Raw genomic sequence first — 72089 nt, forward strand, 5'->3', positions numbered from 1 at the left:
TTACACTTTTGCGTTAATCCTTGAATCCTAGGTTGCCACTGTACGTATTCTAGAACAAAAGCCAAAGTTACTAAATCTAGGAGTATGGCTCGTCTTTTTTCAAAAGATTGTAAAAGTATTGGGCTGCAATGATAATCACACATACATCCGGTTTTATACCAAAAAGTTCTTTTGTTTTTGCTGGACAGTTTATACCAAAATCCCACACAGTGTTCACACTAGGTTGCTCACACTTTTGTCAAAGTCCAAGTTCTTTGATGGATGAATTGATGGCCTTGGTAGTCTATTGCCTAGGTGTTGACTAAATTCCAAACACAATGAACCATTTAAGGGTTCAACACGTCTACAAATATTTTTAAAAGGGATAAGGACATATTTGAGATTTTCATACCAAAATTCTCATATTATACCCGTAGGGTCAATGAATGTTAAATTCATGAGCAAAGTCATATTGGTTTTGGCTCACCGGTTGCATTGGGGTTATATATTAAATCCTAAAGTGTTGCTACTGCATTCCTCATGATTAAATGAGTTTCGATTAATGCAAGGATGTATGATTGATTAGAATACCATTGGTTAGAGAAACGTTAATTTAGTGTTGAAAATGTTATTAGTTCAGTAAAGTATAATCCTAGTGAGTCTATTTGTATAGTTCTATAAGCTTTATATTTTGTGGAGGATATTAAGTAATTTTCATGATTGATTATAGGTCCTATTTAAGAGTATTTTGAGACTTTTTGGAGGGTGTTTCAGCTAGACTTTCAGAGTGATTCAAGTGCAGTAAGTAATTATGCATAATATGCACAAGTTTTGTCCATTAGGTTCTTAGAAGTTAAAAGTTTTCAAAAGTTTTGTATTCAAGCTCATATTTTCTAAAGTTTGTCAAAAGTATTTTTGGTATCATTGAAAGAGAAATTTCGACTATTAAATAATGTTTTAAAGAGATACTTCAAATTTTAAATAAGTTTTGAATGTCCAAATCTCATTTAAAAGATGATTTATAAACTAAACTATTTTCCGTAAATAATTGAGTTTCAATGTAAGTTTTCTAAAAAGGTTCTTGTTCTTTAAATTTGTTAAAACAAGTGATTTCAAAGTCATATTCCTATTCTCCAAATGGTATTTAAAATATCTCTTTTAGCAAATTGAATTTTTAGATTTACTCAAGAATTGTAATATATTTATATAAACTCCTTAATTTCTATTCGTTCCCCATAAGAGTCAAGCATCCTTTGATTTATGTTCTATTCGATATTGTGATCTTTGATATGCCCTTGTGTTTGGAATAATTGTTAACATCAAGTAAATTATTATATTTTGTAAAAACTTTGCTTTTGTGATATGTGACTCAAAATAAGTGTTTTTAGAATTGATCAGATAAATCAGATATATGTGTAAATATGCTCACAGGATTGTATGTGAGAATATGTGTTGATCCCTCACCAGCAGGAGTTAGATGTTGGTATCCACTCACAGGATTGTATATGAAAATATGTGATGTGTATATGTGACACTGTGCTCTGATCAATTTTATGTATGTGATTTCAAATGATTTTAAGATGTGATTACATATGTAATAAGTGATTCATTAAATGCTTTGTGGAATAATTATTTTTGATATCATTGAATGAGTTTGTGAAAAAGTAAAATACTCGTGCTTTGCTTGACTCTATTTCATTGTGTATTCTCTATAATTACTTACTAGATGTGTGGCTCACCCCATCAATTACAATTTTCAGATTAAAGTTTAGTTGGGGAACAGAACCTTTGGATTGCTTTGTAAGGTGCAAGGTAGAGTGTGGTAGTTTTAGGTGAAGTCAATAATACTTGAAGTCTTAAAAGATTATTAGTTTTTTTTTTTTTTTTTTTTTTTTTTAATTTTATTCCGCTTTAGATTTCACAGTATTTTGGAGATTATTCTAAATTTGTGGATTTTAGTTATTGTAATAGATTTATCAATAGCATTGTTTATTTGGAGTTTTGAATTATGTTTAAATTAATCATGTTTACTGAGTTATGTATGATCAGCAAGTTAGTCATGCATCTAAATTCATGTTCCATGGATTTGGGTCATGACAAGCAGTCTTTTCCCTTGAGGCTGCTATTTGGGGGAGAGCACGATGGAGGGGCAACTCGACGGGTGGAAGGTCTCTTCGGGCCAGAAAGCTAGGAACCAAGATGTCTATCCTCTGTAGCCAAGGGTCACTTGCCCTGATGGTGTTGCCAACGTCCTGGATAGCATCTGATAGTGGCTCAAAATCAAGGATGAGGTGGACTGCTCTCAACTGCCCTCCTCACTCATGAACACCTTGAACCTTTGGATTTTGTTGAGGCCCATAACGTTGACCAAACTAAGACAAGGTGCTATGTGCTGCTTATCTGCAAAAATGGTCGAATAGCAAAAGCATGGTCAAACCGATAAAATTTATCATCAAAGGAAAACAAAATGCAAGAAGGAAGAATAGCAAAGCTGAAAAAAATAAATCCCGTTTCATGGGACCTAACCCTAGGGTACCCCACCTGGCTCTCCCTCCCGAATTGGGCAATGAAGAACATCGTGCCATTCCCTAGAGGCAATTAGGTAGTCGTCCTTCAGGCTCTTGTTGGACTTGGGAAGACACGATATAAGCCTAACAATGGAGGACCTAGACTTGAGGTAATACCCCGAGTCGACAAGTGAATGGCACTCATACATATAGACGACATTGTGCTAGGTGAGTCCTAAACCCATCTGCTCGTTGAGAGCATTGACGCTACCCAAGATTCTAAATAGGTTGGGTGCATATTGGTGAAGACACAACCTATGGTTAAGTAGGTAATCTCGGGTCACCCTACTCATGGGAAGCGTCATTCCTCATTTTATGAAAACAATCATAGGAATGACGAACTCCCCTTCCCTCCTATCTGTGACTATCCGGTCTGGAGCATAGTATCGTAGGGCTACCCCCTGCGAAATGTGGTACTTAGCCCTGAAGCCCTCCATACCGGCAAGGGAATCTATAAGATGCTTGAATCTACCTATTTAGTTAACCTAATAGGAAACAGACGAAGTTTTCAAGGAAAGGAAATAAAGAAGGGAAGGTCGAGGAGATTGGCCGAGGAGAAAAGATCCTAAAAAAGAGGAAACTTATGAGAATAAGCATGTGTGTTGCTTTTGGTACTTCTTAAAGGTTTAAACTTTTTAAAGAAAAAGACTTGGAGATTTTAGAAGCTTGGGAAGCCTTGGAGTTTTGAGAGTTTGTAAAATGAGGGGAAATAACTCCCCCCAGGCACCTTATATAGGAGGCGAAATTCAGTGGGAGTTATCCCACTCAAAATTCAAGGAGAAATGTCAGTCGTAGGATCCACATCTCAATATTGAACACGAGAAACATAGCGCTGCCTGGAGCATTTAATGAAACATTGCGGGCTCGAAGTATCAGGAACAGTAATGGGATGCTCGAAACAACATTCTCACATGTGGAAATCAAAGGAACATGCGGGTTTTATTTTTCAAAACATCAAAACCCCACTTTTCTCCTTGGATAGGAAGAGAAAACCGGAGTTTTGAGGGGCTATTGTAGGGATGCAGGCACAAATATATATTGGGCCTTGGGCCTTGTCCGAGGAGGCACAGTGGTCCGAGAATAGATCAATAATGAGAAGGGAGTAAGATTTTGAACTTCACAAGCGAGCTATGACTGTAAAGGCTGGGAAAGGTAGGTCGAGAAGGAGTAAGCGAAGAAGGGTCAAAAAGAGAGTTTTATTATCCAGAGTGACGTTCCAGGAAGTTTTGTTGATAAGGATATGCATTGTGAACGTCGGACAAGATGGAAGCTGAGAAATATCTAAGGAAAAGCTGCTGCCACCGCATTGAATGCTCTGTAGCTAACTCTCTGACCGCATTTATGTGAAGAAGACCCCTGAACAGTGCTGTCTTGGCCACCCCAACTCACAGAGGACCTGCGAGGGTGTCTGATGGGACAAGCACTTAAGTAGTGGCTTAGAAGACTGACAAATGGAGGCCTAGGATCATTCAAAGGGAGGTATATAATGTATGAGACCCCTAATGAGGAGGGGGTCAGAAAATTAAGAGAAAAACACTGTAGCAATCAAGAACTGCACTTGTAATCACATTTGAGCATTAAGATATAAGAACTGATCTCCTCGGACTGAGTTGAGGACGATTTTCTTTAGTTTGAACTTGTCTATTTTCATTTTCTTGTTATCAAACCTATTTTACTTGTTGTCTAATTCATTAAATCCCAGTTTTTCCAACCCACTATCTACAAATTCATTGTATTGGGCTTCTTGGGCCTAAGTCCATCCACCCTTTGGGCTAGGGACTCCAATCCAGTCCTTACAATAATGATAAGATGCAAAAAGAACAAACTTTTGTCAATGGATTCATGTCTTCCTAACTTTACTTGATTTATAAAGAAAAATTTACCACAAATTAGTGTATAATTAATCCCAACATCTTAAAAAGATTATGTAAACATCTAGAATTGACCATTAAAATATTCATAATTTTTTGATCACTTTAAAGCCTACAAAGTGCTTACTATTCAAGTAACAATACTTCATATTAGTGTCATGATTAATACGATACAAAATTAAGACTCAACTTCAACTAAAATATTTAGCAAAGAAAAAAAAAAACTTCAACTAAAATATTCTTAAAATTTTATTTTTAAATTTTTTTTACATTCTTGGAGGAGAGAATAAAAATCATTATGGAGAAATTTGCAATTTTTATAGAATCTAAATTCAAATGAGAAAAGAATGGAGGAAAAAGAAAATGCCATGAAAAGTAAATGATTTGTATATCTTGCAAAGCTATGATATTTTTAAAAGTTTTGAATGCATGCGTGTAGAGACTTTTATTTTTGTAAAATTTGTCATTAATGATTTCAACATCAATAATTTTTTTTTTTTTTTTTTTTTTTTTTTTTTTTTTTGGGAGATCAGAGCATGCCTTTTAAAATACCACCCATACTACATATGAATTTGAAATTTACTTTGACTTGTAAGATCTTAGACATATTCCCATTCATGGTTTGTTGGAGCCATAATTTGTTAATGAAATTGTATAAGAAATTCTAAAATCTAAAAAGTAAAGGAAAAAAGAAAATAAAAGAATTTCAAAGAATGAGTTAGACATGGTCATGAACATCGATTCTCAACATGTTGATCCTCACTTAACAGAGTGGAAGATATTGTTCCAATACCATGTGAAAATCTTCTAAAAAATACAAAAAACCAATCGAAAAAATTAACATGCTATAATTTGCTAATAGAATTATATAAGAAATTTTAAAATTATATAAGAAAAAGAAAAAAATAAATTAAAAGATTTGGGCATAATAAAGTTCTAGGCATGAGAGAAATGCTATCATGGTCTTGGAATATTTTGGCAAACAAAACACAGTAAACAAAAAACTAAAAATTTAAAAAGAGCGTGAAAGAGAAATAGGGATGCCTAGCATACAATTAAGATACTGCATCAAATCTTTGCCAATAAATTCCCACCTACACAGCACCAAATTTAAATAAATTACAACCCATAAAAACCAAAATTGGGGATCATAACACATAAAAACTCAAATGTCAATAACAAAATATAGAGAGAGAGATTAGAGTACCTACCATTAGAATTCTATTTTAAGCAGTGGCAAATTTTTTTTTTTTTATTCTTCGAATAAGCATTAAAGATGGGATGTGAGGATAAGGATGGACAGACATAAGATAAAATTGTAACTCCAAGATTGCCAAGTGCTCATTGGTTGATGATAATGAGAAGTTTAAACTTTAAATTTGTACTTGGGTGGGTTTGTATGTGAGAGTGGTTTTATTTTATTTTATTTTTTATTTTTTTTAACAATGTATCCAAATGTGTATCTATTTAGATGTTTTTTTTTTTGGGATAAACTTGAGGATTTTTTTTTTTAAAATTTTTGATTGGAAGATAAAATTGGGGATGGTTTTTTTTTTTTTTTTTTTTTTTAAGTATAAAAAAATAACAGTAACTTGGGGTTGTTTAATTTTTTTTTTTTAAGTAAATGTATAGTTATTTTGAAGAAGTGGGTTAATGGAAGAGTGTTCCTATTTATAGGCAGCATTTTAGTGCAAGTTTTTTTTTTTTTTTTTTTTTTTTTTTTTTTTTTTTGAGGAAAGTGTTTTAGTGCAAGTTGAACATGTATTTTTACCAAATTATCATTTAGTTTTGTTTCTACTTAAACCTAGGGGTGTAGGGATATTTTGGAACAAAAAAAAAATTCAGTCCAAATAAGGGAAGCCCCTTGAATAGTAGTATAGAATAATAACTAGCTTCTAAGCACGTGCTCACACGCGTACTTAGAGGCTCTTCTATTTTTTGGATAAAATTTAATAATTTGTATCAATTATAATTTTAATATTTGGTACAAACGCATAACACTCATTGCACCTCTAGGTTTTTTTGTAATTGGAAAATGTAGTAATCCCAAATTATAATTTATGCAAATTATTAAATTTTACTCAAAAAAATAGTAACTTATTAACATAGGTTTTAAAAAAATAAAAAAAAAAAAAAAAAAACACGATGATGTGACATTTTTCAGTCTCTATTAAATTATTATTATTATTATTATTATTAGATACGTCAAATTCAAGTGTGCCACTGTTTATTCTGTTTGCCATGTAAGCATTTTTTGTTAGTGAGTTAACGGTAGAGCCTAAATTGGCAGCAAATTAAAAATAACAAGTACCAAATTGACGGCTACCAAAATGTAAGGACTAAATTGATTATAATCTTAAAATATTAGAACAAAAATAAGTGGGTTCCATTTAGCTCAACTAGTAAAGTCTCTGATGGTTGAAAAAGAGATCTGGGGTTCAATCCCTGTCTACACCAAAAACTGATTAGTGTCTTGGTCTGATGATAAAGAGTTATCACCAAGAGCGGAACTTAGAAGTTGAAACTCTCTCTCAAAAAAAAAAGAACAAAAATAATATTTTCGCCTTACTTTTACTCCAAACATATTTGGGGGGTGATTGGTTTGTGTTTTCAAATAACCATTTTCAGTTTTTAAACAACATTACATGTATTTCCACATACTTTTTCATCCATACGTATTTCTACAAATGTTTTCAAATAACAATTTTCAGTTTTTAAATATATGTACCAAGCAGACCCTTAAAGATTTGGGTTTCAAATATGTTTGGAACTAACTGGAATTATGCAATATTTTTTCAACACATATGATCATCAAGCAGCTTGCTTAATTCTGAGTATTTATTTTCTTCAAAAATTAAATAAAATAAGAGAGGTGTCTAAAGAGCCGCAAAAATTGACATGGAAGCCGAAAGCATACAAAACAAAACAACCGTTTGTTCATATCGTCAAAATCAGGCCTGGTCCCCCTCTAGTGTCTCTATCATATCTCCCTAATCCCATGCTTGCCTTGGGAAAAGTGCACACGTCACCATTCACGCTTGGCTTGGGGTTCAAATTTTTAAAAATAAAATAAAGTGAAAACAAAGAAACTTCTTTTGTCGGTTTCTGAGGTCCTTTTTGATTTGAACCCAAAGCCACTTTATTTGGGCTTTGAGCGATTTAACATGGCCCACCTTAGTTTGCTTTCTAAGGCAAGTGGGCACGGCCCACTGGAGCTCGTGCATGCGTAGTTCTCTTCTCTTCTCTTCTCTTCTCTCTCTCTCTCTCTCTTGTTTTTGTTTTTCCTTTTTTGTTTTTTCTTTGTTCCTCTTTTTCTGGGATAAGGCATCTTTGGAGTACTAGCCTTTAAGTTATCTAAAAAGAAAATTAGGATCAATTCCTGTCACATTTTAAGAACAATTTTTAAAAATAAAAGTTTACTTCCAAATCAATTTAGAGAAAGATTCCTCCAACTTGCTAGTTGATTTAATTTGATTCGGAGGAAAATTGTGTACTAAAGAAAAAGAATAATTAGTTCAATCATAAGTCGTTCGTAAGTGTAGAATTGTGTGGAGCTAAGTTAAAAGTAAGAATATAATTTGATCGTGTAATGATTTTGAGCTACATGTGACATGCAACAATACTTTTTCTTTCTAATTATGAAAAACATGCAACAACACTTTTGCGTCTAGCTAGGAGTACATAAGATTCTTTGTTGGTCCACCTTAATGTTTTGCACTTATACTGGGTCTCCATATGATGCCAGAACCAATCTCACATAATGAGAAAGCATAATTGGAGAATATAAAAGTTAGCATGCTAGTAAAGTGCTTTTCCATTCAAATTTCCAATTAATTATTTCTGTACAATGTTTTCCAAGGGAAGAATCAACATCAAAGTTGTTAGAAGAAAGTAGCTAGTAGCGCATAAATTTCGATTACAATTCGTTAAAAAGAAAAAGAGAAGCCTTAATTATATGTATTTTGAAGGATATTTGTGGTAGTCTCGAGTGATTTGATTGAAGCCAGACTCCTAATTCCATAAAATATATCCTACATTCCAACCTTTCATTTTTGAGGTGACGGCACTTTGGAATTTTTAATGATATTTGAATAGACTATTATCAGAATAATAAGATTGTGACTAACATTTGGACGTTGTGATTGAGCCCAATTAAGGAGAGAGAGTAAGCTCGTGATTGGTGACTAGTAAAAATGCATTTTTAGACATAAGAAAGGATTTCCTTTTTATTTTTTCGAAAATTAGTACTTTTTTCCCTCCTTTTTTCCTTTTTTTTTTTTAGTTAAAATTAGAATTAACTTCTCATTTTCATTTTTGTTAATGTATTATTCATTAACCAAAAAAAGCTAATGTATTATTATATGTGTATTACATGATGAGTCTAATCAACCCTTTCTCTCTCCTTTCCCCATTTTTTTTTTCCTTGTCGCTTTTATCTTTTCTTTGTATTTTCTTCCATTGGTCTTCTTCTTCTTCTTCTTCTTCCTCTGACATTTGCAAGTGTTGATCACCCAATACCCTACTCAAACTCATTGTTGGTTGCTAGGACCACTGGCCTGATGGTGTTGCTAACTAGATTGTCAGTGAATTTGGGTCTCGACTGGTATGAGTCTACAAAGGCCTACAACTACTCATTGGTATAGGTCACGATTACATGGTAGATTTGATGGCGACAATGGGTATCTGTAATCGTGGATTTGATGGACAATGGGCATAGATAGCGGGTTTGATTTGGATTTTTTTGGGTGGTTTTTGGGTATTTTGTTATTGGTGCCAATTTGGTGATGGTGAAAATGGGTGCGTTGGGGTTTGGTGGTAGCTAGGTTGGGTTGTTAATTTGTTATGACTTGAGTGGTTTTGTGCTAGCAAGATTGGATGTAGTGATTGATTTGGTAGTTTGTAAATTTTGCGACTTTTTGGTTGGTTTAGTTATTCATGACTATTTCGATGTAGGCGAGTTGGGGTGATGGGTTTTGTATAGGCGATAGGAAAGATTGCGGATCCAGATTTGGTACACCATGCAATAATGAATCAATGGATGAGATTGAGAGTTAAAATTTTATTTTGTAAATATAAAACTAGATTGAGGCCCCTTTTTAGTATTTGCTGTGTTAAAATAGCATTTGGAGTGTTTTAGCACACCAAATGTTAGTGGTTTGAGCTAAAATAAGTGGAGATTGGTGGCAGGTGGTTGGGGTTATGAAACTTGTTGGTGAAGGCTTTAAATAAATTATTATTTATTAATAGAATAAAAAAATTAGTATTAATTCACTAAATTATTATTTAATTAAAAAAAAAAAAAGCTTCTCATATTTCATAAGCAAACGCAATTTCATTTTGTTTAATTATTTTTTTTAGCAAACTGTGTCAAGATTCAAAATTTAATGAAATATAATTACCAAATGTAGCGTAGGTCAATTAAATTATAAATTTCTTATTACATAACACTAATTTAAGGAAAATGAGCCCCCACCACCCCCCCCCCCCCGCCAAAAAAAGAAGAAGAAGAGAACGCTAATGCTTTTTCCTTGCCTGGCCTTTCGGAGCTTACAGTAGACCCATAAGATAGCTATGCACCTCCGAAAGTACAAAGGAAGAAAATAAAAATATATAATATTAATGCTTCAAAATAAGGTTATGAATCAATCAAGCAATTTATGAATAGTTCGCACTAAGCTTGAAAAAAAAATCTTGTTAATGTTCATTTATTTAGCAAACAAATTATGTTAAAATCTTGGCTGTAATATTAAACAAGCTTTTCTCATGAACAAGCTCACAAGTAGGTTTAATTTTTTTTTTTTTTGAGAAACATGTAGGTTTAATTTAAGTGTATATAATTGATATTTTATGTTTATGTGTATGTGTATGTATATATATAATTTATATAAACTTGATTTGAGTTTTGTAAGTTTGTAAATAAGTTCATAAAATATCAAATTATTATTTTTAAATTTTTTAATAATCTAATTTATATATTAATTTTAAAAATAAAAATTTAATACATCTAATTTTCATAAGTCCATAAATAGAAATCATTCTATCTAATTAATTCAAATAATATTATTTCAACTATAATTTATTCATTAACTATCCACATAGATTTGTGAAATGGTACCAAATTTTAGATGTGGTGTTTATTATATATGAAAATAAATAAGTTAATCAAATAGGTTATGAACATGTTTAAGTTTTTTGACAAAGATAAAAAAAAGGAATTAAATTTGAATATAAATTTAGTTTATTATGAGTTCACGCTTGAATTGTGTTTAAAATAAAATGAAATGAATAATTCTAAATTTTTAATACTTGTTTCATTTTCAACCTTTCCTCTAACTAGCATCCATCATCCTATAATTCATATTTTTTGTATCATATCTTTTTTTCCCTACAATGTACCCTCTCAAGATTTTTCTTTCTACTTCTAAATTTTTAGGCCTCAACAGAGTTAAGTATGAAAAATTATTGAATACTTCAAGAGTACCATAAATGTGTACTCCCCCCCCCCCCACTCACATGAATTGTGAGTCCCACCATAAATTTAATTAGTGGGATCTATAGTTATGTGAGAATGGGGAGTACGCATTTATGATACTCTGGGAGCACCTAAAAATTACCCGCCAAGTATATAGTCATTCAAACTAAGCAAAAAGATTCACGACATCAACCCCTTGAAGCTATGGCACACTGGATATGCCACGTACGATACAAGGAGGGGGCATTATACCATGGTGAGTTTGGCATTAGTTTTTAGTTTTTAATTTTTATGTACAGCTTTTTAAAACCTCACTTCCCCCCCCCCCTTTTTTTTCACTTTTTCAAATTTTTTTCAGGATATAAGTATACTTTAGCACATTTTCATTAAAAAGTTTTCTACAAAAAATTAGATAAGTTGTTCACAAATGAACACTATGTATAACAACTCTTTTTCCAAAAATAAAATATATTATGACCAACTCTTTTTGCAGTCCCAAATTATTTTACAAAATGTAGTGCACAGTGCAACAGATGATGGTGTTAAAAATTTGAGTGATGTTTATTTTATCCACATTATTGCACACAAAATATGCACATGCATAATTTTGCAAAATTTTATGTGTACTTCGTATGTAATAACGTTTGTACACTAGTTATTACCTTAGAAATTTAATGTGTAGTTCTAGCGATTTAATAAGCAAGAACTTTTAGGGTGTATTTAGATACCGCTTATTACTAAAAACACTATAGCAAAATAATTTTTAAATGTGTGAATAGTGCTGTGAGACCCAGTTTAAAAGTTGTTTTTGTTTAAAAATATACTTGTGTGTCCCGTGAACAGTGCATAGGACCCATTGAAAAACGTGGGATGCAGCTGAAAAGTGGTTTTTAGCACTGTCCAAACATAAATGACAGATATAATATTTTGAAATTGTTACCCTAGCTGGTTTGGTAACTAAATTGATAAAAAGATTTTAGGTGTGAAAACTAATAAAGGTGAACATTAAATGTTATTATACCATCAATCATCATCATTCATCATCATTTTTGTTACAATTATTATTAATTGTAATTATCATTTATGATATTGTATGGGCATAATTTATTTATTTATTTTTTTTAATTTATATAAAAAAAATGTGCATTTCCTCCATTTCTTAGTTTTCACGAAAATTTGAATAAATCTCAAAAGAGTCTTAGCTTGTCTGGATTTTCATTAAGTGGAGCCTTACAAATCTTTCAGAGATATAATAATAATAACAACAACAACTTGATTGGTGAACTTTACAAAACAGCTTTAAACTCCTCAAAAGATCTAAAACGAAAAGTTAAAACTTGAAACTTGAAACTTCTAAGGAAAACTCTACAATATATATATATATATATATATTATTCATTAAAACTCTACAATATATTATTTATACTTTATAAATCTATAATTTTAAAGTATTATTGTAATTTTTCAAACACTCAAAACGCTGAAGAATTATGTAAATAAAACTTTATAACTTAAAAGTTCTACTACTTTTTTCCTCTCACATATAAGTATTATGTGCAAAATTTGGTGTAAACTGTGGATGCCACCTTTATATTAGAGGAAGGTGTTGTCCTCCTAGAATGCACTTAATAATTTCACCACATCTCTCATATATATATATATAGTATTTTCTATCACTATGAAAAGTATACATGAATTTTTTTTCCATTTATTATTTTTATTAAAATTTATAATAATATATTAAAGGGCTTTAGAATTCCTAACTTTAGCTGAGTTTTTTTTTTTTTAATTTTTTTAATTCGATAATTGGGTAAGGGGGATTTAATCCATGGATTTATTTGTTGGAGACGTCAGAATGTGCCAAATGTCAACTCATTAAACTACAAGACTTTTGACAGCTAATTATTTATTAATTTTAAGGAAACAGAGGAAAAATTTTTAACAAAATTTACCAAATTGACAAATTTTAGTAGATAATTTTAAGCACCTTTAAAGCCCTTTTTTTTCCCTACTGTCTAAACGCAGTGCCAAAAAAAAAAAAAAAAGTCTAGGTCCTATAGCAATCTCAAATGATGATACAGTTATTAAACTAATTATTTCTCTCTCTCTCTCTCCCTTTCTCTCTCTCACAGCAATCCCAAATCCGTGAATAAATCTCGACATGTGCTGTTGGTGTTGATAAGAAAAGCATGTGACGACCAGCCAAATTGGGTCATAAGGTTGACAATTCATGTATGACTTTCTGAAGTTCCATTAAAGGTTTTCAACAAATTAAATCTTATTTATTTGCAAATGCTATTAATATATGTAACATTTCAGAAATCCTCGATCTGGCTTCGGTCTTCGGTCAGCGTTAAATTTGGGGAAAAAATAAACAAAAGGGAATTTCTTATGTTATAATGAAATAAAAAACATTAGACTCATTCATATAAATTATAATATCATAGTAAGAACGACAAAAATGCACTCGTTCAACTTTGAATTAAGATGTCCACATACATCTCATTTGCTTCATATAAGCAAAATTAATGAACATCTTGATACTTCAAAATAAACAAAAATAACTGAACCCAATCTATTACAGTTGCCCCCGAAATCTAATACTCTCTCATTATACAATGTAGAAGATGGTCCTTGGGGTTACATATATATCCATGTACTCCCCATACAAAAAATCAGAATAGAGCTTCCAAAAATGTCAAAAGAATACTCAGAAGCTCTTGATTATGTAGTGGCAGATTTCGTGGTCGATTCTGCGGGCCGGGATAGATTTCTTTTTACTGAAATAATCGAAGGGAAGTGCTGCCAGCAATGATATTAGCACTCAAAAAGGATGATAATACATGAATCTATGTCTTAAACCATATTGCATACCATATAGATATATAGATATATATATATACTACTCGCTTGGGTTACTAGAATCAAAGTCCTTGCCATGCTCTTCCTGATGTTGCTGCTGATGTGACGAGGTCGTAGATGAGGGTGAAGATGATGAAAATTGTGAACCAAAAGATTCTTGGTTAAAGAGATTGGAAGTGTAACCAGGGAATTCAATATCAGTACTAGAAAGAAGTTGTGCATACTGATATAGGCCTGGGAAAGCTTCCTGCTGTGACATAAATGGTAAAGGAGGAGGAGGAATAACTGGGCTAGGATTTTGCCCATGAGAGACGCCACTTGTATTTCCATGAGTACCCATGAGGTAGCCAAACTCGGTCTTCCCTTGAACTCTTTCAGGAAAGTTAAGCTTGGCCTTGGTGCCTTTAAACCTTAGAGCTGCTTTATCATATGCCATGGCTGCATCCTCAGCTGTGTCAAATGTGCCAAGCCAAACCCGAGCTGCTTTTTTTGGGTCACGTATTTCGGCAGCCCATTTTCCCCATGGTCGTTGTCTTACTCCTCTATAGTGCCTTCTTCTTGCAATCTCTTCACAAAGTCATGCATGCAAAGAATAGAAAGGCCATACATAAGACATAAGATATACGCATGATGCATAAGGTTTGAGGTATACGTAGTACATAATGACTACTGGGAAAGATATCCAAAGACAACAGATAAATGGTTTTTGATTCTTAAAACTTATATAACAGATAACTAAATAATGTAAATAATGATATTAAAGATACTATAAATTTTACTAAATAAGATTTACAGATTAATATTACAAATTATAAAAAGTAATTCAAAACTTGCATTTACATAATTAAAGTTCACCAATTACATTCTCTCATAGTACATCAGTTTATAAACATTTTGTAGTAATTAAACTTTAATGTTTTCCTAGTGTGAACTGCCTAATAACTTGTCATATACATGATTTGAGACATTGCGTGCGCAAGATGCATGTAGGGTAAAGCTACTAATTAGTTGATTGGTATTATAAGATGCATGCATCCCCGCGCCCCCTCTCCAAAGTATCATAAAATTTCATGCACGCACAATTTAGAAAGATACAAGTGGGGAACCCCACTTTCCTACGATAAAATATTGCTAGCCAAGGATAAAAGAGTATTAAAAAGTGGTTTCAAGTCCCAACCACATGATGCCTTTACCTAGTTTGCGAAATGCTAACTAAAAGTAAGGCCAGCCTCAAATAAGGAAACCCCAGTTGTATTTTGTTCTATAAGAACCTGAGACGTACATTTTAGATTCAAGTTGTTTCATTTCACTTACATTTCACCAGATAGGTAAGAAAAATTCATAAAATAAAAGAAGCATGTGACGTTCATTTTTTTTTTTTTTTCCTTTTTACTTAAATGTGACAATTATTAAAGTGAATACAAACTCTGACATTTTTCTTTTCCTTTGGTGTTATTATTTAATTAAAAATGCGCGTATGTTTGGAACGAAAGGAGATCAAAGGAGAAGGTAATTAGTACTAAAAATTTCTAGTCATATTTCCCTCTCTTCTCCCTTCATTTCCTCCCATCCATACATAGGATTAATTAGTGATTTTGAAGTTGTAGGCAAAAGAAGATGGTGTTCAAACCCCCGGAAAGATTTCAACCCAAACGTCTATTATCAACCAACCATGCTGCCACAATTAGCTGAAATTGTCAAGGTTAGGCAACCTTAAAGCAACAAAGTTGAGTGTTTATAAACCTTTAGAAAATATGGCACATACCTAAACTTTACAATAAAATAAAGGATAAAGTCCAAGGTCAATTGGTCAAAGAGAGCAAAATGGAAGGAAAGATAGTAACTCACGGAAGAGAGAAATTGACTAGCAGAATTTAGTGCTTAGCTTGTCCGGAAGAAGTAAAAAAGAGTTTTTTCATTCAAATAAAACACATGAAAAGTTGGGTAGAGAAGCATGAAAAGAATGTTTTTCATTTCCATTTGGGAAAGATATTAGAGATAGAGTTTGAATTCTTCACGGCACGTAAGATTCATTGAACTTGACTAAAATGAAAGTACATAAAATACATGAAAATATGATTTTTTTACATTATAAGAATCTTTATGTCCCCGTCTGTATCTTGTAAGTTACAAGGATAGAGTAATACTCAGCGTTATTTTTTTTATTTTTTATTTTTTAATAAAACTCAGCGTTATTCTTGATTAAAGATCGGATTAGTAACTCAAATTTTTTTTTTTCCCTTCTGTAAAAGGATGATTTTTTTTTTTTTCCATTGGAAAAAAAAAAAACAAAAAAAACAAAAAAGGAACCGTAAGAAGTTTAGATAGAGATGGATCATGACATCTTTGACAGTATTACTGTTACCAGAGCAAACAAAAGAAGCAAAATCAGAAAATTTTGACAATCTAGGCTATGCCTTTTTTCAAAAGCAAACATATGATTAACAGTAACATCGCATCTAATGCCCAAGAAAAGCCATAAACTTCAACTATTTTGAATGTTTTTTTCCCCAGAAAAGATAAGGAAAAAATAAAAATAAAAAACACACACACACACAAACACAAGTAGAACTTAAAGAGTGTCTTAATACTCAAGCTAAACAAGTTTAGTACCTTGATCTTGAACCGGTTGAGATGAATCAGGTTCTTCTTTCACAGCGCACTCTTGGATGGCTAATGGGGTTGATTGCACCAGGGTTGGCTTATCATCGACTGTGCCTATAACCTGAGTGAGAGCAGAAACCATGGCAGACATGTCGGTTTCTGACCAAGATGAAGCATAAGCTGGGACTTCATGCTCTTTCTCTTTCTCCTCCGATGCTTCCGAAGGAAGTGGCCGCTTCCCATGCCTCCGATCCACCTTTCAACCTTGTTAAAAGTTGATTTAATGTTTATGTTAATGATGTTATAATTGTAGTACTAAGGGATTAGATCATGATCTGCTTATGCAGATTTGTTTTCCTTGTTCGTTTCGAGAATTTAAGAAATGATGAGCAATAACTGAATCAAAGAGCTGATCTTTAATGTTTGGAAAGCAGAGAAGGAGGCACCAGAAGAGTGAAAATAGGGCTAAGATAGAAGGGGTTTTATTGGTTAGTGCTCTGAGTTTATCTTCTTATATTTGGTAGCTACTATGTAAAAAGGAAATATGAGCTGTGCTAGGGTTACTTGTAAGTGTATGTACGGTCCAATACTCTTATCTCCATTTGAACAAGTGGTAGGGCGAATTTTTTATTTATTATATATATATATATATTTTTATTTATTATATATATATATATATATATATATATATTTATAGGACATTACTGTCCATGTTTCTATAAAACACTTACAAACTAACATGGTAATAAATATGTTTTAACTCCACTTTTAACAATTTAATAAACAAATAGTGTCAAGAGTTTTATAACTTAATTGATACATCCTTATATACAAAGTGCTTGAAGGTCTAAGAGGTAAAAGGTTTGAACTACGTGATTAAGAGCATATTATAAAAATTTCAAAAAAAAAAAAAAAAAAGTAATTCTAAAGACCAACTTTTGAACATGAAAAAAAGAAGAAGGAAAATGCTAAAACAAGTACCACTTTTACTTAAAAATTGATGTTGTAAATTGTAATAATTGTCCTGTTTGGAAATTGTTTATTTTCGGTATCTTATTTACATAATATTTATAAAAAGATATAGTTTTTTTTTTTTCTATAATTTTTATGTTAAATGTATTATAAAAAGCTAAAAGCAACTTTATATTTTAAAAATCTAGATTATTTGCTAAAAGTTGAAAAAAAAAAAAGCAAAAAAAAATTTTTCAACAATTTCCAAATGTACACTAAATGTATGTAATTGGTGCATTATTAACAACATAATAAATAAATAAAATTTAACTACAAAATTGGTTGTAATTTTAGGTTACAACTTTACTCAATATATTTTTATTGGAGGTGAATTTTAAGAAATCCACCATTGGATTACATTCTTTTCTTATATCCTCTATACTTGCAAAATTTCAAGAAAATTAAAAATCAATAACTATGTTATCAATAAAATTTTTAAATTGCAAGTTTTTGAAATTTAAAATTATGCATAAAATATAACCTTATAGATTATATAGTAAATAATATCCGATTGACACAAAATTTGACATGTGTATTAAGAGCGTAAAGAACATACAATTCAATGGTTAGATTTTCAAAATATGTAGTAATATTTATTTTATTGAGTGAGTTTGTAGCATTAAGTTACAACCAATTTTATAACTAAATTTTGTCCATAAATAAATTTCTTAATTACTTTTTTGTCACGTGCCTAAATTGACACATAATTTTGTAATGCTGAGATAGTAAAAATTTATAATATTCCTATAGCGTCACTAGTCTAAAAGAAGTGATAAAGAAATTTATTTATTAGAATGGTGCTACATGTATTACAAATTCTACTACATAAACTTTATAAATTTAAATATTGACTCTTAAAAACAAACCATAATAATAATTAAGATATTTATTTATTATATTGTTGTGACTCCAAGTCTCCAATTACATTTATTGTTACATTAATTTATAAGTTTTTTATAGTAAAAATTGGTAGTATTTTAAATAATTTCTTATTTATTTTTCTGTGGATGTATTACCAAACAAATTCATTGCTACCCCAATTTATAAGTATTTTGTAATAAAATTAATAATAGATTTAGTATTTATTTTTATAAATGTTTTTTTTTTTTTTTTGGTGATTGGTAACATATCAAATATTTGTATAAGTTATGTAATAAATTTTTTTAATATCTCTAAAATTAGTTTTATTTTTTACTTCTTTAATCAGTTGAGGTTAGACTGTAACATGGGTGAAATTAACCATAGGAATTAGGAACAATATTGTTCGCACCTAGCCTTATCGCTCCTTTATTCTGTCAGTAAAATGGCCTTATTATTCAACAAAAGCAGCAATGCTTGATATTCTTATCGCGGCAACATTTGAAAGTTGCATGAATGATTTTAGTTCGATGTTGACATCCTAATAAGATTTATAACTTAACGTGTCAAATCTATAAAAATTTTAAACCTTGAAATTGCTGTTTTTATGATGCAATAGTATAAGAATTAATACCTTTTTATTCCTGAAAAGTTATAATGAATTTGTGAATTGCTAGAGGTTTGTTAATATTCTCTTTCGTTGTTTTATGAATTGTGTCTTTACCCTTAATTAAAAGAAAAACAAGAGTGAAAGCTTATACCTTGATTTTTGTAATTTCTTTTGTGAGAGAGAGAGAGAGAGAGAGAGAGTCCAAACAAAATGGACATACAATATTTTTAAATTTAATGCTTGACGTGTTGTTATTATTTTTAAATTTAATGCTAACCATGGATGTCTACATATCATTATTTTACATCACATTTAATATGATTAACTCATATATTATATATTAGCTAGTATGTAATTGTGCATGCACAACTATTTGACTTTAATTATAGAAAATGTTTAAGCATGATTTTATGTATCATCTTAACATATTAGAATTGAATGTTAACTTATCTATATATCTATAAATTAGAATTCCAAATTATAGTTCAAATTTTGCGTCATATATCATAAATTATTTATTTTTAAAGAGTTTTATTTCTTAATTTTAAAATCAAATATGAGACCACATCATAAATATTCATCCAAGTGAGTTATTAAGTACAAAAACCAAAGAATCTAAAATAAATTAATCGTAAAAATTTAAAAAAAAATAAAAAAAGTGCTTCACAATAATTTAAAAAATATATATATGGACAATTTACATTTTATACTTAATAATATCCTTACAAAATATTTTAAAGATTTAACAAAATATAAAAATGATTATCAATAGTATTTAAATTATATATATATATATATATGAATTATATTATGCATCTTGTTATATATCTTTAAGTGTATCAATGCATATGCAAAGAGTTACAAGCTAATTATGTTAATTAATGCGATTTCTAACATTTTTCTAGATGATATTGTATAAAATGGGTAAAAAAATTTATTTTATGTATGTTTTGAAAATTTACTCATAATATATTACATAATCAGAGTACTACTACAAAATTACTTAACCTTTGTTGTAGTAGTCTGAGGTTATAAGAACTGAAACTTTAACACACACAACTAATGTGGGATAAACATTTTTTTTTGTTGAGGAAACAGTGATATTTATTAAAACACACGAACACGAAAGTAGTGTCTAGAGTTTTTTAAACAGACTTATAATATATTACATAACTAAAGTACCATTATAAAATGGTCTAACCTTTGTAGTAGTAGTTTAGACTATACACTAGTTTTAATAATAATAGAAAATGTAATAGTTTTTATTATAAGTTTCAAAATTTTAGCTTAATTGATAATTTTTTTTTTTTTTTTTGAGAAACAATTGATAAAATCTATTATCATTACATAAGGGACATAGGTTTGAATCATCTCCATACAAAAATTAATTAATGTATTAATCTAATATAAAAAGAAATTTTTTTTCAAATTCTATCATGTCTCCAAAAAAAACAAAATCCTCCACTACAAGTAAAGTTACTTCCTCGACTTAATAAAAGCTTAAGGTCATGCTTTACGTCATCCTTACGTTAACTAATATAAAAGACCGCCCCAAAAACTATCTTTAAATTTTAGATTTTTCTAGAACTTTTTTTGTATCAGTAGCAAATATTTATTTTTATGCCTTGAGACCTTCCGTCGTCTGAAAATTAAACTGTAATATCCTCCCATCCAGCAAAAGTACACTTCCATCTGCAACATCGTCATCTTGAAATTCAGTCTTCATTTTTTGAGATCTTTTGTTTACAGTTTTAATTGGTATAAAATGATTAAGCAATATGTTTTCTTTATTTTTTTTGTTTTTTTTATTACTGGACTTTCCACGTCATTTGGATATTGGTCCAAAACTAGACAAAAATGTTGACTGCACAAATATTGAAGCTCCACACACACATATATGAAAATAGTGTCTCAACTATTTTACTCAATATTCATGAATCATGAGAAATGCACTGAAAATTTTATAGACAAATAATGTGGTAGATAAAATTTAAGAAATCTAATTTTACAATACATCATTTAAGTCTATTGAGCTCACTAGACAAATATCTCCGCAGAGACTGCGTTTCAAATTATGTAGCAAGAACTTCTATCATCTGTAAATGAATATATTTTTATATATATATAATTCATCCATAATTAGAAGAAATTTAAAAGTCGGCAGTAAAGTGGGGGATCTCAATACGTTTAGATCCCAAGTTACAGCGCCACTTCATTTCAATCTAAACACGCCACAAGTGCCACAACGGCAAGGTATCCACCTACCAATTAATCCAATTCAATGACCGCTTTTCTTTTCTTTTTTTCTTTTTTTTTTTTTAATAAAAGCTTGAGAGGATTACAATGGGCTTGTTTAGGCTTTATATTTTTCCTTTTTTAAAAAAAAAGATAATTAAAAAGACAAAATGTGAGATTCAAACACACATAAGAGATAAAAAAAAAAAAAAAAAAAAAAAAAAAAAAAAAAAAAATACAATTACCACTTAACTATCACTTTGTAACCAAGGAATATGCATCCAAAACTAGAACCTTTTGAAAGCCTAATGTTTCTCTGTCGCTTGTGAAGGTTCCCTTCAAAGCTTCTCCTATGTTGTAGAATTTTCTGTCCCTACTTGTACGTGCTTGTGTCCCTTAGGATAACAAGTTTATCCTTAAGGTTTGTGGTATTTTTCTTTCGGGGTTGGGGAAACACAATAGTCATGGATGAACTAGCAAACCATTGCAAAGGTTTATCACTTTCGGATAGAGAAGGGCCAACCTTCGATCTGGAGGAGGAGATGGCCACGCCAGAATTTATCATTGCAGCAAAATTCTTCACAAGACGAGCTCTGAATATGGAAGCTATTGCCTCGACATTTCAGCCTTTGTGGAGATTAAAAAAATGGTTTCAAAGTCAAGAATATGGACAATCACATAGTCCTCTTTATTTTTGACAACAAGCATGAAGTTGAAACTATTCTCGAGAATGAGCCTTGGAGCTTTGACAAACACCTCACGGTGTTGCAACGCTATGACAAGGACACGGTAGTTGAAGAGTTACAATTCAATCACACTTCCTTTTGGGTACAAGTACACGACATTCTGGTTAGATTCATGAATCAAAAGGTGGTAGCGGGGATTTGTAGCCAAGTTGGTACAGTCATCAAAAAGTCTAAAACAAAGGGAGAGGGTGGTAGTTTTATGAGGATCCGGGTTAGGGTGGACATTACTATTCCATTGAGCCAAGGAAGAATGGTGTCACTGGGGCAAGGGAACGAAAGCTGGGTATCGTTCAAGTATGAGCGCCTACCAAATATCTGCTACTGGTGTGGCTACCTCAACCATGATGATAGAGATTGTGAGACTCAGTTGGAGAGTGAAGGGTCACTTAAAGTTGAAGATCAGCAATTCGGCTCTTGGTTATGAGCTGCTCCTACTAGTCGGACAAGAAAAAACTTGGTCACTGTCCCAAGATTGTTCAAGAAGACGAAAGGAGTTTCTTCTACTCCAAAGTGTCTACCTATTCCAAGGAAAACTCAAGCACACACCATGGCAGTTTAGCCACCACAAGGAGGTTTGGCTAACATGGAAAAAATCCAGTCCAAGACTTCAATGACTCATTCAATGGGATCATTTACAAAGGGATAAATTTATTGCTCTCATGATTTCGAATAGCAACACATTCATGCAAAGTCATTGGGTAATGGTGAGAATAATTTGAAGAATAACCTACCAATTAATGAGGCACGGAATGAATTTCCTTCTTTTTGCAACCCGGATTTATTGCACACTAATAAGGAAGCCATCTCAAGTAATTCTCCAACTGAATTGGTGCTCCAGGATCCTTTCCTATCTAAGCTTGCCGAGATTGATGAGGGCTTATCTAAATTAAATTCTAGGTCAACTCCTAATTCTGAGGTTACAAGAAAAGAGCAATTAAGCCACGTAATTAATGAGGAATTAAAGGCGGCTAGGGTTTGCCATGCTCAGGGGTCCAAAAATCAAGCAACACTCCAATCAGATGCAACTGGGAAGCAAGGAAAAAAAGTCAAGTAGCAACAAAGGACCTGGAAACGTGTACCTAATTAGGTTGTACTGAAAGACACAAACAACACAACAGGCAAGGAAGTATCAGTGCTACAAACAAAAAGAACTCATGAGCAACTATCCCATCCCAATGGGTTACCAAGTAAAAAACGCATGGTTTCCTTTGAGATTAACTCTTCTACAAAGGCAAAGGCTGATGATTAACCCCGCCCATCACAATGAGTCTCTTAGTTTGGAACTGTCGTGGGCTTAGGAACCCACGTACAGTGAGGGAGCTTGGAGATTACATCCAGGCAAAAGATCCTACTGTTGTGTTTTTAGCCGAGACATGGACAGATGATGCAAGGCTAGATCAAGTGTTGCGTAATTTTGATTTCAGAAATAAATGGTCAATTGCAAGTGCAAATAGAGGCAGTGGTTTGGATCTATTGTGGAAGGAAGAGATTAGAATCACAGTGGAAGATTCGTCGAAATACTGTATTGATGTACTTGTTGAAAAAATACTCAACAGGAATGGTGATTCATAGGCTTCTATGGTGAACTGGTGACAGCAAGACGACATGAGGCGTGGTCAAAACTTCGAACCCTCAATGATAAACCACACATCCCTTGGCTGTGTGCGAGGGATTTCAATGAAATCACCAGACAGGAGGAAAAGGTGGGTGGAGCTATTTGTGCACATAGTCAAATGCAAGCATTTAGGGATGTCATTGACAAATGCGGATTTATGGATTTGGGGTACATTGGACCGAACTTCACATGGAGCAAACATTATACAGATGAACACTCAATATGGGAGAGACTTGATCGTGGACTAGCTACCAATCAGTGGTTCATGAAGTTTCCAGGCACTCGAGTACATCATTTACCTTGCCTTTCCTCAGATCACTGCCCTTTGTTAATCAATCTGACAAGTATTGAAATTCCATTATACAAGAAGCCCTTTCGGTTTGAGGAAATGTGGCTATCAGATTGTAGGTGTAGAGAGGTTGTTGAAGCAGCTTGGAGGTCATGTGTAGCAAGGGATTTAGATAGAGAAATCCTTGGAAAAATTGACAAGTGTGGCAAAGATCTATCTTGGTGGAATTATAATGTGTTTGGCAATGTCCGAAGGGAGTTAAAAAAGAAGAGAGAATTGCTTATTGAAGAAGAAGCCGTGGCTGTAAGAACAAGTAGCAACTTACAGATTAAAGCATTGAAAGAGGAGATTAATGTATTGATGGACCGAGAAACTAGGATGTGGAATCAACACTCCCAAATCCTTTGGCTAAAAAATGGAGATGGTAACACAAAATTTTTCCATACTCGGGCCTCCCATCAGTTTAGGAAAAATGTAATCTTGGGAATTAATGATTCACATGGGGTTTGGAAGGTAGAGCTGAATGATATAGGAGGGGTTCTCATCAATTTCTACCAGGAACTTTTCACAAGCTCAAATCCGTCCCTACCCCAAGAGGTCCTGGGTCAAATTCCACAGATCATCCCGGATGATATGAACCAAGAATTGATGTGCAAGTTTGAGGAATGAGAAGTAGTACAAGCTTTGAAGCAGATGGCTCCTATGAAGGCTCCTGGTCCGAACAGAATGCCCCCTTTGTTTTTTCAACATTTCTGGCCTATGAAGGAGATGTGACACACTCGGTGTTATCATGGTTAAATTCAAGAACTCTTCCACACCTAGTAAATCATACCTTTATCACCCTTATCCCAAAAGAGAAAAACCCAAGTTGTGTATCAAATTATTGCCCCATAAGTTTATGTAATGTTCTTTACAAAATTTTCTCTAAAGTCCTTGCTAATAGGCTAAAAAAATTCCTCAATAATATCATTACTAAACACCAATCAACTTTTGCCAAAGGACGCGTCATTACCAATAATATTCTTATTGCCTTTGAAACTTTGCATTACATTAAACACTATAATTCTAGCTCAAATGGGTTTATGGCTTTGAAGCTTGACATGAGTAAAGCATACGATAGGGTTGAATAGGTGTTTTTGAAAAATGTGATGAGAAAAATGGAGTTTTGTGAACAATGGATAGGTCTTATCATGGTATGTGTAAAAACAGTCACCTACTCCATATTAGTGAATGGTGAATCGAAGGTCTTGATTCACCCCTCAAAGGGTCTTAGACAAGGAGATCCCCTCTCACCCTTCCTGTTCCTCTTGTGTACTGAGGGCCTACACGGCCTTATTAAAAAGGCAGCTAGCAATGGAGATATCAATGGTTTCAGGTTATGCATTCAAGGACCTAAACTAACCCATTTGTTTTTTGCAAATGATAGCCTTATGTTTTGTAGGGCCAAATCCACAGAATGTTGTAAGGTGATGGACTTGCTATCATTGTATGAAGATGTTTCAGGCTAGAAAATAAATAGAGACAAAACAGCTCTATTCTTCAGCAAGTCAGTAACTGAAGCTAACAGATAAATCATTAAAGGGATTCTTGGAGTTCATGAAATCCAACACTATGAAAAATACTTGGGGCTGCCCTCCTTGAAGGGAAAAGGGAAAAGAGCAAGTTTCAACTATATCAAAGAGAGTATGGAGGAAATTGCAAGGATGGGAAGGAAAACTCCTTTCCCAAGCTGGAAGAGAGTTTCTCATCAAGGCCATTATCCAAGCTATCCCAACTTATGCAATGGGTTGCTTCAAATTACCAATGAGTTTGTGCAATGAAATTGAGGTGATGAGCATCTAATAGACATGTTATTTGTACCTGAGGAAGCTGAACTTATTAAGAAAATCCCTCTGTCGAGACATTCATTGGATGACAAGTTGTTCTAACTGTGGACATAGAATGGAAAATATTCATGTAAGTCCGGCTACTGGTTTTTGAAGATAGAGGAAGAAGAGGAAGGGTTTGAGGATGCACAGAACGGAGATAAAGTTTTTTGGCGAAGTATTTGGGGTTTGCGAGTTCCAAACAAAATCAAGAATTTCTTGTGGCATGCTTGTCACGAGGCTATTCCCACAAAAGCCAACCGAAGCAAAGACACATCACAGAAAATGCTCTGTGCAAATGGTGCTGGAATGAGGAGGAAACAACTGTATATGCGCTGTGGTCTTGCAGCGAGCTCAACTCGATATGGGCACAAATGGATTAGAGTTCTCGACAAACCTCAAGTGTGACAAAATTTAAGGAGCTGCTGTCATGGATTCTTAAGAACCACTGAAATAGGGAGCTCTTTGCGATGGTTACATGGGGAATTTGGCACTAGTGAAACCAAGTCTGAAACCACAGACCACGCTGCACCTCGGATTAGCTCATGTTGCAGGCAAAAGAGAAGCTGGTGAAATTTTATGTTGTGCTCCCACCGATTCTTCCAGCAACACCAAAACCAAAAGAAAGATGGAAGCCATCAGATGCAAGCTTAGTCAAAATCAATTTTGATGGTGTGATTTTCAGGGATAAGAACAGAAGTGGTATTGGCGTGGTTGTCCATACCCACATAGGTGCCATTCTTGCGTCCTTAGCTCAGAGTATATCCCCAGCACTTCAACTAGCAGAGATTGAGGCAATTACAGCAACACGTGCTTTGGAATTTGGACATGAACTAGGCCTAACTGAAGCTGTTCTTAAAGGAGATTTGGAGTTGATCATGAACTCTTTAAAGGTAGGTGGAGCAACCATAGCTTCAATGGAGCCCCTCATATAGGATGCCATTATTTTTTCAGGTTTATACACAAAATTGCTATACTCTCACTATAGAAGAGACGGTAATAAACTAGCACACAGTCTAGCTAGATTTTTTATTCATGTTTCTAATTATACATCATGGATGGAGGAAGTTCCTCATTCTTTACTCTCTGTAGCAAAACATGATGTAGCCAATTTGGCAATTCAAGTTTAATAAAGTTCCTTAAGTTCATTCTCAAAAAAAAAAAAAAAAAAAAAAAAAAAAAAAAAACTATCACTTTTGATAAGCCAAAAAAAACGAATTGACCTCTTGTAATAGATTAATTGATTAATTAGCCAAATTTATTAATTAATCAAATTAACATGAAAAATGCGTGGTAGCACAAACAAATCACCAATTAAACTAAGTGCAACGGAAAATAAATTAACACGGTGATTTGTTTACAAATGGGGAAAACTGATCACGGCAAAAACCCCATCGGGTGATTTTAAGGTCACCACTCCCGAAATTCCTCTAGTAACACAACAAGCGGTTACAAGTAAAGGAATCTCAGTACCTTATACCAACCTACAGTTGAACCCTAACCCCAATACCCAATTGGACTTGTTCTGTAGTGACAATTTCTCCTTTTGATGCACAGCTCTCAGTACGTGACTAACAAATTGCACAGATCCTAGTACGCGACTTCAATCACTAACTAGAGAAGTTTGTTGGCTACAAAGTTCTTCAGTTCATCCCAAAGATGAAGATCAAGAAGATGTCTGGTCACAAAACCCTACAGTGCACAAACACAGCAACTTCTTCACAAGAATGATGAACTAGGGCAAAATCTGTCTTCGGTCACAAATTGCTTGAACAAACTTTGCTCAATATTTATGCAACTTGTGAACTCTTTGACGACCCTTAAAATAATCCTTTTATATGTCTAGGGTTGTGAGAAAAGAAAGCCCAAACACATAAACACGGATTGCGGTCAAAACAAAATTGAAAATTTGTTTTTTATAAACCTCGACAAATACCCTATCTGTCGAGCTGCTGTTGAGCCACAGGGTTGAACAGGTCTTTAAGCTCAATAGATGGCTAGCTGTCGAGTTTTAATGACAGGCACTTTTCAGCTTGAATCTTGGACAGACTTGCATGGCTTCAACATTTGATCTTGAAACATAGTTTCTTGAAATGTTAAACACATCCTAGATCTACCCAAATACAAATAAAGTATGTTTTGTCAAAGGATTAGCCAATTACATAAAATAGTGACATATGTTCCTAATAAGTGAATAACATATGTCCTAACAATCTCCCCCTTTGGCAATCCGTGACAAAATCACAACAAACAAATGAGATATGAGAGAAGTCATAAATCACTCAACTCATATTCACTTGTTGAATACAATAAAATCTATCCTAACACAAACTCTTGAAAAACTTTGCAAAAAGAGAGTTTATGGCAAGAAGATTTTGACAACCTGTATTTCTGAAACACTTTAAACAAAACTCATCAAGGCATCTTTGTGTGAAACAGAAATAATAGATTGCATACAAGTAATAAGAACCATGTGTATAAAGAAAGAAAAGAAACAACACATACAAGGATAGGTAAAAGAAACTACATCAACATATAAAGAAAATAAGTACAATGTATGTCAATAACGGTCACAAGACCTAAGGTACAAGAATAAATGTATCTAAAGTAGACAAAAGAAAAAGATACAAGTAATCCTCACTACATCCCTCAATATGCACTCTCCCCCTAACCAAAATCTCCTATGCTAACCCTCCCCCTAAGTATGACTACTCTCATAACCAAAACTACTCCCCCTTTTTGTCACGAGTGACAAAGGATAAAAGTATCAAGTAGACATCTCATCATCGCTAGGTGAGCTAGCATCACCATCATCCTCATCATCAGAATCAAAATCAGCATCATCATCATCATTAATATCATCAGCATCACTCTCATCCGCAGGGGCCATAGGAGTGGAAGGCATCGTATAACCACCCATCTCATCCTGGCGTCGAGCAATGCGTCTAACACGGGTGCTTACCTGACACAACTCATCACTGAGAGTGTCGAGGCGAGCATCCATACGCTGAAACTACGCCATGATGTCCTTAAGAGTCACTCTGCTCATAGAAGAGGAGGGAGCGGATGTAGATGCAGTAGAAGGAGTGAGAGGAGCTGCCGTACCAGGCCGCCTTAATCGAAACTACACCTCGCTTTGTTTAACGGTAGCATAGTCAATGGCACACATAACAGGGAAATGGTCGAAAGAGGGAAAATGAATAGAAAAATGGCATAAAATCCTCGTGATAGCCGAAGGAAAAATGAGCTTATCACGGGTAGCTGTATCCCTATACACATCTATAAGAGAAAGAATGAAATGTGAAGGAAAATCTATAATGAGATGCTCTAACAAAGAAAGCAAAAATCGAGCACGGGGCTCTATGATAGAGTTATAGTAAAAGAGTGAGTGCAAAACAAAAGTCATCACCATGTTCATGAATCTAGGACCTTTAGCAAAGGCCTTACATGGTGTAAACTGGTGATTACCCCAATTAGAAGGGCGCTCGTAGAAAGCAGAAATTATCTCGTCTTTGGACACAGTCCTCAAACGCTCACAACTGGGGTAATTAGGATGCTCTACCCTCAGGACACGGAGCACATCGGATACCAACTTCGGTGTGACAACAATGCGCGTACCTTGAATGCGAGTATGAAAGAGAGGTACTAAAGAATCAATTCCATGCATGTTGGAGTAAAACTCCTGAATCAGCACGGAAGGACATGTGACTGTCACACAGTGACTCCCAACCCCGATTGTAAATGACATCGAGTAGGTCAGTCTCGGCGAAGTTCGCCAAAATGACTCGGCGTTCCGAATGAACACCTCGTTGAGAAAAGTTCTTCGAGAAGTCCTTTCGAGCATCCTCATCACGGAACCGAATAGAAGAAGGGGTAGGATCAAAAGACGAAGTGGATGCCCTAGAACGCAAAGGGTTCTGGAACGGAGCAGACTTACATTTTGGTGCCATTGACACACTAACGTAAACTAGGGAGTGAAGGGGAAGAAAGAGACAAGTGTCGAGACAGGTGTCGAGGAAAAAAGGCATCAACAGATGAAGCTATCGAGGAGCTGTCAAGGGACAATTCAACAAAAGCTAAAAAGAAGCTCGATTGATCCACCAGCTGTCGAGACAGCTATTAAGATTATGATAAGAAACAGCTTAAGATCTCGACAGATAGGCCATGTGTCGAGAGGTGTTGATGAGGCGTCGAGATTGCCTAAAAACAGTTTTTCAAGAAGGGAAAAACACAAATATGAATGCAATCAAGCATGCAACTCAACCAATAATCCAATCAACATTTTAAATTCTCAAAAACATCTCTCAACAAAAATTTTTAAGCATATGGATCCCAAAAACACACACACACTAAACAAGTCTAACCAATTTTATATTTCAAAAATAAGTCAAGACAGTTTAGTGAGTATACATTAACATGTGTAAAACCTTGTGATGGTCAAATCACATTGTACCTGCACATGTATCAAAAGTAGCAAAGAATATTGTGTGTTGTGTGTGAAAAACATCACAAAATTGCATAAGTGTATACATGTTATGACAATTTGAGATATAAGAAAATCATTTTAACTCACTCACAATCATAACTGTTTGATGGGGACTATCGCCTTCGAGGTACATCCTATAACTCCCACATCTCCTAGAACACATGCTTGATATCATATTTAAAGCATTTTGATCTTTTTGCTTTTTATTTTTCTTTGCATATTTTTCTTTTTAAGCAAATCATGCATGAACATATAAGAGAGAGAAAGGAAATATCCAATGATGTTAAGCATTTGACATTCCAATTTTGCTATGCCGAAACACACAAATGTCATTGACAATGCACTTTTGCTATGCCGAACCATACAGATGTCATTTCATGATTGGCGGGCAATAATGGTGAGATGGTTATTTATGCCTTTCTCTTTGGATTTTCTAGTCCTTCCCATCAAAAAGTGTGATACGAGTGTTAAGTACAAAAAATTACTTAATCTTACTCATCACAAACACGAGCCACAAAGCTCACTTACTTAGTTGTGCATAGAGATGCTCATCTAAGCTACAAAAGATATAAAATTTAGAAAGTTTTGTTTCAATGGCCATCCAAGGTACACAAGTACCAATATACACAAAACACACACTGTTTTTATATTTTTCTGATTTTTCAATTTTTTTATTTATATTTTTATATGAAAAACAAAATTAAAAAAAAAAAAACTAAAAACAAACAAAAACATGTTAAACAAAGCAAAGCATAAAACTAGACTGACTCAAAAAGAAAGCAAAAACACACAAGTTATGCAAATAGAAACAAGAAGGGAGAGAGAGAAAAAGTGATAGAATCACTTGGAGCCTTTTTCCTTCCATGCCTTGGAAGAATTTTTCCTTTGAGTGTACCCTTGAACTGGCGGTAAGGGGAAAGAATTGAAACCGTTCAAGTTCGAAAGGAACATGATGGCTTTAAGAAGATCTCCGAGGGGAGCAAGAGAAGATTGAAGTTGATTCTGGCTTCCAGATGCTATCATGCCATTACTCTTTTGAGTGGCTAACCACTTATAGCAATTTGATCGAGTATGACCAGTAACTCCACAATGATGACAGAAATGCTGCTTCTTTTGTTTAGGCTTTTAAGAGTTTGCTTTCTTAGCCCTAGGGTGTTTAGCTTCCTTCTTATCTTGCTTAGGGGGTGCTCCTAAGATAGATTTACCTTTGTCTATATTCTCATTGGCTAAATCAGTTTTAACATCATTGTTCTCAATTTCAACATTTTTACTAGGAGGAACAAAAACAGTAGTACTAGTAGAAGCAGTACTAAAAGAAGAGAAACCATACCCTAAGCCTATTCGATCAGAAGTAGATTTCTGAAGACTGAGCATCTCACCAAGCTTTGCACTTGAAGTCCTCTCCAATTGAGCTTTGACTTGAAATAGCTTTGCTTCAAGCTTCTTGGTTTTCTCAGCCAAGAAATTGTTCTCGAACCTCAGTGCTCCAATAGTCTGATTAGCTTCATCAAACTTTGTGGAAAGCTCTTCACGATCAAGTTCCACATCACTAAGCTTCTTGGTAGTCAACCTATAAAGTTTCTCATGTTTCTCAGAAAACTTGTATAATTTCTCATAGGCTGTATGGATATCATCTTGATCATCCATCTTCTCAAACTTGGACTCCACCAATTCTTCTTCTTCATCCACATCTTCAACAATCCTCTTAGTAGGATTGACAATAGCAGTGAAGGCATTCAGGATTCTGTCATCCTCATTGTCGGAATCATCCTCAAGCTCAATGTCGCTCAAAGTAGCAGCAAGTGCCTTGCTTTTCCCAATACTCTTAAGATATGTAGGACACTCCTGTTTCATGTGACCGAAGCCTTGACACTCAAAGCACTTAGGTCCTGCAGGAACAGTGTACTGACCGCCATCCCTAGCATCCTTCTTCCCTTTGTCTTGGCTCTTGAATGGAGAAGAACTAGATTACCTACGGTCCTTGTCGAAACCCTTCCTATTGGAATTCTTCATGAATTTCTTGAATTACCTGGTGATGTACGACTTCATCTTAGAATCTTCATCGTCTAAAGACTCATCCATATCACTACTCTTGGCCTTCAGTGCCATGCTCTTACCTTTACCCGATTTGCCAATTCTAATTAACCCTAGCTCGTAGGTCTGTAGATTGCCAACCAGCTCTGTCAAAGGAATCTTGTTAATATCCTTTGATTCCTCAATCGCCGTGATCTTTGCATTGAATCTCTCAGGTAGAGATCTGAGCACTTTCCTCACAATCTTGGGTTCAGGAATGGTTTCTCCAAGATTAAAGGTTGAGTTCACTATGTCCTTAAGCTTGGCATAGAACTCATCGAACAACTCATCCTCCTCCATCTTAATCTCTTCGAAGCTTGTAGTGAACTTTTGAAGTTTTGAATCCTTGACAACCTTAGTTCCTTCATAGGTTGTCTGAAGGATGGTCCATGCCTCCTTAGCAGTTTCAATAGAGGATATCTTCTTGAACTCCTCATTATTAACTGCACTGAATAAAGCGTTCAATGCCCTACTGTTGAAGTTTGCCGCCTTGATCTTGGCATCATCCCAATCATCCGGTGCTTCCTTTGGCTTGGTTTAGCCAATCTCTACAACTTGCCACACCTTCTCATCTAAAGACTGCAAGAAAGCTCTCATGCATACTTTCCAGTATGCATAGTTAGTACCATCAAACAAAGGAGATATAATTAATGATTGTCCTTTATTCATGACAAACAGGGGTCAATGAATCAACACAGCAAAGATTAACCCTAATCAAAGTGTGCCTGCTTTGATACCACTTGATAGACCAAAAAAATGAATTGACCCCTTCTAATAGATTAATTGATTAATTAGCCAAGTTTATTAATTAACCAAATTAACATGCAAACGCGTGGTAGCACAAACAAATCACCAATTAAACTAAGTGCAGCAGAAAATAAATTGACATGGTGATTTGTTTACGAATGGGGAAAATCAATCACAGCAAAAACCCCACCGGGTGATTTTAAGATCACCACTCCCGAAATTCCACTATTATCACAATAAGCGGTTACAAGTAAAGGAATCTCAGTACCTTATACCAACCTATAGTTGAACCCTTACCCCAATACCCAATTGGACTTGTTCTATAGTGACAATTTCTCCTTTTGATGCACGACTCCTAGTACGTGACTAACCAATTGCGCAGATCCTAGTATGCGATTTCAATCATCAACTAGAGAAATTTGTTGGTTGCAAAGTTCTTCAGTTCATCCCAACGATGAAGATCAAGAAGATGCTTGTTTACAAAACCCTATGGTGCACAAACACGGCAACTTCTTCATAAGAATGATGAACTAGGGCAAATCTGTGTCTCCGGTCACAAATTGCTTGAACAAACTTTGCTTAATACTTGTTCAACTTGTGAACTCTTTGACGGCCCTTTTTATATATCTAGGGTTATGAGAAAAGAAAGCCCAAACACATAAACATGGATTGGAGTCAAAACAGAATTGAAAATCTGTTTTTTATAAACCTCAACAAATACCCTATCTGTAGAGCTGTTGTCGAGTACGGAGCTAAACAGCTTTTTAAGCTCGATAGATGGCTAGCTGTTGAGCTTTAATGACAGGCACTTTTCAACTTGAATCTTGGATAGACTTGCATTGTTTCAATACTTGATCTTGAAACACAATTTCTTGAAGTATTAAACACATCCTAGATCTACCAAAATACAAATAAAGTACGTTTTGTCAAAGGATTAGCCAATTCCATAAAATAGTGACATATGTTCCTAACAGGTGAATCACATGTGTCCTAATAACTTTAACCTTTGCATTTATTTCTACCTACTCTTTAATTTCCACCTCACAATATTGCTACTTAGAGCATTCACAATGGTGGAGCTTTTTAGTTTTTAGCATCTCAAAAAATCTTTACTCAAAAAAAAAAAAAAAAAAACTCACTTATCTATTTTAACACACCCAACATCAATGGTTCCATTTTTTTAACAACCCACCGCTAGTACTTAAGTTTTTTCCTTAAAATTTTCATCTCCTTGCATATCTTAACATGCTCTTCAAATTTTCAATTAATTATAGACATTGGAGACTATCTGCCAATCTTCTTCATCACAATATATTTACAGTTTTTTCCCTTAATATCTTTTTTTTTTTTTTTTTACAAGATAGAAATTCTACTCTAACTTAATTTAAGTGTATATGTGTTGAAACTCCCTCCTAGAGACTTGAATCCCGGCTGTTGCCCCTCACACCCTACAAACACTTATACTTGTGGAGTGACCACAGCACCAAGGGTGCATGGTGGTCCCTAATATCAAAACTATCATTATTAAAACCATATTGAACTTTCAATTAAACCATCATTTCAAGCATGTACGAAATAAATGCCATATTTGCAACAACAAAACCCAATTAAATTGTAAAAAATTAAGTTATTTTCATTAAATAAGCTTACTTTCCTTTAGTTTTGTACTTCTATTAGCTACTTTTATGTTTTAAGTTTTTTTTTTTCATAAAAAAAAAAAAAAATAGAAATAAGTAGTTAAAAGACCAATTCAAATGTCCAGTATTTAGTTTTTTTTTTTTTTTTTTAATATTAAAATTCACTAAATTCTATATTTAAGTCAATTTCTTATAATAATATTTTATTAACTTCAATATTTGGTAGTTGCATGTTTATGTTTAAATTGAATACTAGTAGTTCACTTTTTTATAGTTTATCTTTTTTCTTTTCTTTTTTAACTATGTCTTTTTTAATATATATATATATATATATATATATATATATATATATATATATATATATAAACTATTAATTTAGTGACCTAACGGTTGAACCAATAAATCATTATTGCACTCCCTTGCCAATTTGATACTTAGTACTATTTTTTATAACTATGATAATTGATAAAAACTTATGATATTATATGAACTTTAAAATAAATAATAATTTAAAAAAAAAAAAAAAAAAAAAAAACAAAAAAAAACAAACACTTTGAGAGAGTCAAGAGCCTTGTAGCCCAGTTGGTATTGCACTCCCTTGCCAATTTGATACTTAGTACTTATTTTTATAACTATGATAATTGATAAAAACTTATGATATTATATGAACTTAAAAATAAAAAATAATAAAATAATAAAAACACTTTGAGAGAGTCAAGAGCCTTGTAGCCCAATTAGTTGGCACTTCTTGGAGTTTCTAACAGAGACGTCTAGAGTTCAAACTCCTCCACCTCACCTATCGATGTATACAAAATAAAAAAAAATAAACCTCTAAGAGATGTGATAAATTGACTAATTGAAATTGTAGTACAAATCAATCAAAGAAAAATTTATATTGGAGGAAAAGTTATTGTATATCCCCTTGAGTCTATAGTAAGATTACATTTGGGACCGTGAGCATTTCCCTAGTGGTGCCCCAAAATTTTTCCACCAAATTGAACTGATAACCATCTTTCGACTAGCCTAGCCTCCTTCGTCCAATCATAATATTACTGATCTGGCATATCATGCGGTATTTCATTATACAATATATATAATGTAAGGCTAAATACTTCTCAGCGACCAATAGTGAAGTCCACATATCAGTGGTAATAGCAATTCTACTTTGATTCTTATCTATTTCATGCGTTGATTTCTTCATTTCATGATCATAGATGCTCATAATGTTCTTGATTGTATTCCTAAAAATCATTCTAAACAATGGTTGAAGAGAGGTTGAGTATATTCTAAAGCCAATGTGGTCAACTATAGAAAGGGATACTCATGCAGGATGATCATATGAGCAAGTTCATTTCCTGATACATTTTGATCAAAATGATAAGCATTCACACCCGTCGTTGAATCCACTTTATTTCGATCCCTCACCAAATTTTTTTTTGTTTTTTTTTGTTTCATATCCCTAATGTCCTTGAACTTTTTGCTAGGATATATTTTTATGTAGTCATGCAAATGTTTAGTACTATTTCTAGGTCCCTCTACAAGCAATCTCAAACAATAACTTCACTCGTCATTGTCTTTCCCATCAACTTTCTTTTTCTTAAAATAATTCTGCACATTTTATTTTAATAATAACTTCCCCTATTCTAGAGTTATGTCTTTGTTAGGTTGGACTTGGACATCTTTTGGCCTATCCAACGAAGTTGAACAAGGGGTTGTATTATCTTCATCTACCATCACAAGAGATTAAATGCTACCAATGGATGTGGAATACGATTAGAGCTACCAAACCTTTCTTGGAAGTAATTTTTTCTCCTAAAACATATTTGTTTCTGATGCTAATTTAGCAACCCTAAAAACGTAATTTAAATTGGACTAAAAATAAACCAATTAGAATTAAGTGTTAATAATAACATGTGGTCAAGACGTAATTCATGCAAGTGTACGTTACCGTTAAAACTTGTTTCTTTGATATCTTTCAATATGATGATCTAATTAAGGCTTATGAACTGTTGTTTTGAACGTTATAACTTCAAGATTTATTTCATGCGATGCAATTGGAAATTAAAGAATCAAAATTATAGTTTATCCATGTGATGCGATGTAATGGTGATACATAATGGGATACAAGGTGCAATACAAATGCAATGCGGGTGAGGTTAAATGGGAGTTGCAAAATGGGGTGTCTACATACTTTGGCAAATTAGGGTGTGAAATTTATGATCAAGGTCATTAATAGAATTTTTTTCAAGTGTACAATTACCATTCTACCCTTCTGAGATGAGAAAGAAGCACATGATGAAATGGAGGGTTGCAATATAGGGTGTCTAAATAAGGGGAGGTTGTTAGCAATTGATTTCATTTTATTAAAATAATAAAAAAAATATATAGAGATTTCCTCTCTTTGTGGGTTGAAGTTGAAGTTGATGCTTGAGTTTCAAAACTCCACACCAAGACACCCCATTTAGCAACTCCCATTTAACCTCACTTACATTGCATTGTATATTATCATCATCTCATGTCTCCAGGGCAAGATTGTAATTTCAGCCATTTGATCTCTAAATACATTTTATGAAATGAATATAGAGGTCATAATGATCAAAACGACAGTTCATGAGTATTAATCAGGCCACTGAATTAAAAGATATAAAAATAAAAATAAAAATAAAAACAAGTTTTAATGGTAAAGTGCACTTGCATGAATTAGGTCCCAACCATATGCAATTATGATATCTTAATTTTAATTGGTCTAATTTTAGTCCAAATTAAATTTGATGATGTGTCATAATGCTATTGGTTGAAGATAGAGTTTATGGTGAGATTGCATGCATCCAATTTAATTTGAAGTCAAAGCATATATTAAATCCAGGAAAAACAAAATTGGCAAAAATTGATTAATTAAACAAGTAATTAATTCATTGGACTTCTTTTGAATTAATTTGTAGACCTTGAGAACCAAGAAAATTTGAAAAGGAAGTCAAAATTTGGAAGAATCGAATCCCAATTAAAAACAGAAACAAACGAAAACGAAGAAGGAAAGGACCTAATAAATTTGGGACCAAGTGCGATTGGTACTTCGACCAAATCCCCTAGATATTCTTCCCTTTTAAGTTAGTCTTACTCTCCACTCAATTTAACTTTGATCCTAAATTTTTTCCTTCTAGAAAACCTAATTTGCCTAAGCCCCACAATACCTAGAGACTCATCCCTAGCTCCCCCACATCTAGTATAGATACCACCCATAATTAGTTCAAAAGGTAGACGAAGTACATTAGAAAATTCATAAATTCTCATAATTTTCTAGCTTGGAGTGCTCAAGAGTACTGGTGCATGCATATTGTCGATACCGTACTTTGTCTAGCCCCGACTAATACCTTAAAACAATGACAAAAATTCAAAAAAAAATGAAAAAAAAAAGATTTTTAAAGCCAAAAATTATTAATAAATAAATACAACATGATCAAATGGTGAATAAAAAATTTACAATAATTAAATCCATTCTGATAAGAATTAACACCAAAAACCCTAGCTCAGGATGATCAAAAAGTTGACTTTGGATTCGACTATCCAATCGGGTTGAATTTTGGACCATCTCGTAGGTTATATTTTTCCCTTCAAAATGACTATTCACGGGCCAACATTGGAGTTAAAATGGATGAGATATCAATATAACGTTGAAATCTTGATTAAATGTTTCATGTTTTTTTAGGTCAAAATGGTTGTTTTTGGACTAATTTCACACAATAAAATTGTACCAACTAAACAACAATTGGAGCGATCCGTCTAAGCAAGGTTGAAGTATGATGTCTTGACTATCTCTCAAAAAAAGGGCTCAATGATATCTACTACAGATTGGAAGAAATGAATTTTTCAAGAAAAAGTATCTCAGAGTTTCTTGCACTGTGTCACCTCTCTTTCAGACGCAATATCTTGGTGACCGTAACTCCAAATCGAGCAAGGCAAGAGCCTATGGAAATTAAATATCTAGAGATCTCCATGGACATCAAGTTTAAAGAACTCGGAGCTTGGAAAGGCCCTCAAGAAACAGTATAAAAGTCGAACCAAAAATCAGGAAAAATACAACATAGCCAAAACTTGGAGGAAAAGTAGGAGGCCATACCCACTTCTGTTTTTGAAAAAAAAAAAAAGACACTATAAAAATACTAGAAATACCCCAAAATAGGCTTGAAAAATTCTGAAAAATTCTCTCTCTCTCTCTCTCTCTCTTCTTTAGTTCTTCCTTAGGAAATCCCTCTCAAAATTCTCAGCCCCTCCTGTCCTTCATAAACAAATTATTATTTTTGGGTAAGTGGGTATGTTGTAAGGGAATGAGTTAGCTTCCATATAGCTATACCCATTCCCTATTTCTCTTTTCTTTGTAACATCATACATTATATATATAAGAATGTTCTTTTTTATTCATTGTCTCTTTATATTCTTGCTTTTAAATTCCTAGTTCTATATTTACGTTATTTTCTTGTTGTGTATTTATCTCTTTATCTTCTTGTTCATTTTTATTTATTTGTGTATATATTGTTGTATTATTGTACATGTTGTGGGTTTCCTAAATGGGTAATATACCTTTACCTAGACATCATATGAGAAGTTCCCTCAGGGAGGAGAATTCTCACTACTTCTAGGCATCTAGGAACAATATTTATTGTTCCATTTATTTTGTTGTTCATCTATTTACATTGTTCATATATGCTTGTTTATTTGCTCCTTGCTTTTATATTTTGTCCATCCCATCTCCTTTTATTTATTGCACTATTATTATTATTATTATTAAGAGGATACAGAAAGTTAGTTATTGTTTTTTTTCTTGTCAAAAATACCCTTAAATTAATTAACCAACAACTTAAAAATGGGGTTAAAATAATAAATTAGTAAATGAAAGTTAGTTATTGCTTTTTTTATTGTCAAAAATACCCCTACCTAAAACTTAAAAATGGGGTTAAAATAGTAAATTGACAAAAATAATAAATTTCTACTTCTACGTTGAAATGCCTTCCTACTTCTAATAAACTCCTACTTTTACATAGATTTAAATTCCTACTTCTACTCTCTAACTCCCTATAAAATAGGATCACTCTTTTGTTAGTTTTAAAACTCCTCCAATTTACAAAACTCACCCCATGTATTCATTTTTTTTTTTACTTCATTACAATGTATTTGTTTCTTCTGTCCCCCTTTTTTTTTTTCTTTTTTTCTTTTTTTAAATTTCATTACTCTAATCTCACATTTTTATTTTCCCAAATCTCTTCTTTTTTTTTTTTTTTTTAAACGCCTATTATAAAACCAATACTATAACTTCTATCCATCCTTATCATCCCAACATCCTCACTAAAAAACAGTTACTACTATGTAATTTCTCACGCTTTTATTTTTGTTTTTCACTTTCTCACTCATGATCTCCTTATTATCACTAACCTCCACGCTTGTTAGTCAGTTTTATATTTATCTTATATTTGTGAAGGCCAAGTTTCATTCTCATCAATCTCATGTTTCTTTTTCTCTGTAAAAGTTTTTTGACAGTTTGTTCAATTTGTGCTTTTCAATGGTTATTTTTTAAAATTAAGCCAAACTTTAGCAACTAATTGATGACTTCAATTGATTTGATGTTAGGGACACTTTTTACGAGGTTTGGAATTAAGTGACAAATGCAATCAAGGCTCAAACCATTCATTGAGCAAACATGTATCTTTCAAAATTCTTGGTAGTATTGATTTGTGCATTTGTGGGGGAAATAATTTCTTCATCACACCCTTAGGGTTTTTTTTTTTTTTTTTTTTTTGGTGATTGGAAAAGGTAGAAATCTCAAATTATAATAAATGCAAATTATTAATCTTTACCCAAAAAATAGAAGAGTCTCACGCGTGTACTCAGAGGCTAGTTATTATTATTATTATATATGAGTTGGATTCAAGTTACACTTGATATAACTCTAAGTAATGCTACCACTCAATAACTTGTTATATAATTCATATTCTGAAAATCTCACTATTGAATTACATATTGAAAGCTCGAAAAGTGTGAAAACACTAGAGCTCGTTTAGATCCCCCAATTCAAATTATGGCTTGGTTGTTTTTACACTAACTTAATACTAAGTGTAGAATAGTGTAAACGCAAGCAAACATGCAAGAGAGCTACTCTAATCCATATTTAAAGCAACACAGCAGTAAAATGAAATGAACAAGACTAAGGAAGAGAGATGCAAAAACAGATAACACCGAGACGTGTTATCAAAGAGGAAATCGAAGAACTCGGCGAAAAACCTCTTCGCTGCCCTCCAAGCGGTAATCGATCCACTAGACAATTAGTTGGGATACATGGGTAAGCAAGAGACCCTCCAAGCCTAATCTACCCTCTTTACCTAAACCCTCCAAGCTCCTACTCCAACAAGGCTTCTCGGAACCGTGTCTTGTCTAGCTCTCCGGATCCCGCAACAAGCTCCATGTTGCATCTGTCATCCTTGGCTTCTTCCAATGTTTCCCAGTAGCACCAAAACCTCACTGGACACTCTCAAAAGGTGTGGTAAGTGTTTGGGCTATTGACCTCTCAATAGTATGGAAATGGAGAGTTAGGAGATGAGGAAAATCCACAAACAAAGGTGTAGAGAATTGTTGGATTAACAATTTTTAACTCTCAAGTGTTTTAGCTATGGTTTTCTCTCAGAAGCTCTCTATTACATTTGTGGGTAATGTGGGTATAAATAGTGTAGACACAGAAAGTGTGTATCAGACTAGACAGGCTGGCAGAACAAAATGTCTCGCGGGTGTCTCGCGAGAAGGCCTTACCCGCGAGATACTCGCGAGACACAGCTGTCTCCATCTGGCCTAACTCTTTGCATTCCAGCATGTGCAGGGCACATGAGTTACTTCGCGGGATGCTAAGTCGCGAGCTACCCACGAAAACACTTCATTCTTCAATAGCTTGAGTCTTCACACTCTCTCTCACTATCACACAACCCTTACAATAAATTCCCACAACAAATACAGGGTACAAAAGATTGAACAAAATTACAATCAAATTTGGCACGGAATAAAAGCCAACAAAATACATATTTGTAAATCACAACTTTACAATCTCCCCCTTTGGCTATTCCGTGACAAAACCCCTAACACAGACTCTAGACTTAAACGTGAGTTTGGGAACAATGGCAAAACTCACTCACACCTAATCTAGAAACTGTGAAGTACTTGCAGTTTATACTTGTAACCTGAAACACTCACACACAAACAAAACTTTCATTAAACTTATGACAAGTTGAACACAAGGTATGAACAAGAGTAAGCATAAAGTGACCAAGTTTGAAAACAATAGATATCATGCAAACCAACACTTGATCAAAAAAGGACAGTCATTAAAGAATGACTCCAATGAACATATAACAAGTAAATGTTCATCCGAACATGTACAACGAAGCAATCACTTATGATTACTTGCATGTCCAATCACACAACCAATGCAAAATACACGAAGTATATGTATCTAGGAACAATCCTACTAAGGGCACAAGTGTGAAGTACTCAAGACATTATAGCGATATCTAAAAGTACACAAAAAAAAAAATGCTACAAAAGCATTGAGATAGTCACAAACACAAAACAAATACTGAATATTAAACCAAAGAGTACTAAAGCTTTACAAAAAAACAGTAAAAACATAAACAAGAACTATTAGTTATAAAAACTAAAAACAGTTTGAACCAAAACAACTATGTTTATGTATTATCTTTTCAAACTCCCCCTTTCACTATGCAGGCTCTCCCTCAACTCCCCTTCAAAATTTTCTCTCCCTTTTTGACCGGAATGTCCAAAGGGCTAGAATGCCTCGAACTTTGAGTCATAACCATGATCGACGGATAACTCCTTTATCTGAGTAGATAATGCTGTGATTTGTCCTTGAACATAAGTGAACTGGTTTGCTGTATGCTGTACATGGAAATCCAACATTGTGTACATCTGCTCAACTTTGGCCAGAATGTGATCAAGTCTATTTGGTCCCCGTGCTGGTGCTGAGGAAGATGGCTGTGCTGATGATGCTCGAGCGGAAGTGAATCTGTCAATCTCCTCCTCTGTATCTCCACCCTCGTCCTCAACACGATTCTGTGGTATCATGTGTACACCAGTTTTAGAGCCCTTGATGTGAGCGGTGCTCCTATTGACTGTGTCTGCACCAATAGGATAGTCCCTCTGGACTACTGTCAGACCACTCGGGAGTTTCAGTTTTGCCTTAACAATCAATTCTATAATCAATGAGGGAAAAGGCATTACAGTCCTTGAATTCTGCTTCACAATGCTCTTTTTCAATACATGGATGATATGCCCACAAATATCTATCTCTTTATGGGTAAAGAGATCATACAGAAATCTTGTCCTTGGAGCTAACAGTGTAGTGAGGTTAGTGATCGGATACAAGTTGTGAATCATCACATATGCCAAAGCCCTCATCTCTGGTGAGAATGGTATTGTATTCATGGATGACTTTTTCGGTGTGCCACCAAGTGTCCGTATCATCTCATCAGTAGACCCCAGTCTATCTTCATATTGCACTGTAATCGGCTGTGAGGGAGGACGAACCTCTAAAAACTCTTGGATGATTTCCCTTGTAATCACAAATTCTTTGTGCCTCACCAAGCACTCAATACGATCCCCGTCAACAACAGCATTGGAGAAAAACTCCTTGATAATCTCTGAATACACAACCCCAACCGAGTTCAACAATTTGGTCCAAGTTCTTTCTTTGAACACCTCAGGGATGAAAGTGCCCTCAAGTGATTCCAATTGTACTACCCTTTCCATGATAATGGTTGCACCCTTGTAACAATCATTGTATTTCATATCTGCTTCTGGAGACCTGAAGTTGTCGGAATCAGTGCGTGCACGTTTGGATGATTTCTTGGTGGCTGCATGCTTAGTAGGAGCCATCTGTGCAAAGTCACACAATCACAGAAAAGAACCAAGTACAACACCACAGAACAAATCAAAAATTGATTAAATTCATGTTAGATCAAACAAAAATGAAGACATCTCAAAACAAAGCATATCACATTCACAATAGAGCAGACAGACATAACCAACAAGCTAAAAATGTTAGAGCATGTAAGTATGATTAGAATGCATGAATAGAGTGAGTGTTTCTGTGTATGCATAGGCTGTGCATCTGTTTGTGCATGTGTGTGCATCTTAAGATGCATGAGGGGTGCCTAGAGGGGCCCTAGAGAGTGCCTAGTGTGTGCAATGCATGGCATTGATGCACGAAGTAAATAAACTATGTAACACACACGAGCATTGACCAAAAAGGTAGACAAGAGTAAACATGAGAAGAACAAAACCTTAGGAACTCACTTGAGTTCAAAACAAACACAGAAATGTCACTAAGACATTCTGTCAAGCACCTAGCATGCAACAATGCACAATAGTGATGAAAAATGCATGAACATAGTGAAAATATGCCTCAATACAAGTTAGAACTGCCACAAAGGGCCAACACAGATGCACAAACACCAAATGGGACAAAGCCCAATCAAGAGATTGAAGAAATTTTTACAAAAATCAAGAACCCCAACCCAATTTCGAAAAATCCCCAATTTTGAGAACCCTAACTAATTTTCAGCATAATCTATGAAAAAAAAAAAAGGAAATATGTTTTAGAAAACATACCTTAAAGTTAAAATCGCAGAAAACAAGCTTGGAATTGATGGGGTTTGAGTGAAATAGTGATTTGGGTTGAAAGGGGTTTGAGAGTCTTGTGCGAGGGAAATGAGAAATGTTTGAAAACTTGTCACATCTGCTACATTTAGACTGAAAACACGCGTTTTTTGCAAGTTAGGCAGTGGCGAAGCGGTCGAGAGACAATCGAGAGAAGGGCCACTAAGGCTTAAAACCTTTCGCGAGAAGCTTTAATTCGTGAGACAGTAGCGAGACAGTTGTGATAGCTTCTGTGTGATTTTGAGAAAAATTCAGTTTTTGCCTAAAAACCATTTCGCAAGAAGAGGTTAGTCGCGAAATACTCGCGAGGCAATAGCAAGAGTTTCTGTATGAAAAATATGACTTTTGATTTCCCTCAAGCACATTTCGCGTGAAGCTCTAAGTCGCGAGCTTCTCGCGAAACAGCCTCTGAATCAATTTTTTGATGAAAAACACAAAAATGCATTTTGAACAAAAATTAAGAGTGCGAAAGTATAAAATCACTTTCAAAAACAAATAAAACACTCAAAAACCTTTTTGGGTTTGATCATCAAGTACTTGAGTATACACATCACATTTGAACATGTACAATCACACAAATGAGATAAGCATTCATTGAATCAAAGTCTTGTGTGTTGTGGGTGAGTATCAAGTGTGAAATAGTCCTTAGACCAGAGTGAAGCTTCAATGATCAATTCAATCAAGTCATACACAACTAGTACTAAGTCAAGTGATCAATCTCAATTTTAGAAATGAACATATATGACCTCCCACAAATTGATTACACAACTTAGAAGCTTTTCATTTGGCTTCTGCATAAATCATGACATTTGATCCTTTTTGGATAAATACATCTCTTTTTGAGATCGGTGCATGAAATTTTTGATATTTCAACATTGAGGTTTAGCCTTTGGCTTTTTAAGCACCATACATTTTAATACAAAAGTCGCTTTCCCTTTTTCCTAATCAAATACTAGTATGTGCAACAGGCTTTTACAGCTCAATATCTCTTTTTCACTTTGAGATTTACATTTGGAGAGCTCAATTGCAAAAACATAAAAAAAAAAAATAACGTGGGAAGAGATATAGGCACAAGTCTATGCAAGTATCAAGACCATCAAGACAATTGACCAATCATTCATGACAAGCTTGAAGATCTATTTACAACAATCATGCATAGTTTTCAAGATTCTTCTACACAAAGATATGTGCATATATAAACAAGCTAAGCTCATAAATGCACTATGTCATTAGTACGAAGGTACTAGGCCAAACTCACATGTGATATACACAAAGACAAGCGATCAAACTTTTTGAAGATTTTTCAATTTTTTATGGGTTTTTTTGAATTTTGAACACAGTAAAAAACAGAGCAAGAATTGAAAGAACACAAACAGAACTTGTAAAAGAAGACATGCTATAAACAGAAAACAATGCATGATATGATGCATGAACCTATGATCCTAAGCATTGGAAGTATTGATGCATGGACATAGGAAATAATCATGCATGAGTACCCCTCTTCACCCACACGTCACGTGCGTTCGGGGTGATATCCCTATAGGATTGGGTACGTGACTTGTGACCTTCAAACCTGCTGTTGAAGTTCGCCAAACATGTGGTGAATGCCTCAATCATCTTCATTTTGACTTCATGGTTGCCCAACAGTCCAATTCCTCCTATTATCTCTTGGTCCTCTTGACCTTTAATCCCTAGGATTGTTCAATGCTCTCAGCTTATGACAATTAGGTCTGGTGTGCCCTTGAAGTCCACAATAATGACATACATGGTTCATTCTCGGACCTCTTTGTGATTTTAGAGGTAATCTTCCTTTGGCTTCAGTTCTAACCACTGATTGGTTATGAGACTTGTTCAGCACCCATTGGTCAGTCACATTCTTCTTAGTTTCATCCTTTACTTTCTCAGGAGTAGAGGCAACTTCAATCGGCTCTCTGGCCTTCACAAACTTTACTTCTTTGGTGACATTGGCCGATGAGCTACTCCCTCCGGTATATCCCAACCCGGACTTGTCTGAGAAATGTTTTTGAGATGAAATAACATCATCTAGCTTCTTTGTGGATAACCTCTCTATCTTGGTATTTGCTTGCATTACCTCTAGCTCAAGAAATCTAATTTTTGAATAAGCTTCAGTCAGCTCACCATTCATCGTTTCTATCTCACACTTGGCCTCCTTATATCGTGCTAGAAGAATTTTATAGTCCTCCTCTACCTTTTTCATCTTCTTTACGGCTTCCTTGGCTATCCTTGTATATTCTCCTGACTTCTCAAGGAGTGAGTTGTAGTTCTCTTGAAGGCCGGCTGCGTTTTCATCTTCTTTAGCATCAGATTCTTCGACAACTCCCATTGATTCTTATCACTATGATCCCCAAGCTCTTGTACTAGCAAGCTCAACTCCTCCGAAAACTCATTATGGGTAATAGTCATAAACGCGGAGTAGTTCCCTTCTCCATCACAACTCTCTTCAGAATCAAAATTTGAAGAATCCGAATCACTAAGTGTTGTGGCATACGCCTTGCCCTTTCCTCTTAGATAGTTGGAACACTCCTTCTTAAGATGTCCATGGCCATTGCATTCATAACACACAATGCCTTGAGGAGATTGGGAATCCTTTCCTTCTTTCTTCTTAAACTCCTTCCTATCACCTTTGAAGGATGAGAACTTCCCTCCGCTGAACGGTTTCCCACTGTTCTTCATCTTCAGAAATTTCCAGAAATTCTTTGCCAGAAATACTACATCCTTTTCCACTCCATCTTCTTCGGAGGAATCATTCATTCTTTCGGTGATGGTTTTAAGAGCAAGAGATTTACTTGTCTTATGAGAAGGCAGTCCAAGCTCATACATTTGAAGAGATCCAATGCGCTCTTGGATCTTAATTTCATCCAAATCTTTACTCTCCTCTATATCTGTGACTTTCGCTCGGAAGCTTTCCGGCAAGGACCTCAAAATTTTTCCCACCACCTTAGCATCCTCAATCTTCTCACCAAGATTGAGCTTCGCAATCACAATTTCGTTGAGCTTTCCATAGAATGAATCAAAGGACTCATCATCTCCCATCTTAAGCTCTACGAATTTGGTGGTTAACATCTGAAGCTTTGTGTACTTCACTTTCTTTGTTCCTTCATAGGTGGTCTCCAATATCTCCCAAGCTTCCTTGGCTACTGTTATGTGAGAAATCCTGTGGAACTCATCTGGAGAAACACCACAAAATATAGCATTCAATGCTTTACTGTTAGCATTAGCTACCGCAAGTGGTGCTTTATCGCAAGTGGATTTAGCAGCCTCGGGCCTAGTCCAACCTACTTCTACGGCATCCCAAACAGTATCATCTATTGAACACAGAAATGCCCTCATTCTGACTTTCCAAAAAGCATAGTTACTACCATTAAAGAATGATGGAACATTCAAAGATTGAGACCGGTCCATCTCAATACGAGGTCAAGGAACACACTCAGGTATTTAAACCACAGTGAGTGTACCCGCTCTGATACCAATTGAAAGCTTGAAAAGTGTGAAAACACTAGAGCTCATTTAGACCCCAATTCAAATTACAGCTTGGTTGTTTTTATACTAACTTAATACTAAGTGTGGAATAGTGTAAATGCAAGCAAACATGCAAGAGAGCTACTCTAATCCATATTTAAAGCAACACAATAGTAAAATGAAATGAACAAGAGTAGGGAAGAGAGATGCAACCACAGATAACACCGAGACGTGTTATCGAAGAGGAAACCGAAGAACTTGGCGAAAAACCTCTCCGCCGCCCTCCAAGCGGTAATCGATCCACTAAACAATCAGTTGGGATACATGGATAAGCAAGAGACCCTCCAAGCCTAATCTACCCTCTGTACCTAAGCCCTCCAAGCTCCTACTCCAATAAGGCTTCTCGGAACCGTGTCTTGTCTAGCTCTCCAGATCCCGCAACAAGCTCCATGTTGCATCTGCCATCCTTGGCTTCTTCCAATGTTTCCCCGCAGCACCAAAACCTCACTGGACACTCTCAAAAGGTGTGGTAAGTGTTTGGGCTATTGACCTCTTAATGGTATGGAAATGGAGAGGTAGGAGATGAGGAAAATCCACAAACAAAGGTGTAGAGAATTGTTGGATTAACAATTTCTAACGCTCAAGTGTTTTAGTTAGGGTTTTCTCTCAAAAGCTCTCTATTACATTTGTGGGTAATGTAGGTATAAATAGTGTAGGCACAGAAAGTGTGTATCAGGCTAGACAGGCTGGCAGAACAGAATGTCTCGCGGGTGTCTCGCGGGAAGGCCTTACCCGCGAGATACTCGCGAGACACAGTTGTCTCCATCTGGCCTAACTCTTCACATTCCAGCATGTGCAGGGCACATGAGTTACTTCGCGGGATGCTAAGTCGCGAGCTACCCGCAAAAACACTTCATTCTTCAATAGCTTGAGTCTTCACACTCTCTCTTACTATCACACAACCCTTACAATAAATTCCCACAACAAATACAGGGTACAAAAGATTGAACAAAATTACAATCAAATTTGGCACGGAATAAAAGCCAACAAAATACATATTTGTAAATCACAACTTTACACATATTCTATATGTTCTTAACATTCATGCTAATTTTCATGTCAATCGATGCTATTTACCATTCGATCCATAAAATCATTTTTTATGCATTATTTTAAACTACAAAAACTTGAATTTAAAAAATTGCTTGATGACATGGCTATTAATTTTTATCACCTCGAAATTTTGCAAGCATAAAGAATATACGAAGATAATGTAATCTAACGATGGATTTATCAAAATTCACATCTAATTAAAAAAATATTCAATGGTGTAATAGTGCTTAAAATTACACTATGTGTAACTTGAACCCAACCCTATATATATATTGTGATATATTTTTCTCATCTCTCTCTCTTCACCCAAAAATATTTTCTACCCATTTTTCCTAAATGGGTTCTAAACCTTGCTTTAATCACAATATGGGTATGTTGCCTTAGAGAATGGTGATGGCTTGTACTCCCAATAAACATTTAAATTCCAAGTTATTTACTCTTCTTATCATTTAAATTCCAAATTATTTACTTTCCTTGTCATTTAAATTCTAAGTTATTTAATTTTCTTGTCATTTAAATTCCTAGCACTTTACTTTTATTGTCATTTAAATTCCAAGCAATTTATTTTTATGTCTTGTATTTACATTCCTTTACTTTTATGCACTTTACTTTCTTACTTTTTTAATTTCTAGCACTTATTTATAATTGTTGCTCTTTATTCTTTCTCATGTACATTGTTGCCACAAAATAAAAGTTTTGGTAAACAAATCTCTAAAGGTGCTTTCTAAAAGAAAATGATTTTCAAAAAAATTTCTCTTTTCAAGAAACTGCTTTCAAAAACCTTCATTGTTTTTTCTCAAACCCGAAAAAAGGGTCTTTTGTAAAAGAAAAATCTTTCTTCTTTCAAAAAAATGGTTTCCTTTTGTTATGTTAGAAAGCCTTTCTTTAAAAAAAGAAGTCTTTTGAACGAGCAAAGTTTCTAAAAAGGAATAATCTTTTCAAAAAAAACCATGGGACTTTTGGGTTCCAAACCTTTTTTTTCTTTAAAAATAAAACCCATGGATACTATTTTTTTTCAAAATAATTCTTTCCTCAAAATTCTTTTCCTTACAAAAAATATTTACAATACAAGTTTCTTTTTATTACAAAAATCATGGGATTTTTAATTCAAATAATTTCTTCTTATTACAATGAAAAACCAATGAAACTTCTCAAAAACAAAAAATCTTCTCCCCACACTTTTTTTTTTCTTCAGAATTACCTTTTTTTTACCCCCCCCCCCCCCCCAAAAAAGTCTTTCAAAACAAAGCCCCTTTTCTTAAAACTTTATCATCAAAGTAAGAATTATGGGACTTTTTAAAATCAAAACCTCTTTCTTTAAAACAAAAACCCATAAAATTCTAATCAACTTCCAAAATTCCCTTCTTCTTTGTTTTTCTCAAAATTGTTATTTTTACAACAACTAAAAAAAAAAAAAAAAAAAAAAAAAAAAAAAAAAAAGAAAGAAGAAGATTTTCAAAACAAAATTTTTCATAAATGCCATGGAATTTTCGGATCTTACTCTAAAAAAGCATGGGCATTCTTTTTTTCTCTAAATAAATTCTTTTCAAAAATAAAAACTTATTTCATAAGGAAACTCCCTATTTCAAACTTTACCTATTCAAAATAAATCTTTTTTCTCATAAATAAAATATTTTCTAAAACTTCCTCTCTTTTATCTAAATAATAATAATAATTGTAATAAAACCTTTTCCTCACCAAAAAATGTTTTTCCAAAACTTTCTTTTCTCTAAAAGTTAACGTTTTCAAGAAAAAGAGAAACCCATTTTACAAAAAATGTGCAAACTTGTTTCTTCTTCAAGCATACTTAACAATCTTTTCAAAATAATTCATGCATCTTTTTTTAGCATTGTTGTTTAAAACTTTTTCTTAGGATTGCATCTTTAGAGAATTGTGCCTATGGTTCAATTTCATTGAACCAATAGGCAACAATCAAGCTTACATGATCCCTTCCTTTTTTTTGGCACTAATGTTCTTCATTTGTGTTTTTTCATAATAAAAGAGAAAAATATGGTGGATGACAAAAATATGTTGTGTATGTTCATGTTAAATATGTATAGTATATAAATATTCACATGCTAAATATATAATAAATAAATATTCACATGCTATTGTATATATTAGTTCTTGCAATTTGCTAAAATGTTTCTCACATGCTATGCATATATACTTCACATGCTTTGTTTGTAAATAAATCCTTGAAATTAATATTCACATGCTACATTATAAATAAATAAATACTCACATGTGTATATATATTGTTTGTACCAAAAATTTTCAAAAACCAAAATGCCAAGTATCTTATTTCTTCACTAAAAAGATAACTTCATAATTAAATTAAAATGGGGTACTATTTTTTGGATAGGCGTTGTAGGGTGCCTAAAATCTTTCCCACACATTACCAAACTTTTGAATCCAAAATCTTTGGTTTGAGACTTTTGGTTTACCTTAATTAATAAACCCTTAAAGTTGGTTTAGTTAATTAGATAACTTAAAAAGAATTAGACAAATAGGTAACCAATTACACCTAATACAAAACTAATAGTTGGTGGCGACTTCTAAAATAAAAATAAGAAAAAGGGACTCACACACACATACACTTCACCCTAGAAATACATGCACACAAAGAGTTACGTCGCTAAGGACCCAATGTGAGATTAAAAAAAAAAAAAAGGAAGAATGGCCCTAACCAAGCTTTTTCTTTCCATTTTTTGGGGTGTCCACACATGTAAGATTTATTAACCCCTTCTCTTTATTTTATGCCCCGACTTTTTAGATTAAAACATGCTTTAATTTCTTAATTATTCACATGTTCTTGTTTGCTAGCATGTTAGATCTAGGTTGTTCTTAGTCTTGCATGAATTAGAGCTTTTCAATTCAAATAATGTGTCCACATTCTTTCAGACTAGGGTTTTCCAATTCAAATAACATGTTCATATACTCTTAAATTTAGGGTTTTTCACAAATCACACACATATTCACCATATCTTTCAATATCAAATCTATACATGCCTAGAATTATAATTTTAAAAAGGGACCATACCGACTAGTCAAACTGGTTCAATTGAGAACTGGGTACAATCTAGTCCGATAAAAACTCCTAAAATCACCCAAAACTAGTCAAAAATCAGCTAGAACAAGTAAAAATCGAGAACTAGGTGCAAAAGCGATTCATTGACTGTATCGGTTTTTTAAACCATGCCTAGAATAAAGCTTCATCATGCTTATCAATGTTTGTTTTAATATCTTTACAATCATATGTTCTTGGATTATATAAATTCTTGAATGATATGATATAATCATTGGACATCACAATCTAGAAGACTGGTTTCACTAGGTAAGTTGAGTGTCTAACACCTTCCCAATCTTGTAACCTAGCCTCCGAACTTAAATCAAAGGTTAGTAGATTAGGCTTTTCCCTTGTAATCTTCTCTTTCTAGATTGTAACTAGCAAACGAAGCATTGTACTTTTGTTTTAGATTCTATTTAAGACCAAAGTGATGTAATTTTTGTAATCTTCTCTTTCAATTCTTTTTTATTTTTTTCCAATTAAATGAGTGACAACTCCATTGTAAAATCCTTAATCTAGGAGGGATAATAACATCAATAGAATCTAGAAACATAAGACAATGTTTTTTCACAAAAAAAATTCGGTCAAATTTTGGATGAAAATGTACTCGGGTCTCTTGAGAGGCAATAACACAACTCCACCCTATTCGCGTGTGTTAATGGCCAAAACCATTTGAGAGGCTTTAGGCCTAAGGGGACGCAGTCTCTCACATAAAGTTCAATTAATATTAGTTATGATTAATGATTCAAGGTTGGATTAAAAACACGCACACCATATTGCAATAAGCAAAGCAAAAGCAAAGAACACAAGCGATTTGGTGACGAACTCTAATGACTTTAACCACCAACCCCAGAGGCACTATAATAAAATGGAAGTTTACAGCAGATTTAACATTTTAACCATAAATCTATTGCTATCTCATGTAAACTTACTGATGTGACCCCACACAACTCCAGGCCCTTGTTGGACTCTATCGAACATGAAGCATTCATGACTTCAATTCAAGAACCTCCTAAAGATTCACTAAGCAACTTGTTTATTTATCAAATGAATCAACTTCAACTAGATCATCGAATCTTTAGAATTCTTCACTTTGAACTCTAGTTGTTGCTTTAAGAGAGCTTGGAAATCTCCAACCTTGTGTGTACAATGCACGACTCTCAAAACATCTCAAATAACATGCCTCAGGTCTCCTTTTATACTTTGGCTTGAAATTTACAAAGCCATAGATGCACAACGGTTGATTAAGTTAAAATAAAATTTTGTTAGCATGATTCTCAAGAATACAAATCTCATGTCCTAGTTTTTGTATCCCACTTTATGCTCCATCAATTACAGTATTCCATGTGTATGATTTTTTTCCTATTTTAAACTTGGATTATGTAATAATACAAAGAGCAAAAAGGAATACATGACAAATTATGATCAGTAAAGTATAAAAAAAGAGCACAAAAAGTGAAACAAAGGATTTGTATACTAATTCTTGATAGGTCAAGCCATGGTCTCGATAGATCAACCTAAGCGATTCTCGAACAATCAACTTGATGTCAAGCAAGTATTGAGATTCCGGAAACTTCACTTATTCTTGAGCATAAATTTGGACTTGTCTTGATCTTCACTCTTCATAACAACTTCAAAAAAAAAAAAAAAAAAGACAATACTCCTATAAGATCATTCACGATTTACCAACCTAATACTATGGACTCAACATACTCAATACTACTTCACCCCACCATCCCTCCCTCTCTTGAGGAGGTATCTCACTTAGCAATTTCATAAGTAATCTCCCCAAATTAAACAACCTAAAAAAAATAAAAAATTTGTTGTTAGCTAATCATCCTGTGATAGCATTTATGTCTCGAAATGGGTTGTCTTATAAACGATTGATCAATGGATATTTATGATTTACCAAATATTTTCATAGAGTTTTAAGTTAAAATAATTGACAGTTTTTTTTTTGGGTTTGCAAAACTAGTTTCTTTAGTTTAAACAAACTAAATCTACATATGAAACAATGCCTGTTCAAATCTGATTTGATTTCATTTAAAATCTGGTTCAAAATCAGAGAGCTGAACCAGCCCTATAATTTGTCAACACCACTCTCTTTCACAATCTGACAGGTACATGAACGTTATTGCTTGCTTATTAGGCTGGAGGACCTATCTGACTACGAGGATGTAGAAAATAAAGTTACTTGCATATGCAGATGCAGACAAGGACGCGTCCACATGAGATGATAATTGATAAAACTTCTTAGCTTTTGGGAGGTGTATAGACGAAGAGATCATGAAACCCTCCTATGCGAACAAAAAAAAACCACGTGTATGTCTCACTCTCAATACGTCCTTCTTCGACTAACGGTTGAGGACTGTCCTCGTCTCCAATCCTCTTAACTTCACATACTAAATATCACATTTTTGGCACGTGGCAGAACATGTGAATCAAGACTAATTGTCCCCCGCATGCATGTCATATCTTCTTATCGGCTCAGTGCTTTAAGTCGGAAAATTTTTCTAACTTTTTTATTTAAAAATAAATAGATAAAATCTTAACTTCTCATGCTCAGTTCAAGACGGTCCTTCTTTGTTACCATCAGATTAAGAGACCAATTACTTAATGGTATGAGCGAGATTCAAACTCCAACTTGATTGTTAGATTTATTAGTTAAACAAACTAAAATCGACAAGATTTCATTACTTTTTGTTAATTAGCATATATATATAATACATAGGATATGTAATAAAAGCATATTAGTAAATCTTTAATTATTATTGTATAGGTTTTTTATTGATTTTTGTTTAGTTTAACTTTAAAACAGTATTAAAAATTCACTGTCATTGTTGATTCTCCTAATTGTGATAATTAATGCTCAATAAATGCATTTGAATTGTAAGGGTTTTTGGAGATTCTGTTGTTTGGAAGGAATTAGTAAGAAACAACAAACAAAACGACGTCAAAATCATTTGTATGAGATTCTCCGATTGACTAGTCTCAGATTTACATATCTCTCCTACTCCATCACCATGTGATCCTTGTCACCTTGAAAGATAGCACCGCAGGGAATGTTCACGAGCGCACATGACTACTATCCTACCCACCTAGCATGGGCCACTCTTAGTACATAAAAGCATATTTGGAGGCCAGTTTGATTTTTTTTTTTTTTTTTTTAAGATAAAAACAAATCTTAATTCTTTTGTTTATGTACAGCTTTTTAAAGTTAATGATAGCTATAATGATACTTTAACTAGCTTCTCATAAAAAATTAATACAAATGCACATCAATGGTGGAAGGGTTTTGGTGCCTACCTACAAGCATATCTATTTGAATGCCCCCTTGGGATTTTTTTTTTTTTTTTTTTTTTTAAGATCTTAATTTATTTGTTTATGTACAGTTGTTTCAAGTTATTTTTAACTATAATTAATGGGACTTTTTTTTTTACCTACTTTTAATAAATAAATAAATAAAAACTAATTCAAATGCACATCAACAGTGGAAGGGTTTGGGCTGGGTTGGGTTGGGTTGGGTTGGGTTGGGTTGGCGTCTAGTCTTAAGAAGTAAATGCTCAAATCTTATAAGTCTGTACATTTCATTAGTAATTATATTTGAGATGTTAACATCTAAATCCAATTTTGCTCATCAATGGTGAAAGGGTTTTGGTGCCTACCTACAAGCATATACATTTGAATGCCACCTTGGGATTTTTTTTTTTTTTTTTTTTAAGATCTTAATTTATTTGTTTATGTACAGTTGTTTCAAGTTATTTTTAACTATAATTAATGGGACTTTTTTTTAGCTACTTTTAATAAATAAATAAATAAATAAAAACTAATTCAAATGCACATCAATAGTGGAAGGGTTTGGGTTGGGTTGGGTTGGGTTGGCGTCTTGTCCTAAGAAGTAAAGGCTCAAATCTTATAAATCCATACATTTCATTAGTAATTATATTTGAGATGTTAACATCTAAATCCAATTTTGCACATCAATGGTGGAAGGGTTTTGGTGCCTACCTACAAGCATATATATTTGAATGCCACCTTGGGATATATATATATATATATATATATTTTTTTAGATCTTAATTTATTTGTTTATGTACAGTTGTTTCAAGTTATTTTTAACTATAATTAATGGGACTTTTTCTTACCTACTTTTAATAAATAAATAAATAAAAACTAATTCAAATGCACATCAATAGTGGAAGGGTTTGGGTTGGCGTCTTGTCCTAAGAAGTAAAGGCTCAAATCTTATAAATCCGTACATTTCATTAGTAATTATATTTGAGATGTTAACATCTAAATCCAATTTTGCATATCAATGGTGGAAGGGTTTTGGCGCCTACCTACAAGCATATATATTTGAATGCCACCTTGGGATTTTTTTTTTTTTTTTTAAGATCTTAATTTATTTGTTTATGTATAGTTGTTTCAAGTTATTTTTAACTATAATTAATGGGAATTTTTTTTTACTACTTTTAATAAATAAATAAATAAAAACTAATTCAAATGCACATCAATAGTGGAAGGGTTTGGGTTGGCATCTTGTCCTAAGAAGTAAAGGCTCAAATCTATAAATCCGTACATTTCATTAGTAATTATATTTGAGATGTTAACATCTAAATCTAATTTTGCGCATCAATGGTGGAAGGGTTTTGGTGCCTACCTACAAGCATATCTATTTGAATGCCACCTTGGGATTTTTTTTTTTTTTTTTTTTTTTAAGATCTTAATTTATTTGTTTATGTACAGTTGTTTCAAGTTATTTTTAACTATAATTAATGGGACCCTTTTTTACCTACTTTTAATAAATAAATAAATAAAAACTAATTCAAATGCACATCAATAGTGGAAGGGTTTGGGTTGGTGTCTTGTCCTAAAAAGTAAAGGCTCAAATCTTATAAATCCATACATTTCATTAGTAATTATATTTGAGATGTTAACATCTAAATCCAATTTTACACATCAATGGTGGAAGGGTTTTGGTGCCTACCTACAAGCATATATATTTGAATGCAACCTTGGGATTTTTTTTTTTTTTAAGATCTTAATTTATTTGTTTATGTACAGTTGTTTCAAGTTATTTTTAACTATAATTAATGGCACTTTTTTTTACCTACTTTTAATAAATAAATAAATAAAAACTAATTCAAATGCACATCAATAGTGGAAGGGCTTGGATTGGCGTCTTGTCCTAAGAAGTAAAGGCTCAAATCTTATAAATCCGTACATTTCATTAGTAATTATATTTGAGATGTTAACATCTAAATCTAATTTTGCACATCAATGGTGGAAGGGTTTTGGTGCCTACCTACAAGCATATCTATTTGAATGCCACCTTCGGATTTTTTTTTTTTTTTTTTTAAGATCTTAATTTATTTGTTTATGTACAGTTGTTTCAAGTTATTTTTAACTATAATTAATGGGACTTTTTTTTAGCTACTTTTAATAAATAAATAAATAAATAAAAACTAATTCAAATGCACATCAATAGTGGAAGGGTTTGGGTTGGGTTGGGTTGGGTTGGCGTCTTGTCCTAAGAAGTAAAGGCTCAAATCTTATAAATCCATACATTTCATTAGTAATTATATTTGAGATGTTAACATCTAAATCCAATTTTGCACATCAATGGTGGAAGGGTTTTGGTGCCTACCTACAAGCATATATATTTGAATGCCACCTTGGGATATATATATATATATATATATATTTTTTTAGATCTTAATTTATTTGTTTATGTACAGTTGTTTCAAGTTATTTTTAACTATAATTAATGGGACTTTTTCTTACCTACTTTTAATAAATAAATAAATAAAAACTAATTCAAATGCACATCAATAGTGGAAGGGTTTGGGTTGGCGTCTTGTCCTAAGAAGTAAAGGCTCAAATCTTATAAATCCGTACATTTCATTAGTAATTATATTTGAGATGTTAACATCTAAATCCAATTTTGCATATCAATGGTGGAAGGGTTTTGGCGCCTACCTACAAGCATATATATTTGAATGCCACCTTGGGATTTTTTTTTTTTTTTTTAAGATCTTAATTTATTTGTTTATGTATAGTTGTTTCAAGTTATTTTTAACTATAATTAATGGGAATTTTTTTTACCTACTTTTAATAAATAAATAAATAAAAACTAATTCAAATGCACATCAATAGTGGAAGGGTTTGGGTTGGCATCTTGTCCTAAGAAGTAAAGGCTCAAATCTTATAAATCCGTACATTTCATTAGTAATTATATTTGAGATGTTAACATCTAAATCTAATTTTGCGCATCAATGGTGGATGGGTTTTGGTGCCTACCTACAAGCATATCTATTTGAATGCCACCTTGGGATTTTTTTTTTTTTTTTTTTTTAAGATCTTAATTTATTTGTTTATGTACAGTTGTTTCAAGTTATTTTTAACTATAATTAATGGGACCCTTTTTTACCTACTTTTAATAAATAAATAAATAAAAACTAATTCAAATGCACATCAATAGTGGAAGGGTTTGGGTTGGTGTCTTGTCCTAAAAAGTAAAGGCTCAAATCTTATAAATCCATACATTTCATTAGTAATTATATTTGAGATGTTAACATCTAAATCCAATTTTGCACATCAATGGTGGAAGGGTTTTGGTGCCTACCTACAAGCATATATATTTGAATGCAACCTTGGGATTTTTTTTTTTTAAGATCTTAATTTATTTGTTTATGTACAGTTGTTTCTAGTTATTTTTAACTATAATTAATGGGACTTTTTTTTACTTACTTTTAATAAATAAATAAATAAAAACTAATTCAAATGCACATCAATAGTGGAAGGGTTTGGATTGGCGTCTTGTCCTAAGAAGTAAAGGCTCAAATCTTATAAATCCGTACATTTCATTAGTAATTATATTTGAGATGTTAACATCTAAATCTAATTTTGCACATCAATGGTGGAAGGGTTTTGGTGCCTACCTACAAGCATATCTATTTGAATGCCACCTTGGGATTTTTTTTTTTTTTTTTAAGATCTTAATTTATTTGTTTATGTACAATTGTTTCAAGTTATTTTTAACTATAATTAATGGGACCCTTTTTTACCTACTTTTAGTAAATAAATAAATAAAAACTAATTCAAATGCACATCAATAGTGGAAGGGTTTGGGTTGGTGTCTTGTCCTAAGAAGTAAAGGCTCAAATCTTATAAATCCGTACATTTCATTAGTAATTATATTTGAAATGTTAACATCTAAATCCAATTTTGCACATCAATGGTGGAAGGGTTTTGGTGCCTACCTACAAGCATATATATTTGAATGCCACCTTGGGATTTTTTTTTTTTTAAGATCTTAATTTATTTGTTTATGTACAGTTGTTTCAAGTTATTTTTAACTATAATTAATGGGACTTTTTTTTTACCTACTTTTAATAAATAAATAAATAAAAACTAATTCAAATGCACATCAATAGTGGAAGGGTTTGGGTTGGCGTCTTGTCCTAAGAAGTAAAGGCTCAAATCTTATAAATCCGTACATTTCATTAGTAATTATATTTGAAATGTTAACATCTAAATCCAATTTTGCACATCAATGGTGGAAGGGTTTTGGTGCCTACCTACAAGCATATATATTTGAATGCCACCTTGGGATTTTTTTTTTTTTAAGATCTTAATTTATTTGTTTATGTACAGTTGTTTCAAGTTATTTTTAACTATAATTAATGGGACTTTTTTTTTACCTACTTTTAATAAATAAATAAATAAAAACTAATTCAAATGCACATCAATAGTGGAAGGGTTTGGGTTGGCGTCTTGTCCTAAGAAGTAAAGGCTCAAATCTTATAAATCCGTACATTTCATTAGTAATTATATTTGAAATGTTAACATCTAAATCCAATTTTGCATTCTTGGTTTACTCGTGCAATGCACTTAACTCTTTTGTCTCTCTTTCTCTCTCATTATATATATATATATATATATATATATATATACTAATATGTATTTATTAAATAACCAACATGCAAAGTTCTTTAAGTATCTTTGAAGGCCACAGCAGCTCCATTAGCTCAAATTCAACTTATATATGAACATTCTGTTGTGCTTTTTTTTTCTTTTTTTCTTTTTTTTTGCTAATCAACATTCTGTTGTGCTTGATTGGTTAAGCTTCTTTCTATCTTATTAATTAGGTCTATCTCGAATCTCGATGATCTTTTTTTCCCCTGTTTATATATATAATCTTTGAAAGCAGTGACTCCAGAATTTTTTTTTTTTTTTTTTTTTTCCCGGAGATCATTAAAAAAAATAAATTAAACAAAATTTAATTAAGAAGAAAAACTTAAATATATCAAGTTATTGACATAGACAAAACACACACATGTGAATACATGAAGTTTTATAATTTTCTTTTACAAGTTTTCAAATTTTAAAATTATTTCTTGATAATTCATTATCAATTATTATTATCTATTGGCAATTTGGGTAGATGTGAGCATTTTATTTTGTTAATTTTATATAACATTTAAATTTTTATGCAATTGTCGTTATCTTTTTTTTTTTTTTGATGGGTCATTATCTATTTTTTATTGTTTTTTTAAAATATATTAAACTAAATGAGAAAACTCAACCCAATGAAACTATATTAATTACTTAACCACATAACCACATTTATCAATTTATAAATAATACATTAAATGTCTATTTAACCAATCAAATGCTTGAACAATCACTAATTTTACTTTTGTTTTCTTAAATCACTAACATTATAATAAAAAGTTATTATAACATAATAACAATACACACATGTAACAAACTCTCTATATTTCATAATTATTAAATTATATAAAGTTAAATTATATTTATATTATATACAAACACATTCACACACACCACAATTCACACAAATAACATTATAATAGAAATATAAAAAAATAAAATAAAATAACGCACACAATTAGTATCAGATACACATTCACTTTTTTTTTTTTTTTTTTTTTTTTTGCATATATTATAAATTTTTAATAAAGAGAAGGATATTCACAATTCAAAAACACTCACTCTAAGATACGGAGATACTAAGGAAGTGAAATAGAGAAGATAAATGAGATGAGATTCATGATAATGAGATCATATCTCTCTCTCTCTCTCTCTCTCTCTCTCTCTCACACACACACACACACACATATATGTGACGTGTTGTTGTTTGATTTTGAGATGAACTGATTTGCATTCTTGTTTGGTTTTGGGCTAGGCTAATATGTGATTAGGGTATGGAAGATTTAAGTCAAGGTAGGGGCAAAACCACTTAGATGAGTGGGGGGAAGGGGCATGGCCACCCCAAAATTTTCCAATATTAGAAAATTACCACTAAATTTTCCTAAAATTTTCAAAATATGTATGGTTGGCCTCCCAAACTTCTCAAATATTATATTTTTACCTCTAAATTTACAAAAACATTTCATAAGAAATATAGTTAGCCCCTCAAACTCTTCATATTTTTTGTATGATACTCTTAAATTAGTTCAACAATATATATATATATATATATATATATATATAGGTATATGTATATGTATATTGTATGGGGCTGAGCCCCAAGCCCCACGGGCCTTGGGCCCAAGCCTCGCGATACATTATATGACCTTGTACCCATTTTGGGCCTTTAGCCCTAATTCGGACATCTCAGGGCCCAATTTGGGCCCAGGATAAGACTGCACTGTCTCGGATACCCAAAGCAAGCCCCTCCCATCGTCTTTAACCTGGTCGGGGGTATCATTGCTCGGAGATACCCTGTACTCGGCTACCCAATAGTGCCATTGGGAATATTGCTACCGAGCGGGCTTTTGGAGGTGGGAATCAGTTCCAATGCCACTACCACCTTTCCTGACAAAACGTCCACTTAGAGATGATGGAATTGGACCACCATTCGCACTAGTAAGGGGGAGTAATCATAACAGCTCTACTAATCCATGGCTATAAATAGGAGGATTAAGAGAGAAGTGGGGGTTGGCATGTGTGGAGAGAAAACTGAGAAAAAGAATATAAACACCAGTCGTAACGAGAGTTACTTAGAGGGGGGAAAGAGAGGGGTTAATCTAAACCAAAGGGCGTAAGGCGGTTGCCGGGCAAGGGACCACCCATAGTAGGAAACTCTAAGCCCACTATACAAATTAGTTGTGAGCCCAAATCCAGACTCATCCCCATTAAAGATACATTAGGCATGCACATATATATTCAAGTCAGGGGGTTCATTTGAACCCTTGAACAATATGTACAACCGCCCATGTTTGAAAGTTTCATTTTTTTTAGGTACAATGTATTTTTATTTGACATTTTTTTTTGGGAAAAATAAGCTAATAAAAATAAGTTATCCGAAAAACATTAATTAGTTTACTTTTGTAAACATAATATCTCAAGTTTAGGAATCAAACAACTGAAAATAAATTTCAAATATAAAGTTGTATTGATGAATGAGTAAGTACAATTCTATGTGTATAATTCTTTTACAATAGAATGCTCTTGTAGGCACAACCGCCCGTGAATGAGTGGTTTCCTCGTGGGAAGTACGCCTTAGCCTAGGATGGACCGAGCGGAGGGTGAAAATGGAGTCGCCACCTAGATTAGGTCTAGGAATCATATACATAGTGCCCTTGTGGAAGGACTGATCTTTAGCAGAGCACATATCCGGAGTTTAGGTATGGGGATGGGAAGGTGTTAGGCACCCAATCCCACCCCACCCTTAGGTTGGCCTCCACTCATTGTGTTCCAAATCCTAATCCCATCAAAGGGTCTTTTAATAGGTTATTCTAAACTCACACACACACTAACATGCATCTAAACACACAACATGGCATATCATCCCAAGAACCTAGCGTTCATCTATCATGGCATTCATATTCATTTATCCAAGGGCAGCAAGCACATCACAAGGCAGTAGCATCAATAAAGCATTAACACAAACATTAAAGTATTCAAGCATGTCATCATGACATCCATTTAAACATATTCATGATGTTCATCCAACAACTCATGTTAAATAATCAAACGCATATGCATATTCGCATGCATGACTTACCTCACTTACCTCACAGCATGACAACACCCATGCATCATTAATGCATGCTCATATTCATAGTGTTCATCAAGCTTAAAACCCTAATCATGTCATCTAAGCTAAAGCAAGTAAACATATTATTCCTACTATTCTAAGACCTAATCATTCAAAATCTAACTAAACATAAGCTAAAACATGCATTTAAGCAAAAAAGAAAAAAGAACAAACAAGTTCTAGGTTTCTGGGCTAAACTTGCGTATGCATGTAGAAGCCTATGTACGCAGGGTTATGGAGGTGCGTACGCATGCACGAGCCTACATACGCATCCCTACCCAAAAACACAATATGCAACACCAATCAAAACCTAACCTAAACAACCTAACATACCTTCTAATTATCAAAGCAATAAACCTAAACTACACAGAAGAATATTAAAGCAAAAAAACAAATATAAAAACAAACAAAGAAAGAGATAAAAGCAAGAACAAGAACTCACACAAAAACTTCTAAAACTTGATTTTGACCATTCCCCTTGGTGAATCTACAAAACAAAATACCTAGAGGGTTAGTAAGTTTAAATAGAAGGCTTTGGACTAAAATAAGTCCTAGCTAAGAAACTTTTAGTTTAGGATGCTTTTCAAAGTAAAAAGCTTCTCTTGAATCACTTTTTTGGAGTAGATTCTATGTGTTTTGGTAAAGGGCTGTGGGGCATTTTTATAGTGTTCAAAGAGAAGGAGTGGAGGCAATCCCAAGCAATATGGGATTGCCTCTGCCACAATTTTGAGTAAAAAACCTTTCCTATAGAAATCCTGAAAGCCTAGCTGCGTATGCATGCTCATGGCTACGTATGCATGGGGTTAAGGATGCGTACACAGGCTCAAGGCCGCGTATGCACCCTTAGGGTTTTTGCAAGGTTTTTCTTTCTTCATGGGGTTAAGGATGCGTACGTAGGCTCAAGGCCATGTATGCACCCTTAGGGTTTTTGCAAGGTTTTTCTTTCTTCCAAAAGCGTCTTTCAACTAAAGATTTTCCATAGCTAGGCCCTAGACCTTCTAGTGTTATCGTCATTGGGGAACAAGGCTTGAGTTGTAAGGGATAAAAAATGAGGTGTTTACAACTCTTTCAATTAAATCTCCTTGAAAAGTTATTTAATCCAAGGGCTATGCAAACGAAGTTTTGATTTAAACACAAATGTTTTCTTCACTTTTGTTGGAAAATTGATTGAACGGTTTTTACAATGAAAGTATGATGAATCTCTAGCCATGAGTTTGTCAGAGACTCCTTATTCTTTGTGTTCTTCAAACGTTCTTTGTATTCACAAGCTTTGTGAGGAAATTCTTCAAAACTTTAAAGGCTTGATTCCATAGTTTTGATAATTTGAGTTTTTTTTTTTTTTTTTTTTTTTTTTGAAAATTTTGGAGGCTTTTGAAACTTGATTCCGGATGAACCTCTAAACTTATAAGCCAAAACTTCTAAAACACTTTCAAAATTGGTCAAGAATGAGCTATGGGTGGCCCTTTATTCATAGTGGTCTCCCACTTTAAATTAAAGATAAGTTGTTTATTTTGATTGACTTAAAATAAACAGTCTCACTAGGACTCATGTTTGTTGATATCTCTAATTTTATTTATTTTATTAAAAATAATTATTAACTAATTTTATTGAAAGACTTGTTTCCATCTTGTGGGTGCAAGTGACACATTGCAATTTTTAATTTGCTAGTATGATGTCAACTTGGATGACACAAAGCACTATTTGATTTGTTTTATTTAATTAGTTTAGTAACACATATAAATTTAGGATTTGTCACTAAAATTTTAATGAGACATGTTGTAATTTGCTTAATTGTTTTTCACTTCCTACAATTTTATTTATATTGAGCTTGTTAAAATCTCATTTTTAGGTAAAATTATATTTTTATATAACTTAATTTTAGATTAGATAGGTAATATAATTGGCCTCTCTTGAGGTTTCAAGAAATAACAGTTTTCACCACTGCACACCATTGGCATGATGGTCACTTTATAAGTACAAGTTTTTGTAAGGTGGGAGGCAAGGGCTAAGATTTAAGTTGTTAGGGTCATATTTTCTATGTAATTAGCTAATCCTTTTAGAAAATGCACTTTACATGTAATTGGGTAGATTTAAGTTGGGTTTAATGTATCAAGTAGTATGTTGTTCAAACATATCAAGTGGTATCATTAAAGACATGAAGGTTGATCCAAGAAACAAGTGAAGAAAAGCTATTTCATTAAAGCTCGACACAATCTCGACAAATGCTGCTATCAAAGATTAATGGAGAAGCTTGACATAAGCTCGATCTATTGAGATCTACAATTTCAGAAATCTCAGATCTGAAATTTGGTCCGTGATGACTTGAATGATTAGGGATTCTCTTCTTACAACCCTAATCATCTATAAGGTTTATTTTAAAAGTCATCAAGTACAAAAACAGAGACTTAGAACTCATATACTCTGTGAGAAGCTACTGCATATGTACGCCTTAGAGTTTTGTAACCAAGTGCTTCCTAATTTTCATTGTTTATGAAGTGAAGAATTTTGCAGCTAACAACAATCAATCAAGTTGCTAGAGTTAGTCATGTACTGGGATCTGTACAAAGGAATTAGTCACATATTGGAGATTTGTACAACAAAGGAAAGAAGTCTTCTACAAGATCAAATTCAATTGGATATTGGAGCAAAAATTCAATTGTAGGTTGGTATTTTGGGATAGGTCAGGGTAGTGGTAAGATTTTTTATACTTGTAATCGTTTGATTATTGATTAGTAGATTTTTGGGAGTGGTAACCTTAAATTCATCCAGTGGAGTTTTTGCCTTACGAGAGGTTTTTCCCATTTGTCAACAAATCACTGTGTTAGTTTATTTTCCACTGCATTTAGTTTATTTGGTGATTTGTTGATACCTCCATGATTTGCATGTAATTTGACCAAATTAATCAACTTTGATAATTGAATTAATTTACCAAGGTCAATCTATTTTAACCCAACACAAGTTTTCAAGAAAGAGATTCACACACATATACACTTATATTATGCCATTGAAAGATTTCTGTCTCGGATAAAAAAATAAAATAAAATAACATTCCTCTAAAACGTTTCAAGAATTAACACTGTTAAGAGGTTTTAGTAAATATAATAAATAAATTCATTCCCCTAACGCCGTTTTTTCCTAACCGTTCTTCCTAACGGAATATTCTAGTTTAAAGAAAAAATACAAAGGTTCGGAAAGTGTCGTTTTGTGAATTCTCAAGTGAAAATGTAATAAATAAGTTCATGCCCTCTCACACCGTTTCTTCATTACGGAATATTTTAGCTAAAAGAAAAAATACAAAGGTTTAGAAAGTGTCATTTTGTGAATTTTAAAGTGAAACTGGTATAATTTACTCCTTTTAATAAACCACACTACATTGATATTTGACAATGTGTGATGCCCAGTTCCTTATATTAAATACAAAGGTATGGAAAGTGTCGTTTTGTGAACTCTCAAGTGAAAATGTAATAAATAAGTTCATGCCCTCTCACACCGTTTCCTCCTTACAGAATATTCTAGCTTAAAGAAAAAATACAGAGGTTTAGAAAGTGTCGTTTTGTGAATTCTGAAGTGAAACTGGTATAATTTGTTCCTTTTAATAAACCACACTACATTGATATTTGGCAATGTGTGACGCCGAGTTCCTTAGATTAAATACAAAGGTACGGAAAGTGTCGATTTATAAATTCTCAAGTGAAAATGTAATAAATAAGTTTATGCCCTCTCACACTGTTTCTTCCTAGCAGAATATTCTAGCTTAAACAAAAAATACAAAGGTTTGGAATGTATCTTTTTGTGAATTTTCAAGTGAAATTGGTATAATTTTTGCTCCTTTTAAAAAACCACATCACATTGATATTTGAGAATGTGTGACGCCCAGTTCCTTAGATTGCTGGTTCGATTGCACTGCACAAATTTAGAGAGCAAAAAACAAAATCATCAATGTCAAAAGACACATGGTCGTTTGAAACAAACATTTATATAATCTAACTAATGTAGAATTCTGGCTTTTACTATATTATCAGAAAGGTTAACATAAAGTAAAGTAAATAGCTTTTCCTTGAATAATTTAATCACACCATGTGATGACACTTGGATAGATGCAAAAGTTGACATTAGACACCGACTATTCAATCACTCCATGGTAAAACTTGATACAATACCCTGTAAAGTTCAATTTTTAGGATGGTCAGAAATTTATTTAAGTTCTTGGTTTCAAGGTCCAACCTTGAAAGTTGAAACCGGGTGCTCTGGAAGTTGTCGCTGACTTATAAGGCCTTACAATGTCATAATTGTCAGAGACGCTACCAATAGATAGACTAAACAAATTATTGGCCACCAGCTTAATTTTAGAGATTTTTTTTTTTTTTTTGTTATTTATCAAATTATTTATTTATTTGCTGAATAATAAGTTATTTATTATATGTTAAAATGTACAATTCCTAGTACATTGGACCAAATTCAATTATTAATGTCCTTGTAAAAAAATTTTAAACCATAAATCGGTTTGATTTTAATGTCCTTGGAGTTTATTTATGATTGTAGATGCCCCATTTCATTTCGACCTATATCTAAGCTCCCCGGTCCTAATGATGAGAAATCAAATTGTTACCAAAATGATCAGCATCGTGTGTAGAGCTCGACGAGGATGAAAACCCTAAAAGTGGCCCAATACATTTCAAGCCCAAGCCTAACTATGAAGTAGAAAACAAGCCCAAGCCTAAAAAGCCCGGACTATAATTAAAATAGCTCACTGTCATAATTCACACCCATCGTGCACACCTATTTCCTTTCACACAATTGAGAGCGCACACGTTGTCGTTTCAGGATGGTCATAGGCCGCAAGGCATCAACAAATTGGCAATCCCACTAGGGAAACATAGAGAGTTTAACCTTAGAGTTTTTGGTTTACTTTTAATTTGGTCATTGGCTTATAAAGGTTGCAATTGGCATTAATTTTCGGGGCCTTCTTTTCGAAAATGTTTTTACTATATCTTTAGTAAACCATTTTCAATAAGAAATGTGTACATATTTTCAAAAATTCTTTTCCTAAATTGGGTTTTTGTAGTGTAGATAATTAATCATAATTCAAGAAATCTCCAGCCTTTCGCATAAATTATGGTTGGATTACTACATTTTATTGTGTGAAGATGCCCCAAAAATTAGCTTTTGACTTGAAAAATAATACTTTGCGAACTTCCTTTGAACTTTTTGAACTTACTTTATCGTCTTGCCGACCTTTGTTTTGGCCAAGTAAGATATCGTTGGAATGATTGTGATGTCTACTTTCTAATATGCTTTCTTTATTGTCCAAATCTTCTAATTTTATATGTTGGAGGCCTCAAAAAAATGGAGGAAAACCCACATTTATATGTAAAATTCCCTCTTTAATATATATATATATAAATATATATATATATATATATTGTAATTTTTTTTTAATTCAAGTGGGGTTTGACCTGAAAAATAATATTTTGTGCATTCCTTCTAACTTTGTGAACTTACCTTATCATCTCTCCTACCTTTGTTTTGGCCAAGTAACATGTCTTTGGAATGATTATGATGTCTACTTTCCAAATATGCTTGTTTTATTGTCCAAATCTTCGGATTTTACAAGTTGAAGGCCTTAAAAAATGGTGGAAAAACCATGTTTTTTTGTAAAATTCCCTCTTTAATATTTTTTTTGGGGTAAATTTTTTATTTCATTTTATATTCCAGTGGGGTTTTTTGGCCATTCAAGCATGTCAATTCGCATTTCATCATAAGACCTTTCCATCGACTACTTGCTCGAACTAATTTGTGGTCATTTGATTATAATTAATTGAAATTATATTATAATCACACATCACAAAAAAGGTTAAAGCTTTTAATCAAAGAATTGATGTTTTTGCGATATCTTATCCATGAACTGCCAAGACTAAGACCCATGACACCCTAATTTTTTGGTTTTCCACGTCAAAAAGATTTTCAAGTACAAAACTATGGTTTTCTGATTTCCACATCAAAAGTATCGTTCAAAATATTTTCCTAAACACGACTGTGTTGCCGAACGAGAGCACAAAGGATGTCCCCCTTGTATAATCCTATTTGGGACAAACCTTTATCAATCAATGGATCACATCATTCACTAGGAAATGATGGGATTATGATGATGGTTAGGATCCCAACCCAAAACGTGACTGAATTGGATTATGTTTAGATTTCAAGTCTATCGTGAATTCGTGACAGTATCCCTTTCCTAATTCTTGAGTTTTCAAAATGAACTTCAAAACCAAAACTATTATGTTTTCTCCCAAACCTAAACTATTAATATCAAGCCCCATGTATTAGTCTTGATGCATGTGTTATAGCATGGGACGTATGCCACCAAACTATTTGGGTATTTTGTTTATATTTTGCTACACAACATTATTAAGGCCAAGAGCCTTGTGATAGGAACCAACGGTTCCTAAGGGGGTTGAATGGGGATTGTATGGAAATGAACGGGAATTACATTTGATTTGACTAAATTCATGGTAATCAGCCTCCAAACAATATAGATATGAGAAAGAAATTTAAAGATTAAGAGAGAAAAAAAAATAGTTATTCTTTATTCAATATTTACTAGTGAATTACAAACATGTATTTATAGAAAACTAGCTCTAATTAGATTTGGCTTACATGACTTAAAATAATTGGCTAACTAATCTCTCATGTGCTTGTACTAATATCATATGTTTATAAGAAATACACGTGATTCATGTGTTTAATGTGCTGGAATACTAACCAAATCACTCTTGCTTACCCAATTGTAACCGACTATTTAACTAACTTTCCTAATCTAATATATTCCACTCTTGGGATTTTATCCATCTAAGTTATTTAGGGTTCCCAACATTTTCCTCCCCTTCAAAACACCTTGCCCAAAAGGTGGTGGTGTTTTTGAATGTGAGTGAATCTTCACTTCTTCATGATAGTTGATCTTCCATTGAACTAATACCTTAATGACATATTGACCATCATGAGCATAAACTTTTCTATGATAAGTGGACCCATGACCATGAAGGTTCTTTCTTTGTAGATCTTTGAACTTCGCTCAAATTCTTGAGCATTCAATGGTTCTTTGATTCCCAATATCTCAAAAAAAGTAAGTACAATCAAAATTAGAGTGCAATAACAAAATATTTATATATAAAAAAATGCAATAACAAAAATAAATAAATAAAATGATTAACAAAAATTATCAACTAAACTTGCACAGTCAAATGCATAATTTCAAGCACATGCATGAAACCTCCGAATGATAGTTGAATTTTTTTTTTTTTTTGGGGTGAAACTTTTAAAATATTGGAGGTGATTCTCAAAGTTTTAGAGGTATTTAAATCATATTATTGATTTTAAAAGTACTTTGTTCATACGGAGGTTACAAGGTTATTTTAGTCATTTTGTAGTTTTAGGTGAATTTTTAATTATTTTAGAGTTTTTTTTTGGGTATTTAGGTCATTTTAGATATTTTAGGGTTATATCTATCATTTTAAAAGTTTTAAAAGTATTTTGATCATTTTATAGGTTTTTAGAAATACTTTTTTTTTTTTTTTTCATTTTAGACGTTTCTAGGGTAATTTTGACATTATATAGTTTAGGAGGTTTTGAGTGTATTTTTGTCATTTTGGAGATTTAGGGTTTTTTTTTTTTTAATAATCATTTTGAAGGTGTTGAGGTCCAAAATATCACAATATTGTATCAAAACCCAAAACAATACAAAAATTGAAATCTAAGAACCATTTAGGCTTTCAAGGAAAGGGTAAGGTTCAAATTCACTAAAAATAAGTAGGAAGAGGCCCAAACCCATGAACAAGTAAGCTTTGGGCCTTATGAAACAAAGAAAAAGAGAAGTTCAACCTAGCCCTTAAGAGAGAAAATTGTTGGGGAACTCAAAGAGAAAGCTGAACTAGGATACCTAGGGATTCCTAGAAACCTGGGATCCTTGGGATATGCATCAGGAGGCCAAGTTGGGATTGAGACAACTCAAGGGAGCATGCCCAGGAACACAAAAAATGAGAGTAGATATGTCCCATCAGCCACCCAATGATGCAGAAAAAAAAGGCAGAGGACTTGGGAACCAGCACTTCATGAAAAAAGGTCTAGTACCTTGGGAAACCCAAGGAGATGGACCATGAAGGAAGGTGGCTGGGGATCTTTCAGCCTGATAGAAAGGAATCAGTCCACTTAGAGAAAATGACAAAAGGTAAAGCAACCAAAAAAGTGGGTTTGAAAAGTAGTATCTAGAAGCTTTGGGAAAGGAAGAATTAGAAGTCAGCCCTTAGGACCTCCCAAAAGAGGAATGTCAGCTAGGGACTTTTGGAGAGGGAACCTCAAAAAGAGAAAATAGTGAGAAAATAAGAAAGGGACCAACCACCAATGTTTCTGACACAACATTGGTTCTGGTACCCAGGGCAGTAAATGGAGGGAATCAGTGGTACACTAAAAACCCTAAAAGAGCACTATAAAAAGAGGGGGAGCCAACAGTAAAAATCATTTAGCAATAGTGAATCAGAGAGAAAAGATCCTTTAGAAAATTCCTTCAAAGTTCAAAAAGAGAGGAAAGAGGGAAAACACCGCTCGGGATCCTAAGACAGACACTAGAGAATACACTTAGATTCAAAAGGATTCAAACCTCAATAGTCTTGAAAGCCTAAAAGAGCTATCTAAGTCTATGATTTTTGAACTTATTTAGACCTTGTGATATATCCTAGTGTAATAAGAGCATAATGTATTGAAAAACTTAAAAAAATAATGAAGTATTTCTTATTATCCTGAGGATCCCTAACGTTTTACTTCATTTTCCCTCTACTTATATCATTATTTACAATTCCTTATTGTGCAATATGTATATAGTTTCTACATTTTAGTATGTATGTATTATATGATCCACGTTTTGTGCACAACTTGGTTCGAAATCAACCCAACTTAGTTGCAGTGAACCAAGCCCAATCCATTAAACTTAAGCACAAGGCCCAAGATCCTTGTTTCTACTTGGGCCTGTGTGTTGTAAATAATACTAATAATAATAATAATAAAATTAAAAATTTAAAAAAAAAAAAAAAAAAAAAAAAAAAAAAAACCCACAAAAGGTTTCAATGC

At 33.3% G+C, this 72089-nt stretch overlaps 2 protein-coding genes across 2 annotated transcripts; one reads left to right on the forward strand and one right to left on the reverse strand.

Moving 5' to 3' along the window:
* Nucleotides 1–13320: 13320 nt before the first annotated feature.
* Nucleotides 13321–16972, reverse strand: LOC115982679 (ethylene-responsive transcription factor ERF113-like). The gene is made up of 2 exons (XM_031105354.1): nucleotides 16365–16972; nucleotides 13321–14318 (listed from the first exon to the last, which is right to left on the reverse strand). The coding sequence occupies exons 1-2, from the start codon at nucleotides 16504–16506 to the stop codon at nucleotides 13792–13794; spliced, it is 669 nt and encodes a 222-aa protein (XP_030961214.1). The 5' UTR covers nucleotides 16507–16972; the 3' UTR covers nucleotides 13321–13791.
* Nucleotides 16973–21735: 4763 nt separating this feature from the next.
* Nucleotides 21736–22239, forward strand: LOC115981002 (uncharacterized protein At4g02000-like). Its single transcript, XM_031103192.1, has one exon. The coding sequence runs from the start codon at nucleotides 21736–21738 to the stop codon at nucleotides 22237–22239; it is 504 nt and encodes a 167-aa protein (XP_030959052.1).
* Nucleotides 22240–72089: the final 49850 nt, after the last annotated feature.

The sequence above is a fragment of the Quercus lobata genome, chromosome 3 (assembly GCF_001633185.2).
Source record: "Quercus lobata isolate SW786 chromosome 3, ValleyOak3.0 Primary Assembly, whole genome shotgun sequence".
Lineage (NCBI taxonomy): Eukaryota > Viridiplantae > Streptophyta > Magnoliopsida > Fagales > Fagaceae > Quercus > Quercus lobata.

Bases quoted from the DNA above. Each gene is read 5' to 3' on its own strand.
- LOC115982679 (XM_031105354.1), bottom strand. From the start codon at position 16,506: ATGTCTGCCATGGTTTCTGCTCTCACTCAGGTTATAGGCACAGTCGAT. The intron at 14,319-16,364 runs GTACTAAACTTG...GACTTTGTGAAG, and splicing joins TCAACCGGTTCAAGATCAAG to AGATTGCAAGAAGAAGGCAC.
- LOC115981002 (XM_031103192.1), top strand. From the start codon at position 21,736: ATGGACAATCACATAGTCCTCTTTATTTTTGACAACAAGCATGAAGTT.